Here is a 72089-nt window from a genome sequence, read left to right as displayed (position 1 = left end):
AAAAGGACCTTTGAGCAGCTAAATTCAGGAAGGGGGGAGAGACACCAGATCCCCCTAACCCTCTTCCTGGACAACTCCAGAACTTCCACAGGAATGAAATTCCTTTCGAGGGGACTGCGGATCTGGAAATAAAAATTGTGTGACATAAGGTGAAACACCCGGTCATAGTCGTGCCTCCAGAGGGAACCCCCTTTCTATTAGGGAATGTCATCTTTCGCAGGTTGTCTCCCCTAATAGACTGTGTGAACAAGGTCCTCTGGACTCAGACTAACTGGCCAATAAAATTAAAACAAAGTGTCACCCATGTTAGTTTAAATGGCACATGCCACATGGTTGAACACAAATCTGATCATATTAAGTTTCATTTAAAAAAATAATCAAACACCTGACGTTACAGTAATTGCTGTAGGACAACAAACTGGTGATGGGTACTACTATCCATTCCTGAAAATCAACTTTCCTTCCAGTTTCAAGTGGCATTCCGCACTGGAAAAAAATACTTTGAAATTATATACCAATTCACAATCTGAAAATCCAAACTCTATAGTCAAAAGTGATGAAAAACCAGCTCAAAGTTTAGCTGACATTCAGAAAATTAAAGAGCAGTTTTTCCTACATATTTAGTTAAATGAGTGTAAGGGGTCTCTTCTTGCCCGAGTGTGCTTGAACAACGGAAAGAGCTTCATCAGCGAAGCCATGTTCAGAAAGCTCCCAAAAGATCCAGCCATTCCCTCATTTAAATTGATTGATACATCGGAAATGGGCCTGGAAACTCCCGATTCCAAACATCTTCTGCATAGCAGGTGTATGCTCAAAATGTCTATAGGTGATAAAAGAATAGAGCATAATTACTGGGTCGTGCAAAATGTCCCTGCTGCATTCTATTTAGGCAGTGACATTCTCAATCGGTTTGCAATTAATTTGGACCTTATAAATGGTAAGGCCTGGTCCCGACTAGGGGCAATCCCATGGGATTTGATGATTCTGAAAAAACATTTCGGTCAACCCAATATCTGTCTTATTTAGTTGAAGTTCAAATTGGAGAGGAGGTCACCATCCTAGGACGGACCCGACAATTCCCACCTGAATTAAAAATTAAAAGAAGACAGAAACTGCAAAATTCATACACCCATGTACATCTCAATGCCCATCTCCAACAGCAGGGGTTGGGGTTAAACCCAGCACCATTAGTTAGTATAGAACACAGCACCATTCCAATATTGATGGATAACAGCGAACCTAGGAGTATCACTCGGACGCAGGCACCATTATTGGAATGGACATTTTTCTATGGATCTAGGAAATGAACTGATAGGACCAAATCCCCAGGACTGCTATGATAATGACAATGACAATGACAATGACATACCACTGGTGAGGATCTTCACCCGGCAAGGTGGGAATTTCCTGGTGTACTCTTCCTGCCCTTACGGACAGGAAGAGGTGACCTGTGACATCAGGCTGGATGAGGTGATGTTCCAGGTCCACAATTACTGCCTCTCCTACCTGAAACCCTCTGTCCAGGTCAATACTCTAACCAGAGACCTCTCCACCCAGCTGGAGGAGGCTGCTGAGACAGCGAAACCCGCAGTCTTTACAGGCTTTAGGCAAATGCTTGAAGAGCTGGTCAACCTCGCTGATGCCTGTGAGACTGAGGAGCAAAAGCAAAAGTTGAAACAGGTGTTCTTAGATTTCCAAGATATCTTTACTGTGGACTCGTACGACTGTGGTCGCAACATGATACATACCACCATGATTCCCACGGACCCTGGAATGACTCCAGTATTTGTGAAGCAATATCGCTTGTCTTGTCTCTCGCATCTGTGGAGTCCCTTACAGAAATTATCAAAAACCTTGAGTCCTGTGGGATAATTTTTCCAGTCCACAGCACCTTTAATAATACAGTGCTGGGGATTTAAAAACCAAGTGGCCAATGGAGACTTTGTGCAGACCTTAGGGAGCTGAACAAACGGGTCCACATGCCCCGTTGGCCTCTCCCCTACATTGAACAAGGTATGATCCAGATCCAGGGGTCAAAGGTATATGCCGCCATTGACCTGACAAATGGATACTGGACCTTGCCCGTCAGGAGGGAAGATCACTACAAGCTGGCCTTTACCTTTGGGGAGCAGCAGTGCACGTGGACCCGGACTCCCTTCAGATACATAAACTCTGGCAACAAATTCAACATCTTCTTACACAAGGCTATGCCCATCTTGGGTTAAAGGGGTAACCTGGCCTATGTGGATGATGTCTTGATAAAAAGCTTCACTGTGAAGGAACACATAGTGGATATCCGCTATGTTCTGACCCAGCTGAGGGTTGCTGGGGCAAAACTGTCCATCCAGAAGGCACAGTGGTGCAGGACCCGTGTCAACTTCTTGGGATATAAAATAAATCCTGATGGTCTCTGTCCGCAGGAAAAGAAAGTGGAAGCAATATTAAAACTAAAATACTGCACAACTCTGCGTGAGCTAAGAAGCCTCCTTGGACTTACTAATTACAGTAAGAAGTTCATTGAGGATTACGCAGAGGTCACAAGACCCCTAATCCATCTGTTGAAGGGGGGGTCAAGTGGGAGTGGGGTCCAGAACAAGCCGAGGCAGTGAAACAACTCAAAATAAGTCTCTCACAAGCACCTTGTCTAGCTTACCCTGTCAAAAACAAGGAGTTCTTCTTGGAGACAGGGTTCTGGCATACATGATTGACAACAGTATTATATCAAAAGCATGACAAGGTCAATAAAGTCATCTCCTTTGCAAGCAAGACTTTATCTTCTGTGGAGGAAAAATTCAACGATTATGAGAAGGCACTCCTGGCAACGGTGTGGGCATTGATAAATTACCACCCGTTCACCAAGGGGAACACATCATAGTGGAGACTCCACACCAGTCTTTGCAATACATCCAAAGTGACAGAATCTGGGCCAGAAATGTGAGTATTTCCTGAATTACTTCCCGGATTCTGTCAATGCAAGGCTTTCCTGTGGAGGTCAGATATGGCCAAAACAAGAAGAGTCCCCTCGCCAAGGTCTGGCTGACTTGCATGATTGTGCTGGAAAAAACTGTCTCGAGGACAAAAGTCTCAAAACCCAGGACAACATGGAGGCGTACCTGAATTCCCTGCACAAAGTCTATGGAGAAGACAAGTGCGAAGGAGCGCCCACCATTTACGTGGACGGTTGCTCCTACCCCGAGGAGACAGGAGAAGAACAAACTCCAGAGGCAAGCTCGAGGGCCGCAGCATGGTGCGCCCCACATAAGGTGAGGAGTAGGCGAGGGAAGCGAACACACGGAGCAGAGCTGCATGCCCTGCTCCGGGAGCTGGATGGCCTCTCCCCTGGATGGCACGCCCCCCCGACGGGGGTGAAGGACCCCTTGGCGGCAGTTGGAGAGGGGCCGTTGGCAGGATAACCATAGCATGGACAGGAACAGGAGTCTGGCCCTGGTGGGGTGCAGACCACCTAGCGACCAGGGGGTGAGGGGAGAGCCCGGGGAAATGAGGCCCCGCGCCTGCAAGGAGTAGTGGATCCCTCGTGCTCTGGCAAAAGCAGCGGGCTTTAGCAATCAATAAAAGGACTGCACCATGAAGGGACAGCCAGCTGCGCCCGAAAGCCCGGCTGCCTAGAGCACATCAAAAGAAACCCATATCCACTGCCCAGGCGGGACCCAACGGCCTGAGCAGTCACCGCAGGCCTGCAAACCACCCCAATCCACTCCTGGCACGAACACAGAAGGCAACCCCAAGAGACCTGGACACAAGGGGCCCCTCAACTAGGCACCAGGGATAACCATAAACTACCACATGGTCGCTGCACCACGCACTGCCAGCAGGGCACATACAGAACCTTCCTAGAACTGAAGTGTCTCCCGCCACGTGCTGGAATGTCCTACAAGGGAGCAAAGGCCAAGCAGAAGCAGACCACTATGGAGACCTATGCAGCAGGAGGATCCACGAATCATGATGCCTGCCCCAGGGACACTGCAACAGCGCTCCCTGAGCCTACTGCTAAGGAAGTAGAGCCAGGCAACTCGCAAATCCTAGCAGCCATACAAGTGCACCAAGCGAAGATGGAGAGCAAAATTGATGCAGTTACCATAGACTTGGGCCTACTCCGACAGGATGTTAACATAGCCTGTAGGACCGAAATACTCGAAACCCAGGTTTGAGAAAACAATGTGGCTAAAATGCAACTCCTGATGGATGTTGATGAGCTGGCGCAAAGGGTAAAACACATTGAAAAAAGAGCTGAAGAAGCGGAAGGGCGAGCATGCCGGAACAACCTTAGAATTCTAGGCCTGCCAGAGGGCATCGAGAGAACTGATCCTACAAATTATGTAGAAAACCTCCTACTGCAAGAAATTGGTGCGGAGAAACTATCACAAGGCTTCACCAATGAACGTGCTCACCGATCCCTCACTAAGAAGCCCGCCCCGGGCGCCCCGCCTAGGCCGGTAATAGCAAAAGTGCTCAATTACAAAGTCAGGGAGACTATTTTAGCCTTCTATAGATCTGGAGGCCAGATACAAAGAGACTCTGCTAAGATTGCCATCTACCCTGACTATACCTCCCAGGTCCAAATGAAAAGAGCCCAATTCATTTACTCGAAAGCTAGATTGAAGAGGCAGGCCTGTTCTACATGCTTCTATACCCTGCATGTTTGAAGGTGATACACAACAACAACACACTCTTGTTGGATACACCAGCTGAGGCCAGAGACTGGATGGACAAGGAACAGATCCCAGACCTCGACAAAGATGAGCGAAAGCAGCGCTGAGCCTCATCCAGAACGATCAGTCAAAAGGCTAACTTTTAGCACTGGATGCACAACAGGCAACATTACCACTCACGAGCAGCAAGATTGATCACGCTCAGGAGCTGAGCCGAGAGGAGACGCCTCCTGATGAGTGACATCCAAAGCGGAACTTCTCCACCCCAGTGGTTCTCTTTTTTACCCCCCCCCCTTTTTTTGGGTTAGTTAAACCCGCCCGAAGGGCACCATGAAATCACACTTAATCAAATGGAGCAGAAATGGGAAAGTCACAGCAGGAGAAGCCCCACTGGACTGTTCTGGTTATATGGGACTAAACAGTTGATGGAGGGAGGGAACACTGGAGTTGGGGTTAATGTTGGGTGTTTTTTCTTTGGGGACAGACAAGACCACTTAAAACATCAACAATCACCAAGGCCAGAGGAGATGCCCCCGGAGGAGTCACCTGTGTGTTCATTTGGACATCCATGGCACATGGCTGACAAAATCGGAATTATGTCATGGAATGTCAGGGGAATGAACAGCTTTGTCAAACAACGCCGCATCCATGCCTTGATCACAAGAAGCAAGGTTGGGGTTGCATTGTTGCAGGAGACGCATTTGGATGCACGCAAACTGGAAACACTAGCCAAGTCCTGGAGAGGGACCTTGATAGGCTCCACCTTCTCTACCTACGCCAGAGGAGTCCTAATCTGGATAGCTCCCACTACCCCTTTAAATTAAAAAACACAAAAACAGATGACGAAGGCAGGATGGCCCTGGTTCACGGTACCATCGAAGGTAGAGAGATATGCCTAATCAACACTTACGCTCCCAATCACGATGCCACAACCTTTTTATGTTCACTACACAGACGGATCAGCCCTTACAGTGAAAGCACCCTCATCTGGGGTGGAGACCACAATTGCACCCTGGACCCAGATAGATCGGACAATAAACACACTCGCCCATCCCCGCCTGCAAAAATGTTACATACCCTGATGCAGCAACTAGGGCTAGCAGACCTATGGTGCAAACAACACCTGGAAAATCGAGAGTACTCCTTCTATTCCCCCCCATGCTGTCTACACAAGGCTAGACTACTTATTAGTTAGTGAAGAATGGCTAGAGCTGTTCAAAGATGCACATTACCTAGCCAGAGTATTATCTGACCACTCCCTGCTGGTGGCCAGCTGGGCGGTGTTCCCACCCAGACCCCCCGTGCCCACGTGGAGGCTAAGATGTGAGGCACTACTTGATGCAGCCTTTTGTGAACACATCAGGAGCAGCACACTAGAATTTTGGCAAGTGAACGACAATAGCATTCAGCACGTAAGCACGGTATGGGAGGCATGCAAAGTTGTCATGAGGGGTGAAATGCTAGCAACCGTAGGGGCAACACAGAGATCCAAAGCGGCCTCACTCGCAAACACAGAAAAGGAGTTAGCTGAGCTGGAAAGTAGGGCCATCGTAAAATCTGAACACGTACAAAGGATGGTTGACCTCAAACAAACTTGCTTAACGTAGTGGGACAAGCTGGGCAAGCTTAGCTACATGAAACACATTGAGAGAACTCAAGCCCTTGGAGACAAACCAGGGAAATTACTGGCATGGCTCTACAAACGGGAAATCCCCAGGACCTTAACTGCCACGTCTGTGGGCCGGACGGAACTGTTGACTACACGCAGCTAGGTATAAACTCAGTGTTTGCCGGGTATTACCAGGAACTGTACACTAGCATGCCGTACCCGACAGCCACTGAAATTGATGACATCCTCGACATCATTAAATTACCTACATTGGATGCACAGCTGGCTGAGGCCCTAGACGAACCAATCACTCCAGAAGAAGTGATGGCTACTATTAGGTCCTTACCATCTGGGAAAGTTCCCGGTACCGACGGGCTCCTGGGGGAGTTTTATAAAGTGTATGAGGATGTACTTGCACCTCTGCTGGCCCGTGTGTTCAATGAAGCATATGAGACAGGCACCCTCCCAGACACCATGAAAGAGGCCATTATTATCCCCCTTCTGAAACCAGGTAAAGACAAGATGGAGTGTAGCTCATATAAGCCCCTATCCATGTTGAACTCAGATAATAAGATTTTAACGGCATTACTGGCGAGGAGACTGCGAAGAGCAGTCCCACTTCTAATCCATCAAGATCAAACAGGATACATGCCTGGGCGATCCATCACAGAGAACCTACGCAGATTACATCATTTTATTTATAACACCAATAGCAGGCCCGAGAAGTGTGCAGTGGCGTCTCTAGATGCCACTAAAGCATTCGACTTGGTCAGGTGGGAATGGTGTTGTGATTAACTTTGCACTCATCTGGTGCAAGTGACTAGAATCTTGAGATGGAATGCGGGGCTTAGAATGTTTATCTATGAGTGAGTTCCAGGTTGGTTAGTTGCAAGGATGTAAGCCCTGAGAGAGGATGCCGGTGGGTGTCCTATGTCCCCTTTTACTTACCTGACTCTAAGAACTGTATTTGGTGTGCCTAAACTTAAGTAAATAAGTTAACAGTTCACTGGAGTGTCAGAGTCATTTGTGGCCAAACCCTGAACTCAACACTGGCGACGAGGATGGGATCTGGCTGTGCTGGGGGGACAGCACCAAAGGGAGACACCCACCGCCCCCCCCCCCCCTCTGAGCAGTGATCCTCTCTCAGGTAAGAGCGCTGGATGGCTGTGAAGCACTGCAAGTGCAGTGAGGGCAATAGAGGCCCAGACAGAGGTGCTACAGAGGCAGAGGGGGCACGAAAGGCCCAGACAGAGGCGCTACGAAGGCACTGGAATAACAGAGCAGCTATGGATGTAAAGGTGCTGCATGAGGCAGTGGAGAGGTTCTGCCAGGGCAGTGAGGCGCTACAATGGGCAATGAGATGTTGCAGAGGCAGTGAGGCGCTGCATGAAGAGGTGCTGCGAGGGCAGTTAGGAGCTGCAACAGGCAGTGAAGAGGCGCTGCAGAGACAGTGAAGCGCTGCTAGGGGCAGTGAGATGCTACAGAGGCAGTGAGGTGCTGCATGAAGAAGTGCTGCAAGGGCAGTGAGGTGCTGCAACAGGCAGTGAAGACGCGCTGCAGGGGCAGTGAGTGGTCCCTGCAGAGGCTGTGAAGTGCTGCATGGTGCAGTGAAGAGGTGAGGTGCTGCGAGGGCAGTGAAGTGCTGCACGGGGCAGTGAAGAGGCACTGCATAGGGAGTGAAGAGGCACTTCAGTGACAAGGGTGTGCAGTGGGGACAAGAAGTTCTAGTGTTGAAAGGTACAACGGTCTGCTGTAAAGTGCAGTGGGCTCTGTGAGACTTATGGTTATTAGAAGGAGCTGTGAAGTTCATTGGAGCAGCAAAGTTCATTCATTCATTGGCATGGTGAAGTTCAAGGTGGCAGTCTCTCATAAACCATTTAAGAGAATTGAGACTGTACAGACATTCAGAAGAGTTGAAAGTTGTTAATGGATCTAGGAGGGGCCTGGGGCCCATGGACTGTGCAAACATCTGTTGCGCCAAGGCTACAAGCTATTGGTCATAGTGAAGGCAGCTGAGATCACTGACAAAGTTATCCAATGTCAGTGCTTACCTTTGACTGGAACCGAAGGTTGCTGCGGTTGGCTTGAGTGGAGTCCTGGAGTTCGGCATGAGTGCTGCAGCGGGAGGCCTGACTCAGTTATGAAGTTTGATGGGGATGGGAGCTCTGTGTTCCTCCGTTACTCTCTATGCAATGGTGAAGTAGGAGAGAATGCAGAGGTGCAGGCGATTAGAGTTGAGATACTAGAGCTGAATTTCTGTCCACAGGCGGACTACTGTCCATTACATGTGTTGCATGTGTAAAAAGGTGCAATGGTTGAGGTGAACCGTTGAGCGGACTACTGTCCATTACATGTGTTGCATGTGTAAAAAGGTGCAATGGTTGAGGTGAACCGTTGAGCGGACTACTGTCCATTACATGTGTTGCATGTGTAAAAAGGTGCAATGGTTGAGGTGAACCGTTGAGCGGACTACTGTCCATTACATGTGTTGCATGTGTAAAAAGGTGCAATGGTTGAGGTGAACCGTTGAGCGGACTACTGTCCATTACATGTGTTGCATGTGTAAAAAGGTGCAATGGTTGTGGTGAACCGTTGAGCGGACTACTGTCCATTACATGTGTTGCATGTGTAAAAAGGTGCAATGGTTGAGGTGAACTGTTGAGCGGACTACTGTCCATTACATGTGTTGCATGTGTAAAAAGGTGCAATGGTTGAGGTGAACCGTTGAGCGGACTACTGTCCATTACATGTGTTGCATGTGTGAAAAGGTGCGATGGTTGTGGTGAACCGTTGAGCGGACTACTGTCCATTACATGTGTTGCATGTGTAAAAAGGTGCAATGGTTGAGGTGAACCGTTGAGCGGACTACTGTCCATTACATGTGTTGCATGTGTAAAAAGGTGCAATGGTTGAGGTGAACCGTTGAGCGGACTACTGTCCATTACATGTGTTGCATGTGTAAAAAGGTGCAATGGTTGAGGTGAACCGTTGAGCGGACTTCTGTCCATTACATGTGTTGCATGTGTAAAAAGGTGCAATGGTTGAGGTGAACCATTGAGCGGACTACTGTCCATTACATGTGTTGCATGTGTAAAAAGGTGCAATGGTTGTGGTGAACCATTGAGCGGACTACTGTCCATTACACTGTCTGTATAAAAAGGGAAATGTTGTTCCTAGACTTTGGTGCCATTGTTTTGGCATATGTTGGTAGACATGTATGCGGTGATGTGTGAGTGAAATAAGATATTAAGGTTTTGAGTGTTTATTAAATCTTCATTAGAGTTATTAAGTTGATAACAGTGTTCATCATTAGCTGTTCTATGTAGGCATATTAATATGTTCTCTCCACAGGTGGACTTTTAATTTTAATCCACAGATGGACATTGATGTTAATGTTAATAGATTTTGAAGTGGTGACAGGGTCTAAACCTTTTGGAGTTGGTTGTGGTTATATATGAAATGCTTTGAATAATCTTTTGTTTTTCAGGTGGGACTTTACTGGACAAATCTTTTGATGAAATATTGATCTTGCCACCGATACTTTACTGTTCTTGTTGTTGTCCCTATAGCGGAAAGATGTGTTGTGATTAACTTTGCACTCATCTGGTGCAAGTGACTAGAATCTTGAGATGGAATGCAGGGCTTAGAATGTTTATCTATGAGTGAGTTCCAGGTTGGTTAGTTGCAAGGATGTAAGCCCTGAGAGAGGATGCCGGTGGGTGTCCTATGTCCCCTTTTACTTACCTGACTCTAAGAACTGTATTTGGTGTGCCTAAACTTAAGTAAATAAGTTAACAGTTCACTGGAGTGTCAGAGTCATTTGTGGCCAAACCCTGAACTCAACACTGGCGACGAGGATGGGATCTGGCTGTGCTGGGGGGACAGCACCAAAGGGAGACACCCACCGCCCCCCCCCCCCCTCTGAGCAGTGATCCTCTCTCAGGTAAGAGCGCTGGATGGCTGTGAGGCACTGCAAGTGCAGTGAGGGCAATAGAGGCCCAGACAGAGGTGCTACAGAGGCAGAGGGGGCACGAAAGGCCCAGACAGAGGCGCTACGAAGGCACTGGAATAACAGAGCAGCTATGGATGTAAAGGTGCTGCATGAGGCAGTGGAGAGGTTCTGCCAGGGCAGTGAGGCGCTACAATGGGCAATGAGATGTTGCAGAGGCAGTGAGGCGCTGCATGAAGAGGTGCTGCGAGGGCAGTTAGGAGCTGCAACAGGCAGTGAAGAGGCGCTGCAGAGACAGTGAAGCGCTGCTAGGGGCAGTGAGATGCTACAGAGGCAGTGAGGTGCTGCATGAAGAAGTGCTGCAAGGGCAGTGAGGTGCTGCAACAGGCAGTGAAGACGCGCTGCAGGGGCAGTGAGTGGTCCCTGCAGAGGCTGTGAAGTGCTGCATGGTGCAGTGAAGAGGTGAGGTGCTGCGAGGGCAGTGAAGTGCTGCACGTGGCAGTGAAGAGGCACTGCATAGGGAGTGAAGAGGCACTTCAGTGACAAGGGTGTGCAGTGGGGACAAGAAGTTCTAGTGTTGAAAGGTACAACGGTCTGCTGTAAAGTGCAGTGGGCTCTGTGAGACTTATGGTTATTAGAAGGAGCTGTGAAGTTCATTGGAGCAGCAAAGTTCATTCATTCATTGGCATGGTGAAGTTCAAGGTGGCAGTCTCTCATAAACCATTTAAGAGAATTGAGACTGTACAGACATTCAGAAGAGTTGAAAGTTGTTAATGGATCTAGGAGGGGCCTGGGGCCCATGGACTGTGCAAACATCTGTTGCGCCAAGGCTACAAGCTATTGGTCATAGTGAAGGCAGCTGAGATCACTGACAAAGTTATCCGATGTCAGTGCTTACCTTTGACTGGAACCGAAGGTTGCTGCGGTTGGCTTGAGTGGAGTCCTGGAGTTCGGCATGAGTGCTGCAGCGGGAGGCCTGACTCAGTTATGAAGTTTGATGGGGATGGGAGCTCTGTGTTCCTCCGTTACTCTCTATGCAATGGTGAAGTAGGAGAGAATGCAGAGGTGCAGGCGATTAGAGTTGAGATACTAGAGCTGAATTTCTGTCCACAGGCGGACTACTGTCCATTACATGTGTTGCATGTGTAAAAAGGTGCAATGGTTGAGGTGAACCGTTGAGCGGACTACTGTCCATTACATGTGTTGCATGTGTAAAAAGGTGCAATGGTTGAGGTGAACCGTTGAGCGGACTACTGTCCATTACATGTGTTGCATGTGTAAAAAGGTGCAATGGTTGAGGTGAACCGTTGAGCGGACTACTGTCCATTACATGTGTTGCATGTGTAAAAAGGTGCAATGGTTGAGGTGAACCGTTGAGCGGACTACTGTCCATTACATGTGTTGCATGTGTAAAAAGGTGCAATGGTTGTGGTGAACCGTTGAGCGGACTACTGTCCATTACATGTGTTGCATGTGTAAAAAGGTGCAATGGTTGAGGTGAACCGTTGAGCGGACTACTGTCCATTACATGTGTTGCATGTGTAAAAAGGTGCAATGGTTGAGGTGAACCGTTGAGCGGACTACTGTCCATTACATGTGTTGCATGTGTGAAAAGGTGCGATGGTTGTGGTGAACCGTTGAGCGGACTACTGTCCATTACATGTGTTGCATGTGTAAAAAGGTGCAATGGTTGAGGTGAACCGTTGAGCGGACTACTGTCCATTACATGTGTTGCATGTGTAAAAAGGTGCAATGGTTGAGGTGAACCGTTGAGCGGACTACTGTCCATTACATGTGTTGCATGTGTAAAAAGGTGCAATGGTTGAGGTGAACCGTTGAGCGGACTTCTGTCCATTACATGTGTTGCATGTGTAAAAAGGTGCAATGGTTGAGGTGAACCATTGAGCGGACTACTGTCCATTACATGTGTTGCATGTGTAAAAAGGTGCAATGGTTGTGGTGAACCATTGAGCGGACTACTGTCCATTACACTGTCTGTATAAAAAGGGAAATGTTGTTCCTAGACTTTGGTGCCATTGTTTTGGCATATGTTGGTAGACATGTATGCGGTGATGTGTGAGTGAAATAAGATATTAAGGTTTTGAGTGTTTATTAAATCTTCATTAGAGTTATTAAGTTGATAACAGTGTTCATCATTAGCTGTTCTATGTAGGCATATTAATATGTTCTCTCCACAGGTGGACTTTTAATTTTAATCCACAGATGGACATTGATGTTAATGTTAATAGATTTTGAAGTGGTGACAGGGTCTAAACCTTTTGGAGTTGGTTGTGGTTATATATGAAATGCTTTGAATAATCTTTTGTTTTTCAGGTGGGACTTTACTGGACAAATCTTTTGATGAAATATTGATCTTGCCACCGATACTTTACTGTTCTTGTTGTTGTCCCTATAGGGGAAAGATGTGTTGTGATTAACTTTGCACTCATCTGGTGCAAGTGACTAGAATCTTGAGATGGAATGCAGGGCTTAGAATGTTTATCTATGAGTGAGTTCCAGGTTGGTTAGTTGCAAGGATGTAAGCCCTGAGAGAGGATGCCGGTGGGTGTCATATGTCCCCTTTTACTTACCTGACTCTAAGAACTGTATTTGGTGTGCCTAAACTTAAGTAAATAAGTTAACAGTTCACTGGAGTGTCAGAGTCATTTGTGGCCAAACCCTGAACTCAACAAATGGCTATATGCGACCATGACGAAAATGGGAATAGGCCCCGCCTTCCTAAAGTGGACCAAACTCATATGTACAGACCCCACTGCCAGAGTTCGCACGAATAATACATTCTCCGACAAATGGCATCTCCACAGAGGCACACGGCAGGGCTGTCCACTCTCCCCTATGCTGTACATCTTGGCAGTTGAACCTGTAGCAGCATACCTGCGCCAGGAGTATGGAGATGGGGGCATAGTGATCGATGGGGTGACACACCTGGTGTCAATGTACGCAGACAACACACTCCTGTACTTAAATAATACGGAACACATATTACCGCATATCCTGGAAATGCTGGAGAGGTTTCACAGATACACAGGGATCCAAATTAATAATGAGAAATCATGCCTCTAGCACCTGGCCGCCCTAAGTAGGGACTCCCCCGAAGGACTCCCCCCAATCCCGTACCAATGGAAGACCACATCCTTTAAATACTTGGGGATCACTATTCACCGGGACCCCAAAATGGAACATACTTTAAACACAGTCAGAGTTAAGGAAAACCTAGAAAAATCAATGACCTTCTGGGGAAAATTACTGCTCTCTGTGGCAGGTAGAGGTGGTCTCTTGAACATGGTGGCGCTCCCCCTATTCTTACATCACTTCACTAATGTCCCCTTCAACATCCCCACACATTTTTTTGCAGACTTAAATAAACTCTGCAGGGGATTCTTTTGGAAACGGGGCAGACACAGAGTTGCGTTGGAAGTACTACAGAGACCCTACGACAGGGGTGGACTAAAAATATCCAATTTTGAACTGCACTACTTGGCAGCCCAACTAAAACATGTCATATAATGGATGGCCGGCGAGATCACACTTGACACTCGAGTTCTACAACCAGTTGTCTCCCAGATGCTGCTCAGAGACTTACTCTGGATCCCAGCAGAAGAGACCCGGAACAGACCCTGCCGGTGAAACTGGGCATACTGATCTGGAAACGAGCCTGCAGGGTCGCGAAGATGGAAGACCCGAACTCCCCGCAGATCCCCATAGCAGCTATCATGGTGGGCAGGCAATGGGGCCTGAACGAGGTACGGCGTGGGTGGGAGAGCTGTGGAGTGGCCACCGTGGGAGATCTGGTAGATGACCAAGGGATCCTAACATTCAATGAACTACATGCAACCTCAGGGCTGCCGTCTGGACAGTTCCTGCTCCATAGAGCTGTGGTGCGCAGGCTCACAGATTGCTGGCCGGATGAGGAGAACTTGGAGACCGGGTGTGACACCATCAAAAACATGCTCTCTGCAGCCAAAAGGGGACATGAAAATCTCAAGGCTTTATGAGGCACTATTAAAAGCATAACTAACATAGACCTTAAGAGCAAAGCGAAATGGGAATATCAGCTGAGCCTGGAATTTGAGGAAAAGGAGCACATTGTTCACTATCACAAAAAAGTTTCCAGGAACACCCGACTGCAACTCATACAATTCTATGTTCTCAACAGAGCGTACCTTACACAGGAAGTGATCTCCAGATTCAAAGGTACGAGAACCACACATGCAAATTATAAAATGTACGAAGTTGTTGTTCCTCTCTGGTTTATGTTGAATAAAACCTAATAAATACATTTTTAAAAAAAGAATATGAGTGGCGATGGACCAATGGGGTTGGAACAATCTATAAGATTGTAAACGCTTATTCAAAATAATTTCTCTTTACTTTCTTTTTCTGTCCCTTTTGATAAGCGACTCACCAGTGTTTTCTAGACACGGATTGGGACTAGGTACCTTCAGCAAGAAAATCATTGTTTCCTTCTGTCTTCCATTAACAACCCCATTCTCAATGAGCCAGCCATTGACTGTGAACTCATTTTTATACTGCAGAAAACTTCCACATAGTTGTGTTTTACACACAGATACCCCAACAAATCCCAGGCCCCTTTCACCCACAATCAAAGCAGCATGTAGTGCAGCTATATCAGCCCTGTCCTAACCCACAACCAGCCAAAAACAGACTCGCCTTTGGTACTGTACCTAATGGCACAGCAGCTCCATTTCAAGGCACTACAGTGGGGGGGAAACACTTTCTTGCTCCCTGGGACAGACACATATCCTGACTAGGACAGCCCACAGAGAGCACTTGCGTGTCCAGTCCTGTCAATGACCCTAAATTCAGATGAGCAACCGTTGGTGGAGGCAGAGATAGGGAACAGACAATTCATCTTTATGGTGGACTCAGGAGCCGAGAATTCATGCATTAGCGAAGTGGACTTCCCGCTATCAAGAAAGACTCTCGACATGCAGGGATTCTCTGGTTCTGTTTTAATGGTTCCATACACAAAATATCTAGACGTCAAAGTGGGGGGTAAGGTGGTACGGACCCCCCTCCTATATTGTGAGAGTTCTCCTGTCAACTTGCTTGGTAGGAATCTGCTTAGTAAGGTGAACATGACAATTTCATTTACAGACAGAGGCACTGTCTGTGTCACACCTGCCAGGTGTTCACTAAGAGCAATGCTTGTGATACATGCTGTGGCAAGTGATGTGGCAGTACGAGGGATCCCTGTTAACACTGACATGTTTATTGACGGCATTTAAGTGCTCACACAAGCCATCCTTCAGATTACCAGGACCTGCTGGAGAGTGCCCACTGACTTCATTTTTCGACCAGTAGTATTCCCTGAGCTGGTTGCTGGCACAATACTATAATAAGACTTAGAAGGACTACTAGTGTCGACAAAAAGGATTGTAGTGCTATGCACCGACCCCCAGAAGTGCCACTGTGCTATTCACTGATCCCAATGTGCCCCTAAGAGAATTGATTTGTAAAGAACTTTTTGAGGATGGCAATAATGATGGAGAAATTATCCTCGAGATTTGCATTCCCTGTGAGATATGGTGCAATACAGAAAAGTGCAGATTTCCCTCATGGCTGTTTTCGCACCATCCTCATTCACCCAGGCAGACATGCAGTATGACCCCACACATTTAAGGACAACAAACCCACACGATATAGAGATGTTAAAAGAAGTGATCCCTGTTTAAACTACTTGTCCCGAACCTAGCATCCATTTTGTGCAGCTTCCCCACAGAGACAAATAGTTTCACTGTTGTGGATTTGAAGAATGCCTTCTTCTCAGTGCCCCCAGACTTCCAGTACCTAACAGCCTTCAGTCTGGGTGGAAAGCATTTCGAGCATACTTGTTTGCTTCAAGGGTACTGAGAACGCCCCAGCATATTTAACAAGATACTGCATGAAGACTTATGAAATATTCAGGTTCCCAGCACAATAGTTCAGTAGATGGATGATGTGTTATTGTGCAGTGACAGTGAACAGAGCTGGTGGAGAAATTTGATTGAACTATTGCAGTTGCTGAAAAGGAAAGGGTATAAAGTGGACAAGGCCAGACTCCAGTGCTGCCACCTGGGGCAGCTCATCTCAAAAGGTGGAAAAAGAATTATCCCTGACAGTGCAGCAACTGTGCGTGCCACTCCTAAGCCAATCACAGTAAAAGATATGCAAAGTACTTTGGGTTGTGCAAATACTGCAGAGCATAGAATATAGATTATGCAGCATACACAAGACCATCCCTACAGGGCCTCAAGTAAGCACAGAAAGAGAATAATAAACTAGAGTGGACCACTCCTACAGGGCCTCGAGGAAGCACAGAAAGAGAATAATAAAATAAAGTGGACACCAGAAATGATAATCCGTTTCCATGACTTAAAAGAAGTTATTTCAACAGCACCTGTCCTCACCACTCCAGATTACACACAGGAATTCTACATTTTCTAACACTCAAATGGTACACTCATGACAGCAGAACTCACCCTGAAGAGCACTATGGGACACAAGCCACTGGCCTATTACAGTGGCTCACTTGAATCTGTCATGCAAGGACACTTTGCTTGCGAACAAGCTCTTGCAGCTGCAGACTTTGCGATTGAGAAAAGCTCCACAATTGTCATGGGATGCTCCGTAACATTGTAAGTGGCACACTCACTATTTGCAATTTTGGAGAGTTCAAAATCTACCCTCACCACTCAAAGGACATCCACCTATAAGATCATATTGTCTAGCCCACGCAGTCACGTTGTAAGATAAAAAACAGTACGCCCAGCCACGTTCCTCACACAACCATGTACCGCCAAAGATTTGCAACAGCATGACTGTGCATCGTATTAAGGGGAGATGATGAAATCCCCAGAGTGAAAGACAGCATTTTAGAAGAGGATGAAATTCTCTGTGTTGACAGGTCAGCGTCAATTGATCAAGAGTCAGGTGAAAGACATGTTGGGACAGCAGTGGTATTCCTAGAGGAAGGAAAATATGAAACACACGCAACAAAGATATTGCCCATACAATATTGCACCCAATCAGCTGAGTTGGTGGCACTCAATGAAGCCCAAGGGGTGTTATGTCACCCCATACTCAGACTCTGATTATGCCACCACCATGTTGCATGCAGGTCTGTCGTGCTGGAGAAGGAGGGGTTTCAGTAGCTGATGGCTCACCAGTACAACATGCTGCCCTGCTCAACACACTCATTTCCACCCTTACAGAACCCCATGTAGTGGCAGTCATTAAATGTGCAGCACATACACACAATACTGACAAAGTGGGTCATTATGTGTCGGGTGGTAGGGGATACCGGGCACCGGTAAGGAGACCGGTGCCGGTAATCCCCTACCGCCCAATTCCAAGGTCCCCTAATGGGAACCGCAAGGGACGTGTGGTCAGACTACACGTCCCTTATGGGTCCCGCTAAAGGACCAGGGCACAAATAACGGGCTTGCCATTCGCGAGCCCATTATTTGTGCCCTCCCCATTCCCATTGAGCCCTATAGGGGCTCAATGAGAATGGGAAATGGTTTGTGCTAGGGGGACTTACCGGTCCCGCCAGGCTCAGACTAGACCGGTAAGTCCCCATTGCACAACACCGGACACGGTCACGGTATGGGAGGCAGCCATGGAGCCAATTGCTCCATGGCTACCGCCATACTCGTAATGACCCCCAAAATCTTGGTGGGAAATGCATCCTCCAACGTGGCTGAAAAAGCTGCAGCATACCTCTGAGTTCCCACATCAGCTGAAGACATTGTAACTACAGTGAACACAATACCAGAAACTGAAGCATACAAAGCTCTCCCTTTTGCGCAGATTATTGAGCTCCAGCGCGGGGTGCCCAGAGGAACAGGACATAGGGCTCTTACGTTGGTGCGTACAAGCCCCTACTGATCTCTTATGGAGACAAAAAAGCAACAGAAAAATAGTGATGCCGGTGGAATTACTGGACATGGCTTTTGAGCAATTATATTACCCTTTCTCAAAGTTCAAAGCAACATATTGCAGCAGACATTCAAGAAAATTGGGGTATCCCCAATTTACCAGAACACCTGTCAACTATGGTCATTGAATGTACCACCTGCCAAGTGTTTAGTACAGTGATGACAATCAGAACATTAAAAGGAACTCTGCCACGGCCCATCGGGCCATGCCATGAGCTGCATATTGACTTGCAGACATGGGAGAATGATGCAATGGGGCACCATTTTTGATGTTGTGGTGTGTCCATTCTCGAGAAGGTTTGAGGTGCATAGTGTGCTGCAAAATTCCATGTTGGAGAGGTTTTCCCCCGCTGGGGAGTGTGTGATGTTTTACGATAAGATAATGGAACCCATATTTTCATAGAACTTTTTAAAGAAATAACAGCACTCTTAGGAATAAAACATTGTATGTGTTCTATTTACCACCCACAAGCAAATGGTGTGGTAGAACGAATAAACAGCCTGTTTAAGCTCCAAGATATGTAGCACTCTCACAAAGAATTAGGTGTATTGCTTGCCCTTGGCCCTGTTTCATCTGCGCACAACACCCAGCAAGGTCCACCACCGCTCTCCCCATGAAATATTAACTGGTAGATGAATGCAAACACCCATCTTCCCTGTCAGGAGAGCGTCAGACACTCATAGAGCAGCAGAACATCTGGGGGTAGAACTTAAGGATTATTTGTCCCACTGACACACGCAATCAGATGTATTGCAAAACAAATGGCTCTGCCAAATGCAGAAGACGTACAAAGATCAACTGCACCACAAATTGACATCGTACCCACTCAACCACATTTGCCGGGGGAACTGGTCTATGTCAAAAGCTTTGTGTGAAAATGGAACAACCCCAGGTTCCATGGGCCCTACCAGGTCATGTTTTCCAGACCCTCAAAGTAACAGTGAAGGGGCTCAGATACTGGATAGGCCTCTCAAACATCTGTAGGGCCCCACCCGACTTGACGCCAGGTATCAAAAGTTAAGAGAACCAAATACCTCAATATTGCGTAGCTTCCTACTGTCCACATGAGTGCATGTATAAAAGTTTAAATTACATAGATTGCAGCTAGAGCACGAACTATGCAAATTAAAACTCTATCTATCTCTCTTCTCTCTTCCCCTTCCCATCCTATGTTTCTCCGCCCTATACACTCCCTGTTTTTTTTTTTCAAACCACAGGTATTACTACAATAGAAATGTCAGCACCAAGATGTTCTTTGACTGAGAATAGAAACAGAATTAGTAGCACCTGGATGTATAGTTATGATTGTGGCCTCCATTTTGTGCCCATTTTATTTACAATAATGATGTTTTTGTTGGGAATTTATTGGGGAATATCTTTTATCTGGGCAGCCCATCTGAAAGGAGGGGTGGCATAGGGAACTGGAATACAACTATATCTTCCAATGTCACTGAATGAACTCCTATAACCCCCAATGTAACTGAATGAACCCCTATATCCTTCAATGTAACCACACTGAGTACAATCCCAAACCTGAATGAAAGAACGAAAGAGTTAATGCCTCATAAATGAACAAAATAATGAGAACAATGCATAATGCGGCTCCCACAGCTAGTCCTATGCTCCTATACAACTGTATGTAAAAGTAAAATATTTACAATACTCCTCCCTAATGTTAAAAACAATCTTTGCCACACCAGTAGTAGTATAAATATTACAGATTGCAGAAGCATGCTAGTAAACAGGAACATACTATGCCAGAAAAGAATGTAAAGGCAGACATAAAAACAGAAATATGATGCATACTATCGCATAGGCTTAGACGCAGTTGAAGATATCCGTCATTGTAAGCACTCCAATAGTTGGTATTCTGATATGAGTGCAGTAGGAAGGCAAACTACAAATGGGAGTTGCTCCATCTGTTCCTTAATACTGCATGCATCTATGGCACCCAAGGTTTTAGTACCACAGGAAGTACCAATGGTAGAGGCACAATGCATAATTCATCTTGTGATATGTTTGATTAAAGACATGTTTCAGGCACGCAGCATCTTCCTAGAACTTGTTAATCTGGACACCTGAAAATGGAAAATGAGTTCCACCAACCCCAACTGGCTGAACAAAACTTACCTGGTGATCGAAGGGGCAAAATACACTAACAATAAGTCGCAAGAAACAACTCTCACATGCAAAGCTGAAGGACTTTTAGGATTGCCTTCAAGAATTGCAGCACTTGTGGAGCAGACTTTTGCACAAGCATGGATAGAGCACATCACCATATTGACTTGGATTGCTGCCATCAAGAAGCCAGTAAAGGTGCACCAAGAAAAGACTTATGAACTATGTTTTTACAATGACGGAACTGGTCAAATGAACGGTGTAACAGAACTATCATAATTCCAGACCTCAAGAAAGGCACCGCAGAGCTGATGGACTTTTACTGGGTGTGTGGCTGACAAGCGTACTTGCACCTCCCGTCTTCTTGGATGGGCTATTGTTCGATCACCACGCTGCACTCAGCCCTGTTAGTAGTCCCAGAAAAACACATCACAGAGAGGCTCCTGCCTGTGGTAAATGTCCACAGTGCCCCCAACAATCGAAGCAAAACCCACAATACCACCACCAGACTTTCACATCCTCCCTGAAAAAGAGCCCTATGACCAACTGCGAAAAAAAAAAAGATCCTCCAATTACATATCGACAGGCTCATCTGAACTGCTCACGCAAATACCAAATGAATACAAGCTCTATATAAACCTTTGCATCGCTAATACCTAGTATCCAGGTGAAAGCCAATGCAAAATGGTTCCAAATAGTGAGATGGGAGCTGATCCAGCTGGCTGACGACCCTGAACAGGGGTTCAACATCATAAAAGTGGAGCTGAGGGCCCTGAGGCTAATGGCAATGCAAAATAGGTATGCGTTGGATCTCCTGACAGCCATGGAAGGAGGTGTTTGCAAACAGATTGGGATTTCATGTTACAGATTCGTATCTTCCGAAGATACTGAAAATGGGACATTGTCACACGTCATTGCAGCAGTACATGAAGTAGGGGTGAAAATGAAGAAAGAAGCTGGTGTTCAAGAAGAAGATTGGTTCACAATGGCCTTCAGCTGGGCCGATCCTGGTTTCGAACATTGGTAAAGATGCTGGGGCCCCTCATTGTGTTTTCCTTTGATAATTGTTTGCACGTGCCAATTGATTCGGTCGTCAGTGTTGTACCAAAGCAGTACCTGATATCACAATGATGATGGTTTATATTTGCAGTACTAAAGCACTGTGTGATACAGAAATCATAGAAGTACAACCTGATCAACATGTCCACCACATGGCCCCCATGCCCGTAGAAGATATAGTTGACTACCTGTACCATACAAGCATTGTCCCTCCCCCTAACCCCAAAAAGTACAAAGAAGTGTGGGTTGATTTGACTGGGGATGGGGGAATGCATTCACATGACATGTAAACCTGAGCAATACGTGCAAGCAGGGAAAGGTTTAAAGCAAGTGTATAGGGCATGGATGCCAATAAAGGGAACACCCGCATATGAAGACGTAGTAAGAAGAGAAAAAGAGTGTAAATATGGGGGAGGAGAACTTGTTACTGTACAAGTAACAAAAGGGGGGAATGCTGGGCTGGAAATGAGTATATCCCACCCTCCAGTCACTTTCCGGTTAAGCGAATCCCCTATGAAATAGTGTAGTGTGTAAGTGGGAGAGAACCGCACTATGACACTCATGCAGAGGTAATATAGCGCAAACAGCAGGTGCATAACATTAGAAGACACAAAGAAAGAAATGCCATTTTGTAGTTAAGGCAAAAGCATAGGATTGTTTGGCTGCACTGCACCAGCTGAGCTCCATGAAAAGATCTAACTAGGCACAATATCATTAAAACAGAATACATCCATACCACCAGTTCTCACAGTCGTTCACTTGCACCATGTCCCTTCAACATTTAGTATCTTTCGAAGGAATGCGTCCTGCAAGAGCGTGAGACAACACCAGGCTCCGTGCAACATCCATTCATCACAACCAAGCTGCCAGCATGCCTCTAAACCACACCCAGCCAACCTAGAGCCAGGGCCCACACCAGTGACCCCCCTGTCCCAGCATAATACAAAGTGACCATAAAAGATGTAAGCATGCATGACTGTTTTAAACCTCAGCATGAAATACATCCTTTGTAACACGAGGTACATGGAGGGATAAATTATAGATTAAAATCAGGTTGAAGACTTTGGTTGCGAGAGAAGTGGTATCAATGAAGCCTAGAATGTGTGTGTATGTGTGTCTGTATTTCATCCTCCCTTCCCTCTGGCACCCATCCCAAGCTGTCCAGGTGCATGCCAGAGTGACGTAGTAGGCTTAGTATGCCAGTTCAGTATCTCGTGAGCCCCCCGAACTTCACCACATGACAAGATGTGTCCAGCTGAACCACGTGGAGCTGACCGACGGTGAAGGAACTAACCAATTGCAGCCTTGCATCCCCTATGGAGCAGGCCCATGTATTTGGTCTCGCCAATCTGGTTTGCTAGTTTTTACTGAATCTAATGACACCATCCGGCTTTTTAAGCTCCTTTTTGTACTATGATTAACGTGAATGTTTTCGGGCAGCAGAGCCCTTTGCTGATATTTTATATTCTGTATAATTAAACCTTGTTATCCTTGCAAGCTATCTCCTGGCTTACTTCCCCAGAGGGTTCTATCCACTCTGGAGTGTGCGTAAACAGGGACTTTCCTTCACGCTCTTCCCTATTCCTCTGTAGCTAGAAATAGTTGTGTTATCCACAACTCTTCACACTCATTCTTTACCTTCATCTGTAAAACTGCAATGGCAGCTTGCCCCACCCTTCTAAATATCAGTAAAATCAGGCACCTCTGTGCCATCAAAACCACCAAACTTCTCCTAACCATTCTTGTTGTCTCTAAACCGGATTACTTTGGCAGTATCATCTTTGGTCTTCCAAGCATTGCATTCTGCCCCCTTTGACAAGATTATTAACATTGCTACCAGGTTTCTCTTTGAACTCCCTGACATTACTCCTACATCCTCCATTTGTCAGCATTCTCGCTGGCTGCCTATGCAATACGGGGCCACATTAAAATCTCTTCTAATAGTGACCCTTTTCTCTCAACCCCTACAAAAACCCTCTGACAGCCTTTTCTTTTCTTCCCTCAACTCCCTTGTGGCACCTTATCCACCCTGTCTTACTTCTTGTTTCTACTCATTCCCTCTTCTTGCTCTGCTTACTTGCTACTCCCCCTCCACCCTCTGTAATTTGAAACACAATCCACATTGATGTATTCAAACATATTAAATACACTCCTCCTTGCTTCTGAGCTATTTTCTTGATTTACCTCTACAGCCTTACTACTTACACCTTCCCTCACAGCTAACTGGACTTTTCCCTCTCTTTTTACAACCACACTAGAAATTAATAGTTTGAGGTTGATGCTCATGCTTAGCTGACTAGACTGCCTCCCCGAAGACACTTGTTTTTTATACGTGTGTCCACTGTACTGTTCCCGGCATAAGTCCAACATACCCCTTCTCAAACCTGGTCACCATGCCACTCGGACTCCCGCCATCAAAACAGGCTCTCTCCTTCCTGTTTATCTCCAATATTACCTTTTGTATTCTCATTTCTAATGAAAGAGCTTGTTTCCCTGTTTTTATGTATGCAAACTAAATACATAAATAGTGCTGGAAGCACTGGTCCCCACATCCCAGGAAAGCCAGCAGCATGTGTTTTGCACATCATTCAACCCTCGTAATCCACAGACTCACCCTCACATCATCTGTAAACAATCAGTCTGCACATTGTGCCCATGCTTGTCCTACCTACAGAACCTTATCTACAAAACGATCAATACCACTCACATGCCACTGTAATCACAAACATGCAACCTAATGCTCATCAATTCTTCTGCAATACTACATGCAGCCGACATTGCTGGCCACATCTCTAGTCACAACATACATGCACTCTTTATCAGAGAGACACAGTTAACCCCAGCCTCCATTGAAATGACGTGTTTCCTCCCCACAGGTATAGCATCGAAAACAGGGATCACCAAGGGAAGATTGGCAGATGCCAAACTATCATTCATTACAACACATGAATATGCATTCAATGGGGTGCTCACCACACATGCTTCATAGAAACCTCTCAATTGGCACTTCTCATTCACCCATGCGTGGAGAGCTATTGTCCAGATCCACCTACCTCACAAATCAAAAAGGCCTTTGTCATTGAAATCAGAGACGACATTACAATTGAATTCATCAACACCACAACTGATATCTTCATCAGAGATCTAGATCTGCCCAGGACACAAGCCACTGAGAAAACCATGGGGACTCTACTCAGATGTCTTGACACTATGAACATCAAACAACTCATCACAGAACAAACCCATAACAATGCAACTAATGTGAACTGCAATGCACCACCTCTCCAACCATTGTATGTCTACCCACATACTTTTGAACAACACAGTCATACCCATACTGCTCCACCACAAACCTCACCCCATCAGTGCCAATCCAAACTGACCAAGACACTCCACCGTCTTTAAAAAACGTCTTTGTAATTGCCCTAGAAGGACACTGCAACACATTGGCACCCATGTTCAACCCCTTGGAGAATGTCAATGACCAACTCAGTGCACTCAATCACATCCTAACTTTGACCACCAACACTCATACATACCTCAAAATTCGACTCAACAAACATAAGCACTGCACACCTGGGTACACACAGGAACATATTGACAGCAAGCACGCTAGAAGAAATCACACCAACTAGAAGACCTCAGAATCCTGTTAACCTTTCCGATAAGCATGAAGAACACCCATCACCACAGCTATTTATTAGACAACAGCCACAATTGAAACATTCAACAAGAGCAGACTACTCCTCCAAGCAGTGAAGAACTGCATTGTCCTGCTGCCCATCTCTGCAATACATCAATAAACTGACAAATGCAATTACATCAACAGCTTCTTGATATATAAAATATACAAGATAAGTCAGCACATTGGCAAATGAAAAAATGAAAAAAATCACGGATATCCCACTCATTTCAGCCCACAATATATCAAAATTGACAAAATTCAGGACCATTAATCTATGAGATGTGCATGCCTGAAACCCACCAATTAAAAACATGGCATTCCCCCACCTCCATTGTGAAGTTCATCAATGGTGAAATACTCAGACCCCTTTTCAACATCATTAACTAATCACTCATGCAAGGCACCTCACCAGGTGCATTGAAAACTGGACAGATCCCCCACTGCTAATGAAACCCAAAATAGAACAGATGACCTGGCCAACTGTCTCTACCCTTCTATGGCAAAGAGATTGAGATAACCCTCGCCATTCAGTTGCATGAAATGATCACTCAGCTCAATCTAATACAGAACTGCTCACAGATTTCTGACAAGCATGCCCAAGTCCAGAATCATCGGCTGACTAGCATGATGCTGGATGGATAAATGCCTTAACTCTTGCTCTGTGGAAAAGGTCTCTGCATTACTATCAACTGTGACCTTTCATTCCAACCACACATCACCCAGAAGCCACACACAGTATGTTACCAGTTTCACTCCTCCACAAAAGCTATACTTTCATCCCTGCCTTGAGTTTCAAAACACATGGCCAGCCCCATGTCATTTTCTTACTGGATGACGGCAGCAACCCCAAGGAATATCAGATGTCATCTTTGCTGCTGCATTCGTCATCACAAGAATAAGGAATTTGACCGCATCACCTCCATTCTCATGGAGATGAACTGGCTACACCTTGAAGCTTGCAGCATGTTGAAGTCTGCCTGCATCACCTGCAATTCAGTCACAAACATAACAGCACTCTATTTAGCTGAGAAACACACCATCTCTGGAGGCAAGCCCACCACCAGAAGCCACACCAATGAGGGATTAGCACCATGGAACTGCAGGAGGTAAACAAGGAAAACAGGCATTTGCCACACAAGTAACCTGTCTTACAACAGGCAACCATTGTAGATAAGACTGTGCACCTCACCCTACACTTCAGGAAGAAAGTGAAGAACATACTCTTCAAATTACATCTTGTCAATCATTGATCACTTCAGCCAACCCTTTGTTCCCCTCTGGAGTAAGCTAAATCAGCTGCTTCCCCTACTCATCCCTACTCATCCCAACTCCTCCACTACAAATTACAAATTACTCCTACACCATTCCTGCCCACCACACCAGCCTTCCCCCCGGATACCAAGTCCGCCCTTCCCACCCATAGACATGCACACGTTCCGCATGTCGCAGCTAACACACACCTAGCTGTCTATAAGCAGAACCCCATCAACACGAGAGCATCTTGCCCTACCATTGACTACAACACCTCTACATTAGCTAACCCAACCAACTCCCGTAACACTACCCTCATCCCCTCCGATCGGAATTCGAGACTTGGCGCTAGAACCCACTACAGACCTAGCAAAGGCCCTACCAAATCACTCAATAAGATCAACCCTCACACTGTAACACCCATCAACACTATCCATCCCAGTCTTAAAGGAGCTCTCCTAAATGTCAGATCATTAGTCGCCCATGCCTCAGAAGTCGCTGACATCATTCTAACAAACAACCTGGACTTCCTTGCGGTAACCGAAACATGGCTGCACGATGCTGCAGGTCCATCTCTTACCCTAGCCATACCTGATAACTACACCATCCTTAGAGCAGATAGACCGAACGCTCGAGGTGGCGGCGTAGCTATCATCTTTAAGACCACGCTTGACATCAGACTATCCTCTGCTCCCCCACTCAAATCCTGTGAACACATTACAGTCAAATTTCAAACCTCCCCTAAAAGTACTATTACGCTGCACTTAATTTACCGACCCCCGGGCCCTCCTGGCTCATTTGAGGAAGACATCACTTCACTAGTTGCTGAAAGTTCCAAACCATCAGCACAATTGATTATACTCGGAGACTTTAACCTTGGGTTTAACGACATCCTAGACACCCCAGCCACTGCCCTGGCCATGGCATTAGAGGAGCATGGCCTCCAACAACTTTGCTCCAAACCTACCCACTCGAAAGGCAGAATCCTTGACTGGATAACTACCCTTAACTGCAACATTACTACGAAAGATCCCACACAACTTATCTGGACTGACCACCACCTCCTCCCGTTTGACATTCTTACCAGCAACTCAGCACATAAAAGGCCTATCATGGCACCTGCCTGCCCTACTAGGAAAAAGAGCAATATCACAGCGGAAGCCCTAATACCTCTGGTGATCCCTACTTTAAACGCACTACCCGCCACAATGGACTTGAACCAACTGGTCAACGCCTACAATGAGTCCATGGCCAAAGCCATTGACATCATTGCCCCACTGAAACTGCGCAAAGGAATACCCAAAGCGCACCTGAACACATGGTTCACCCCGGAGCTCAAAACCCTGCGTCAACAAAAAAACAAACTTGAAGCACTCTGGAAATCAGTGCCTTCTATAAATAACAGAACCAATCTCACCAACATCTCCACCCTCTACAAAAATGAGATTATACGGCCAAGAAAGAATCTCTCAATACTAGGATCTCCCAGGCAAGCTCCAGTACTAAGGAGCTCTTTAACATACTAAAGGAATTAGAAAACCCCATTACCCCCACTGACTCTTGCACTAAGGATAAACCCTGGTGCACAGGGATCCAGAATGCCCTAGCTAACAAAATCTCAGGGCTCCAAACTAAAATCAACAACAAACGACAACAACTCACTCTCGATCCCACCTCCTTCCCCACGCCCCCTCCACCTACTGCCACTAATTCAGGCTTCACCTTCAAAAAGGTATCCATATTGGAGGTTCAGAAAATTATAGCATCCCTCAAACCATCGAATTGCAAGGGGGACAGCTGCCCCGCACAGATCATAAAAGATGCAGCTAGGGATCTCTCCCCATTTATCACCAAATTAATAAACCTGTCCTTCGCCAACAACATGGTCCCCAGCAATCTGAAACAGTCCTGGGTCCTACCGCTACTAAAAAAAACTACTCTCAACCCTGACATCCCCACGAATTACAGACCCATTACCACCGTCCCATTCCTACTAAAAATCTTGGATAGAGTGGCTTATTTACAAATCCAGGACTACCTTGAGGCCAATCACCTACTAGGAACTCGCCAATCTGGCTTCAGACCACAACACGGGACAGAAACGGCCCTTGTTGATCTCAAATGCCAGATAGACGAACTCAAAGACAAAAACAAGGCTGCCATCCTTCTACTCCTTGACCTCTCCGCTGCCTTTGACCTGGTCGACCATAAAATCCTGTGCAACCATTTATCTCTGGCAGCACACTTCTCCCACTCTGCAGTCACATGGATCCAATCTTTCCTGGACAACAGAACCATGCGGGTCTTCTCCCCCCTAGCAGCGGCTGACCCCATCCCCATCACCTGCGGTGTCCCACAAGGATCCTGTGTCTCACCTACCCTTTACAATATTTTCACCAAGCCCTTATTCGACAAGCTGGACAATCTGGGTGTCACCTATACTAACTACGCAGATGACACCCAGATACTCCTCACCTTATCAGGCAACTACAACAAGGACGCCAAATGGATCAATGAAGTCTTTTCCATCATTCAGGCATGGATGGCCACACATGGCCTATGCCTGAATGATGACAAGACTGAATTGCTTCTTGTCGGCTCACCGAACACTATCAGTAAACTCTATCCCGGCTACACTAGCTTCACTATTGACGGTAACACCATACCCATTGCCAAGAGCGTAAAAACCCTCGGCTTCTACCTAGACACGAACATCAACCTAGCTAAACAAATCAACATGACCGCCTCAGCCACTGCCTACACCGGTAAACTTATCAGGGCCTGCAGACCACTGATCTCCCCTAGCAACTGTCTCATCCTAGCCAGAGCACTCATTCAATCTAAACTGGATTACTGTAATAGCCTCTATGTAGGTGCCAACAAAACAGTAATCAATAAATTGCAAGTTTTACAAAATAACGCACTCCGTGCCGCCCTCAATATTCCTAGAAGGGAACACATCTCCGCCACCAGAACTGCCTGCAAATGGTTGTCCATCCAACAGAAAATTGATTTGAAAACCATATGCCTTACTTACAAAGCCCTCAATCATCTTGCCCCACCCTACCTCTCGAACAAATTTACACTAAGACAGAACACTAGAACCACCAGATCGTCCAACTCATTACAACTAACAGTTCCCAAATACTCCCTCAAAAGAGCCGGAGGATCCAGCTTCCCAACCTTGGCATCACAACTCTGGAATTCCATCCCACTGGATATTAAATCCACACCTACTTTCCAACCTTTCAGAACCAAGGTCATTTCCTGGTTAACCAACAAATAACTGTCCTACCACATATGTATGCACTCCGAATGTCCAATTTTATGTATATTGTTTGAATACTATTATCTATGCCCTATCAACACTGTACTATTGTCTTTTACCTGTAACCTGATGTTCAAAGCGCATATATACCCCCGGGTCAAGAGCGCTATATAAATAAATAAACAAACAAAACAAACAAATGTACGCTACTTGCAACACCTGGCTACATCTCCTTTATACAACATGCTATTGCTTGCAAGCTCATTTAAAGCTTTTTAAATATCATGCTTTCAGTGATGACGTAGAACACACTCTTACTGATTGTCTCCGTTTGCTCCTTGTAACTTTAGGTGCTCCAGACATGTTGCAATACATTTTTTCCCCCCTATGCAATTCTGTGGTCCTATTCCCTTCCATCTCACTAGCATAGGCATATGTGTTTTTGGCATGAAAAGCACGTAGTAGTCAGTCAATGTCAACCCATTCCCTCAGCTAAAACCTATTTTCATTGTCTACCTCTCTTTTAACTAAATTATTTCAAGATTCTGACACTCCCTCCACTAAAGATCTACCTAGCCTTTCTCTAAAGCCTATACGCTCAACTCACTGCCTACACAAGACTGATTTTAAATTCGATTCTCCCAGCCCCTGTTAGTCCAAGCCAATGGTATCACTGACCAAATCAGTTTGGAAACTTTGGGAAAGGGTGTTTTGTGAAAAAGGGCAACATTTGGGTGGTTCATATGATAGCTGTATGTGTTGCTCCAGTCCAGCCAAATGCTTATGCTGCTGCACGCCACACAATGGACACTTAGGAAAGTGAATCACTTGCAGGCAATGATGTTACGAATGTGGAAAGATGCTTAGGATTGCGCTGATTGGCAATATCTGGAAAGTGTTAATTAATAATAATAATAGAGCAATACTATTTATAATAATCATAACACTAATACTAATACTAATAATAATAATAATAATAATAATAATAATAATAATAATAATAATAATAGTAATAATATATTCACAGCCTTAACCGCAGATGGATTCTATTAACGTACATCATACGCATTTCAAAGAAGATCTTCTCTGATAAATGCACACTTTTTTGTTTACAGGACCAATAATGTGTAGATGTACTTGCTTTGCACATACATTGGTCTATTCCTTGTGTAAACACCCGTAGCCATTCTAGGCAAAACTGCATTCGCTTTTTTTGTAGATAGTAAGACGCAGCGCCTGTGTTCATGCATTTCAAAATATTTCTGCAGCCACTTGAGGGCATACTCCTTCATCAGAACGAACAGGTGCATTTTCAGCAGCAGCGATAGCTGTTTTCAGTACATTGCAATCTAGCAGTTGTATGTAGAATGCTGTTGCTGGTGGGTACTTGCTGGATTGTGTTTCTCCTTCAAACTAAATGTGTCATTATACAGCAAGACAAGAGAACACCTGGTCTTTTCATTCCACGCATGTGATCCTTTTAACAGATTCAAATATTTCCCACTGAATTGTTGCCAAGGCACTGCTTCTATCCTTAAAAAAAGAGAATACAAAAAAGGCAAATCCTCAAACATCCTAAGGCATTATGTCCTTGAAAATGCTTTCTCTCTTGGTATGCAGTATTTCATTTGTGAGAAAGTATAACGACGGATAACAGTTGCTACATCCAGATTGGCATGTGTGCATGTTAATTCTGAAATGGCGGTAACACATTTTCAAAACGTAGTCAATGCTGATATTACAGGGCATGCGGTAGCGGCCCTATCGTTATGGTTAACTTGCTCAACACATAGGAAATGCACTTTTTGGGTGGCTTATAACTTCGCCCCCTCTGAACGAATCCGCATGAAACTTTGCAAAAAAAAGTATATGGCCCCGTCAGATTGATCCTACGTTTGGTGAGCTTTTGTCAAGGCGGAGCAAAGTTTACCAGGGTCCCAAAATGTGTAATTTTTCCCATAGACGCAACGTAAAAAATGTTGTGCTCATGTGTACAGCCCAAACCGCTGGCCAGATTCTCACCAAATTTGCGGAAAGACTGCTGGCATGGTCCCAAAAGAATGCATTTGTAAATTTGGTATACATCTGTGCAGTCGTTCTTTTTAAAAAAAAAACAAAAAGTAGGTAAAAAGAATTAGTGATATCTGGGTTCGGTCTGCGGACTCACTTCGCTGTTCGTTACGCAGATGGGTCATTGATTGGCCCAGAGGCCGACATGATCTCCGCGGACATAGGGCTCACCTGCTGAATGGATGGTGAAAAGCATGAAGTGCGTCAGATTTTTGGAAACGCTCACCATGTTGGATTTGTGGACAGGTGCCGTGTAAAACCATATTAAAAAACACAATATTGCAATTGGCAAAATAATCAAACAATCTCACGGGAGGTGAGGGTTGATGAGGATGGAATGGATATTGCCTTAAAAAGCCCCAAAACTGTTGTTTTTCTTCTCCAATGTATGCAAGAAGTCTGGGGCAGTCTTGGGATATCCCCGAACATGTTAAATGTTCAGGGGCATCTTTGCTTATTTGTGCATTACAGGGTTGGTGAAAAGCTGTTTTTGGATGGCTTATAACTTGTTGTGCCACTCAATAAAACTTCATGACATTTAGGAATGTCAATCTAGACCTGATTCTGAATGATTATGGAAAGTGTGGTTCTGTTTTTCAATAGGGAACAAAATTAGAGGGGGGACCCAAAATATTGTAAAGGCTTATAAATGTGGTGCCATTTGATGAATGTGCTAAAAAGTTTACAAAAAGATTTTAAATCTAGATATGAATGTTTTTGCAACGTTTGGTGGGATTTTGTCAGGATGGAGAAAAACTTGCGGGGGTCTCAAAATTATTGTAAAGGCTTATAAATGAGATGCCATTTGATAAATCTGCACAAAAGTGTGCAAAAAGATTTTAGAGCTGGATAAAAATGTTTTTGCAAAGTTTGGTGGAGTTTTGTCAAGAGGGGGATAAATTAGAGGGGCCTCAACATTTTTGGATGGCTTATAACTTTGTTTATGTTTGACGAATGTAGACAAAAGTGTTCAGAAAGATTATAAACCTGGTGTTGAATGTTTTTGCAAAGTCTGAATGGATTTTGTCAAGTGGGTTATATGACTATTGTATGTACGTACATTTTGACACTTTGAAACAATAACATATGAGAGGAATTCCAGCAAATTCATATAAGTAGCATTGGTAAGGGCCTGAAAGCATGGTTTTGCAAATCTGTCCGTGTTTTAATTTTTGACAAGTGTCATGATGTAAGTACAAAAAATAGACATATACCTTTGGTGAATGAGGTATAGCCTGTGGTCATGGTCCGTGGCCAGATTGTCCTGGTCATGGCATAGGTTCATGAACCGGACAATCTGGCTACTGGCCATGACCATGAGGGATGGCCAATGGGGATAAAGGGGCCATGTCCACCAGGGACTGACTATGTGGTAAAGTATTTTGACACTGGGATAGATTTGAAAGGGGAAAACATTTGCTCATGGTAATATGGTCATAGGGTTCTCTTTTTGCCTTCTGCAGGCTGCCATGGAAAGGGAAGAGGGGCTCTGTACGAAGCCCTGCCTTCCCTTTCCATGGTAGCCATCTTGAAAAAGGATTTTCCTTCTGACAGTCAGGCGCCGCATGCATCCCGATGTAGGAATATAAATATGAATATATAGATTTATACAGGGCCTTGGCTTAAGGCGCTATATACATAACATAATAATTATCATTATCATTAAGACAATGCTTTTTGTTTTTAGCAACCTGGTTTACCACTTTGACAACCCAGAGTGGTAATGGCCTTCATCCCCCATTGCAGGAGCTGGAACAAGGGATAATGGTCCGGACCCCTCATTATCCGCCCTTGCTTTGCTTGGGCTGATAACTTGGGCTGTCGGGCTATTATCCCCCATTCCAGTCCCTAGAACGGGAGATGAACTCCACATTATTCCATTAGCATAACACAACATGCTAATGGAAATGTTGGAATATCTTATTGAGCCTATGTACTTTACTGAGAAATGTAAAGTACATGGAGTGTATAAGATTTTTTTTGTTCTTTTTTTTAACTGGGAAAGGTGGTTCCTAAAGGAACCTTTTTTGTTATTTTTTTTTGTTTGTTTTTTTGCAGGAGAAGTTAGAACAGGTGGGGAGGGAAATGAGGGAAGATGCACCAAGCACTAATGAGGAGGGGCAGGTGGACAGGGGAATATGTTGCAAATGTGTTACGTCTAAGTTAGGGGGCAATGTTTCTCATTCTCCTTGATTACAGCTTCAAAAGCACTTCAAAAGCACTTCGAAATTGCTACCCCCTGCAGAGAGGTGTGTTGCAGTATGTATAGAGTACTGTTGTCTTTGAAAGATATGGATCAACACCCTCTTATAGTGCTTTCAAGGTAGCTGGTGGGATTTTGCGTCCCACAGAAGTAGGCTGTGTGGTTACAGTATTGGTTGAGGAAGATGAGGTGGAGGAAGACAGATTACTACTTGCTAAAACAGGAACAGCCTTTCTGTGAGCATTGCAGTGGTTGGAATGGGTGTGGCGGTGCATGGAGGAGGTCCTGTAGGAGTTATGTTCAGATAGTCCACGACTGAGTAAAACGTTGCATTCTGTGCATTTCACTTTGGTAGCTTTAGCCTTTGGTACATTCCCAACAGTGGTAAAGAACTGCCACACTCATGATGCTCTCTTGGTGCACCTCATCTTCTTGGTCCTCTTCATTGTCTTTGAAAGTACTGCACTTTTTTGTTGTGTAGGTCCTCCAGCTGGTGGTGGTGGTGGTGGCTCTTGGGGAGGAGGGATGGCAATAGCTGATGCCATTTGTAAGATAAATAGCAGTTTTGCTAGTAGTATTTCAAGTATGTGCCCTGTACTATATTGTTGATGGATAATGAGTAATAATAGGTGTACGATCTGTGCAAGGGGGGTATTTTGAGCTTGAACATTTCTAGATCAGTTGGAAGTGCGGTCTGAAACTGTTCGCGAAGCATGGATTCGATCGCAAAGTGTGGACACGTTAGTGAAGCCATCATCATGTCCATTCTTGGAAATGCTCGTTTTTTTGCAATCTAAGGGATGCTTTGCAGAGGTTGATGAAAGGCAGTAAGGAGGAAAAGAAGAAACCCCCCCCCCAAAAAAAATATAGGAAACAAAAGGTGTTTGTTCAGTAGCACCTAAACAAAAAAGAAAAAAGGCTCTTTTCAGAGCCTCCACAATAGAGGAAATCTCCTACCCTGGGTTACATTTCTCTCCCAACCCCTTGAATTGGCCCAGTTATCTGCAAACTCCACGGTAGTTCGCGGATCGCACATGCCACATCCAGGACTTTTAAGCATGGCAGGCATGGAAATGGGACTGTGGAGGCCAGGGGATTGGTCAATAAGGCTCCCTGGGTGTGGTGTGCAAGGAGAGAGTGTGGCAGAGGCTCTGTTTGCTGAGAGGAATGCAGATGACTATGGCTATGGCTGTGTGTTTGAGGACGCAGAGTGTGTGGATTTTGGGTGACTCTTGGATACATTGGTTGCAGGTGTATGCAGAGCACTGTGGAGTGGCTGCACACCTTGGATTCCCTCATGTGGATGTGCACTGTTATGGAGTGCATGGCATGAAGTGGCTGTATTTGCTTCCCCTTTGTGCCACTTTGGGGATGCAGCCTCGTCCAGCCATTATTATTGGTCATTGTGGAGGGAACAGTTTAGGCCACGTTACTGGAATCTTTCTCCAGTTTGATTAAGGCGCACTTGGGAAAGTCATGGGCATGTATCCAAACTCTCGAGTAATTTTTTCACGCATAGCCCAGAGACAGATGTGACTGCACTCTTCCTCATTTGGTCCACAAATGGAGAAAGCCAGGCACAATCTCAACTGGGCTGTTTGTGCATTTTTGCAAGATATTGGTATGTCTTCCTTCCACAATGAAAACATTAAATTTCGTAGCACCAACATTTTACACAGAGATGGTGTACATCTTACTGATGCTGGCAATCACCTTTTTTACACACTATCCAAAATGCTTTTATGCCATTCTTGCAAGTATAGCAAGCGTTTGTTCAGTAGGTGTTGGCCACTTCAAACTTCCAAGAACAAAACAAATAAAAAGGCTATTTTCAGAGCCACCACTTTCTCCTGGAAAAGAATGGTTTACATGCTTCTACCACCTGCATGTTTTGGAAGTCCGCGGACTACCGTTTTGTCTGCGGACTTCGCGGACTGCGCAAGGGCCTGCTCCATTTCATTGGTACTTCTATTTTGAAACTGTGAAATGTGGCTCTGGAAAGAGACATTTTTGTGTGTTTTCTTGTTTTATATTTTTTGGGGTATTTTTTCAACGAGACCGACAAGGAAGGGAAGGGAAGGGAGGGTAGGAAAGGGGCACTAACCACTGGGATAAGAAGGGGCAGGTGGAGAGAGGAAGATGTTTAGTGGCCCTCATTGAGGTAGGTGGCACTTTCTTTTGTGGTCCCAGAACGCAGCCATGAAATCACTTAGGAACAGCTCACCACTTCAGAGTACCGTGTCGTAGTTCACACACAATACAGTGACCTTTGAAATGTAAGGATTTACTGTGGTGCGTATAGCCTGCAATGCAGAGTCAGGGATCCGCTGTCCCACATGAGTGTCCCGTGTGGTGACAGGAGCAAATGTCGAGGATGTTGCAGTGGAATTCAACCTACTACCCTTTTCGATGGGGTTGACCCTCCGAACTGCTGCCTTGTAGCTCGGTCTAAGGTGTCGCTGCATGGAGGTGTGCCATAACTGTACAGCATAGGTTTGCCATGACTGATTCCCAATTGGCACTTATTGCAGTGAACCTTGGCCGCACGAGCCTTGGCTACTCCAATGGTTCCAAAAAGCCTTCACGCCCAAGAATCACGTTGGCAGCTGGTAGTTGTGACTTCCACTTCCTCATCCACTTCTTCTTGTTCCACCTCAGCATCATCACACCTGTTCCCCTCTCCAGGCCTTTGGGAAGCTGCTGGTGGGGGTGGGAGTGGTGCTGAGGCAGAGGCAGCAGATGCAACAGCCGTGAATGCCATTACCCAGGTAATCCAGCTAATCAAGCAGCAGCCGAGCAATGCAGCAATCCAGCAATGTGGAGCAATAATGCAGCAATCCAGCAATCTGGCTCTGTTCAGGAAATCCAAAAACAGAATGAGGAGCAGCACTGTGGTGTGGCCTTTTATAGGGGTGCAGGGGAGAGCTCAGCGAGCAGTTGCCCACACCGTGGACACTTCGAACACCAAACTGGGCTAAAGAAAATTCCAAAAGTATCTAGATCACCAGGGGCATGGTCTGGAACCTCTGCAAGGGTGAGGTTTCACAGTAAAATACCCTGGATTGCTTGAAAAAGCACTTTTTTGCTGTTATGGGGCCCGGACCCTGTTTGCGAATAAGAACCGATGTTCAGCGTGGCTGCAGTAACAGGGTGACATTGTGAATGTTTGCAAATGGGCCGGCTGTCTATAGGACACCGATTGTACTGGATCCATTGTGCACATGCGCCTAGGTGTCCTACGGACAGGGTTGGGCTCCCCAAACTAATTAAAAGTGTGACACATGTGCAGCAGAGAGTTCCAAACAGGTGCAGTGGTCATAGGACCCAGGGGGTGTGATGCACATGTGCCCAGGTGTCCACCGGACAGGGGTGCTCTCCCCAAACTAATTAAAGTACATCACTGCTTTGCAGACATGCCAGATAGGCCCGGTGTTCGTAGGACCCAGGGGGCATGATGCGCATGTGCCCAGGTGTCTGCCGGACACGAGAGGGCTCCCCAAATTAATTAAAATACATCACTGCTTTGCAGACATGCTGGATAGGCCCATTATTCGTAGGACCCGGGGGACGAGATGCCCATCCGCCAAAGTGTCCACCGGACATGGGTGGGCTCCCCAAACTAATTAAAAGTATGCCACAACTTTGCATGCATGTCGGACAGTCGCCTTGTCCGCAGGACACAGGGAATGTGATGTGCCTGTGTGCAGGTGTTCGCAGGACAGGGGTGGGCACCCCAAACTAAATTGAGGTATGTCACAACTTTGTAGACATGTCTGAACAGGCCGGGTGTGTTACGGACACCTCCATTTTGATTGCGGACAGCCCGGTCAGGCATGGTGTCTGTAGGACACCTCCATTTTGATTACGGACAGGCCGGATAGTCGCACACTCCACAGACTCCTAGCAGGGCTTTTAAAAAAGAAATCACACATACACACAATTAGGAAAGGGAAGGGGCAGGGGTAATGGAAACATATACAGGGGAATAGGGGCTTTGTACAGGCTGGTCATCAGGGGAGGAAGGGATTGAGGTCTCATCATAATGTCTTTGCTTACAAGGAATTTGTGGGGATGGTAGGCAGGGACAGGGCGAAGGGATACAGGTACACGTGGGGCAGTGGTCCCGTATATTTTCCATTATATACTTTTGAACAAGTAGCTTCAAATTTGCAAAACTGTCATTCAATTGGTAAATGTATTCCCCCAAGCTCACTAGTTCATTGGCTGCATTGTCAGTTTGGGTTTCTATGTGCTCATGCACTTGTGTAGCAGCTGGTGCATCCGGGCCATTCCCTTCATTTCCCCGTATGTACTGTTAAACATAAAAAAACATGTTTCAGTTATATGTGAAGAAGTGTGTATTAATTATCTTATTTTTCAAAGTGCACTGTGTACCATTGGAGTTACTATTGTCACAAATTTCATCAAGAGGGAAGTTCTCCTCAAGCCACTCCAAGGTGTTTGCCAAAGCAAAAACATTTCACTAGTCATGTACTCAGAACAAACTGCAGAGTTATAGGAAAAAAGTATAGTGTACTTACTACTTTGTAGTACGGTTCTGCTCTCAAAACTTTGCACTTCTCCCGCTGACAGTTGCTTCTCAGTTTGTATCTCAAGCAGGACTGAGGTAATACTGTTGGAAGCACAGGTTATTTTTCTCCTTAGTGCATTCCATTATATTGAACACCCCATGCAATTGCAACACTCCTTTTAAAAGTGCAGAGTTTGTAGACCTATTTCATTTTTCCTTATAATTCACTTATGTGTTTCTCTTTAAACATGTTCAGTTTCTTTGCTGCATGCTACCATAATGTAAAACAACCCCTGAGCTTGTGGGCAGTGTGGATGCTACACGACATCCGCGAACAGTCTCATAGTCTGTGGACCCTGTGGTTAGCATTGTGCCAGGGGGTTCAGTATGTTGTATGGTACATCTATGCAAATTAAGGGTATACTTGTAAAAACCTATAAAATTCAATAAAAAAAACTTTGTTAAAGGTACGTTATGGTTAAGTTGCGCTAATAAAAACCTATCAAATTCAGTGCAAAAAGTTTTGTAAAGGGACATTATAGTTACTTTGTACTAATAAAAACCTTTCCATATTATTGTTACAAGTAAAAACGAAAAGCCCCAGAAATTCGCCAGTTATGGTAAGCTAAGCAACCATAACTTGTGCCACCACTGTGCACTGCTAAGACCAACAACAATGACTTCAAAGATGACATCACAAATGTCATTGATGACATCACTGATGCCATCACATGTGCATTTACTTTTCAGCTTAAAAACCCACAAAAAAGTTTCCTTTATGAAGCACCTTTCACAGTTAAAAAAAAGAACTACAAGAAATTGTCTTATAGACTCCATCTACTTTACATTTCTCAGTGAAGTAAATTGACTCAATAAGATTTTCCAACATTTCCATTAGCATTTTGTGTGCGAATGGGAATAGTGTGGCGTTCATCCCGTCCCAGGGACTGGAATGGGGATAAAGTCTCAGCAGCCCAAATTATCGGCCCAAGAGAAGCAAGAGCAGAATAACGAGGGTTCCTGACCGTTATACCCCATTCCAGCCCCTGCAATGAGGGATGAAGGCCATTAACACCCCGGGTTGCCAAAGCGGTATACCGGGGTTCTAAAAAAATGACTTTTCTTCCTACATCGGGATGCATCACCATGAGTCTGACAATCTGGCCACTGCCACTGCCCATGGGCACCGGCTATACCTCAGTCACCAATAGTATATCACTATTTTTTGTTCCTACGTTATGACACTTTTCAAAAATAAGACACAAACACATTTGCAAAACCATGCTTTCAAGTCCTTGCCAATGCTCCTTGCACAACTTTCCTGCAAATCCATCCATATTTTATTTTCTGAAAAGTGACAAAATGTAAGTACATAAAATAGTCATATATTTTAGCTCACAGTTGACATAATCCATTCAGACTTTGCAGGAAAATTCATGGTTGGGTCTATAATATTTCTATTACCTTTGGTGCACATTCGTCAAATGGCAAAAAAGTTATAACTCATGTACAAATGTGAAACCCTGCTCTAATATCACCCCCTCTTCACAAAGTTGCAACACACTTTGCTTAAACAATCAACTCTGGGTCTTAAATCGTTTTGCAAACTTGTGTGCAGATTTGTGAAACAGCACCACATGTATAAGCCGTTCAAATATTTTGGGACCCCCCCCCTCTAATTTTGTTCCCTCTTAGCAAAAAAGCAGCAAAATATGTAGAACCATTCACGGTCACGTCTAGTATAAGATCACAAAATGTCATACAGTTTAATTGGGTGGTGCCAAAGTTATACGCCATCCAAAAACCAACCCTCTAATGCAAAAATGTGTATGAATGACCCTGAACACCTGAAATCTTCTCGAACATTGCAGGGCTGTCCCCGAACCCTTTGTGGACTTTGGAGATCAACACATTCCAGTGTTTTGGCTTTGTATGCCCATATTCCATCCCATCCTCATCACCCCTCACCTCCCCAGTGATAGTTTCATTAGTTTGACAAGTGCAATGTTGTGTTTTTTTAATTTGTTTTTACTGCAATGTTAATGGACAAAGGGCACTGTCCACGCATCCAACATGGTGGGTGTTTCCAACAAATATGATGCACCTCACACTTTTCGCCATCCAATCAGTAGGGGCGTCTGGTGTCCGCCAACATCACGTCGCCTTCTGGACCAATCAGAGGCCTATCCATGGACCAAATAGGTAAGTGAGTCCGTGGACCGAACCCAGATATCACTCATTTTATTTTACCTGCTTTGTGGCCATTTAAAAGAAAACTACTGTGCGGATTTACACCAAATGAACAAAAGCACGTTTTTGGGACCAATACGCCGTTCCTACTGCAAATCTGGTGAAAATTGATCCAGAGGTTTAGGCTGTAGGCTTGAGCAAATTCGTTTTTCCATTGCATTTATGGGAAAAGCCACACATTTTGGGACCCCTCTATATCTTTTCCCCCATACACACAATCTCACAAATCTCAGCAGAATTAATTTGACAGGGCCATATACTTTTTCTGCAAATGCATGTGAGGGTTTGTTCGGGGGGGCAAAGTTATAAGCCTCCCAAAAAGTGTTCTTCCTATGGGTTGAGCAACTTAACCATAACTACACAGCCGCTGCTTCAGGCCGTGTGATATATATTCAAGGAAAAAAAATGTTTTGTAGTGAAGTTAAAGTGAGAACTTAATGCAACAAAACTCCATAAATTCAGCTAAAGCCACCTTGACTTTGCGCCCCCTGTTGTGCAGCCTATGACCACAATGATGACATCACAGATCACATCAAGGGGTCGATTCATGGAATTAATGTGAGTCGAAAATTCCCGCGCAGAGGTGCCAAACGTGCGAATCGCAGGAAAAGTGCGAAAATCGCAGTGCAAGTGCGAAAATCGCAGGGAAACCAGCGCACATCGATTCATGGAAGTCCGTGCGCGAGAAAAACATTGGATGTGCGCTGAAAATGTGTGCCGCGCACGCCGGCGCACAGGTCATCCAACAGCATTCGCCAAGGCCACTGCGAAATCGCACATAGCGTGGCGCACATCACAATAGTAGGCGGAACACGGGGCGTAACACTCGGAATGGGGAACAACGCGTGAAAATATGGGCGTCACGGAGGAAGTACAGGGGGCAAGTGCGCGGAACGCCCACACGCTCGCTTACAACCCGTATTCATGGAATCGAATAGGGCAAACCAGCGCACGGTCAAAGACGCACACAGGGCCAAACAAGTACGCCACAAGAAAGCAGTCGGTAGCGTCCCTGCGCCTGAAAAAATTGTGCGCCAAAATGTGCAATACCAAAAAGCACCCATATACAGCCATGATGAATGGTCCATACAGTGGCCCTCTAGGACAAATGAGATGCAAAGGGGTACCGACAAACACGGACACCCGCTGTGTGAAAAATAGTGTGTGCGTGTGTTTCGGGGTGCGCGGGAAGATCCACACGCGATTGGCCTGGATGCGTGTACTTCGGGGTGCGCGGGAAGTTCCACACGCGATTGGCCTGGGTACGTGTACTTCGGGATGCGCGGGAAGTTCCACACGTGATTGGCCTGGGTACGTGTATTCCGAGGTGCACGGGAAGATTCACACGCGATTTCAGCAGGGTATGTGTATTTAGGTGGTGCCGGGGAATGCTACATGTGATTTGGCCGTGTGGGTCCTCCCAGGTGTTCCCTCTACACCCTCCACGGCCCCTGCAGGCAGCCCACACCACAGGGGACTACCCTGCACCCCTGCTCATGTCCCACGGGCAACCCATCCACCATGGCCATGCCCCCCAGCCAAACCACATGTCACCTTGCACTACTGATCACCAACACATGTCTCCCTGCACCCCCACCCCCCAGCCACCAGGGGCACCCTCCACCAGGCCCCCATCCCATGTCTACCACCACCCCCACCCCCCAGCAGTGCAGGGGCAGCCTCCACCAGGCCCCCACTCATGTCCCCAAGCACCCCCACCCCCCAGCAGTGCAGGGGCAGCCTCCACCAGGCCCCCACACATGTCTCCCATCACCCCCACCCCCCAGCAGTGCAGGGGCAGCCTCCACCAGGCCCCCACACATGTCTCCCATCACCCCCACCCCCCAGCCACCAGGGGCAGCCTCCACCAAGCCCCCACCCATGTCTCCCACCACCCCCACCCCCAGCCACCAGGGGCAGCCTCCACCAGGCCCCCACCCATGTCCCCTATAACCCCCACCCCCCAGCAGTGCAGGGGCACCCTCCACCAGGCCCCCACCCATGTCTACCGCCACCCCCACCCCCCAGCAGTGCAGGGGCAGCCTCCACCAGGCCCCCACACATGTCTCCCATCACCCCCACCCCCCAGCAGTGCAGGGGCAGCCTCTAGCAAGCCCCCACACATGTCTCCAATCACCCCCACCCCCCAGCCACCAGGGGCAGCCTCCACCAAGCCCCCACCCATGTCTCCCACCACCCCCACCCCCTAGCCACCAGGGGCAGCCTCCACCAGGCCCCCACCCATGTCCCCTATCACCCCCACCCCCCAGCATTGCAGGGGCAGCCTCCATCAGGCCCCCACCCATGTCCAACTCATGTCTCCCACCACCGCCACCCCCCAGCCACCAGGGGCAGCCTCCACCAGGCCCCCACTCATGTCTCCCACCACCCCCAGCCAACAGGGGCAGCCTCCACCAGGCCCCCACCCATGTCCCCTATCACCCCCACCCCCCAGCAGTGCAGGGGCAGCCTCCACCAGGCCCCCACCCATGTCTCCCACCACCGCCACCCCCCAGCCACCAGGGGCAGCCTCCACCAGGCCCCCACCCATGTCTCCCACCACCCCCACCCTCCAGCCACCAGGGGCAGCCTCCACCAGGCCCCCACTCATGTCCCCTATCACCCCCACCCCCAGCAGTGCAGGGGCAGCCTCCACCAGGCCCCCACCCATGTCCAACTCATGTCTCCCACCACCCCCACCCCCAGCCACCAGGGGCAGCCTCCACCAGGCCCCCACCCATGTCCAACTCATGTCTCCCACCACCCCCACCCCCCAGCCACCAAGGGCAGCCTCCACCAGGCCCCCACCCATGTCTCCCACCACCCCCACCCCCCAGCCACCAGGGGAAGCCTCCACCAGGCCCCCACTCATGTCTCCCACCACCCCCACCCCCCAGCCACCAGGGGCAGCCTCCACCAGGCCCCCACTCATGTCCCCTATCACCCCCACCCCCCAGCCACCAGGGGCAGCCTCCACCAGGCCCCCACACATGTCTCCCACCACCCCCATCCCCCAGCCACCAGGGGCAGCCTCCACCAGGCCCCCACCCATGTCCCCTATCACCCCCACCCCCCAGCAGTGCAGGGGCAGCCTCCACCAGGCCCCCACCCATGCCCAACTCATGTCTCGCACCACCCCCCAGCCACCAGGGGCAGCCTCCACCAGGCCCCCACCCATGTCCAACTCATGTCTCCCACCACCCCCACCCCCCAGCCACCAGGGACAGCCTCCACCAGACCCCCACCCATGTCTCCCACCAGCCCCACCCTCCAGCCACCAGGGGCAGACTCCACCAGGCCCCCACTCATGTCCCCTATCACCCCCACCCCCCAGCAGTGCAGGGGCAGCCTCCACCAGGCCCCCACTCATGTATCCCACCACCCCCACCCCCCAGCCACCAGGGGCAGCCTCCACCAGGCCCCCACACATGTCTCCCACCACCCCCACCCCCCAGCCACCAGGGGCAGCCTCAACCAGGCCCCCACCCATGTCCCCTATCACCCCCACCCCCCGGCAGTGCAGGGGCAGCCTCTACCAGGCCCCCACCCATGTCCAACTCATGTCTCCCACCACCCCCACCCCCCAGCCACCAGGGGCAGCCTCCACCAGGCCCCCACCCATGTCCAACTCATGTCTCCCACCACCCCCAGCCCCCACCCACCAGGGGCAGCCTCCACCAGGCCCCCACCCATGTCTCCCACCACCCCCACCCCCCAGCCACAAGGGGCAGCCTCCACCAGGCCCCCACTCATGTCCCCTATCACCCCCACCCCCCAGCAGCAGTGCAGGGGCAGCCTCCACCAGGCCCCCACCCATGTCCAACTCATGTCTCCCACCACCCCCAACCCCCAGCCACCAAGGGCAGCCTCCACCAGGCCCCCACACATGTCTCCCACCACCCCCACCCCCCAGCCACCAGGGGCAGCCTCCACCAGGACCCACCCATGTCCCCTATCACCCCCACCCCCCAGCAGTGCAGGGGCAGCCTCCACCAGGCCCCCACCCATGTCCAACTCATGTCTCCCACCACCCTCACCCCCCAGCCACCAGGGACAGCCTCCACCAGGCCCCCACCCATGTCCAACTCATGTCTCCCACATCCCCCACCCCCCAGCCACCAGGGGCAGCCTCCACCAGGCCCCCACCCATGTCCAACTCATGTCTCCCACCACCCCCACCCCCCGGCCACCAGGGGCAGCCTCCACCAGGCCCCCACCCATGTTTCCCAGCCAACATGTCACCACAATGTAGATCCCTGGCCCTTATGGTCAGCCTCCAAATGGAAAACACCCACCGAGTATTGCATCCACCCACTTAGAAATGGCAAAAACATGATAGAAGCCCAATTGAAAGTTTGGAAAATGAACACATGTCCCTCACATACACCCAATGGGTGTCAGTGAATGTCAAAACCCATATCATGATATGCATGAAACCAATGAGATGATACTACACATTGAACTTTGAAGAAAACATATGTATTAAAAACAACATAAATTGAATCAAAAATAAACAAACAATAATAGAAATTAAAAAAAAAAGAAACAGCAGGTCCGTGAAATAATGCTAAACCACAAATCATAATGCAAAGGAAAGGTGTCCAAAGTCACAGTCCACAAAAGTAAATCCAATGGAAAATTAAAATCGAAAACCATTGCTCCATGGCGAAATCATAATAAAAATTGAAAATCCAAAAGTCAACTATGTACAGATAAACAATCCAGGGTCCATGATCCCAACCGAATAAATGAAACCTATCTAATAACACTACCTAAAAAAAAAAACTATATACAAAAATGTGGCCCATTGTCCAAAAGGTCCAAAACAAATGCTAAACCAAAGGAACCTAACACTAACTACATAACTATTTACAAGGGCAGCGGGCTAGTCCGACGGCTCACTTCGGGATGTTCTGGGCCAGGGCATCATCGAACTCCTGCTCAATGTCCCGGAGGCGCTCCTCCTCCATGGCTCGAGGGTCCGCAGGGCCGTCTACATGTTCCCTCCAAACTCCTTGCGGCTTGCCTCGAGGCACTCGGCACGGCTCAGGGCCCTCTGCATGGAGTTCTCCGCCCTGACCATCGTGAGCCGTGCCTCTTCCGCCCGCTGCCGCTCCGCATCTATGGCGTGGCCCAACGGCTGCCACACGGAAGACACTTCCCGTCCTGGGTCTTCCTGCCCTACGGCCGATGCCTGCCCCTCCGATGTGGAAGGCCCCGAGCCATCATGGTTCCCACCACGTTGCTGCTGCTGCTGCTGCGCCTCTGCCCGTGCACTGCCTCCTGCTGCCTGCACATCCTCCGCTGGCTGGGGTGCAGTCGTTGATGTGGCCACCCCTGCTGGACGTCCGACTCCCGACTGTGGCAGGGATGCCTCCTCCACCAGCCTGGCCGCACCGTCAGAGGTAGCTCTCCAGGGTACCCAGGTGACTGATGGGTGGGAAGATGGCACGGAGGACGACTGGCGCATAGGGGGTTCAGTTGAGGAGGGGGTCGTAGCAAGCCCCATCAAACGGAGGAATCCGGCCTGGTTGACCTGTCCCAGTAGGCCGACGCGGTCAACGAGCCATTCGAGATGACGTGCAGTCTCCTCATGAAAAGACTGCAGGTCACCTCGCATGGCCCGTTGACGCAACGCCACACCAGTCAGGACAGGCTCAACCCGGACCCGGATAGCCACGTCCGCAGGCAGAGGAAGGCCAGTTGTCGTGAGCTCATCCCCTGCCTGAAAACGGGTCTGGATGTAGGCATCCCTGCTGGTGCAAGATGATGCAGTGACAGGATCAGGGACAGGATTGCACACAGGCACCTCCGCGGCGACCTGTGCTGCCTCCTGTCCCTGGTCCTGCACTGCAGCACTAGCACCAGTGGAATCCCCACCTCCAGACCCTGTCTCTGTTGCTTGCACGGCCTCCTCCTCCACCAAACCCCCCACCAACCTGGATGACTCCGTGCCATCTTCCCCCGTTGGGCCCTGTGGGGTCCCAGCTGCCCCTTCTGCTGCCGAGGAGTCCAACTCCGACCTCCGCCTCTTGGACCTCCCCCCGGCAGCTGCGGCCTGGGACACGGCACCGGACTCCTCGCTCCCCGACGAGATCACAACCTGGGAGGGGAGCCGGGCCTTGCGTCTCTGGCTGGCGGTGTGATCGCCGCCGCTGTGCTCCACAGCACCTTCTCCGCCCTCTTCATCAGTTGACGCTGCAGACAGGGAGAAATAAAACACAGGCATCAGGGCACTGTACAATGGACACATACACACATGACAGTTGCACATGAGTGGCATTGGCAAACCTCAGACATGGCATCACAATGGGCAACACACATGTCATTTCAACTTGCACACATGAGCCATACCACAGCCACATTGCAACTGCCAGCACCATCCATTCACATACAACAGCATGAGCACGCAAAGGTGAGCCAGACATCACATGCAACACAGGGAGTGCACTACACATGCACGCACACCACCACACTTGCATGCATGTGTACACCTCAGCCAACTGTCGCAGTGTTCCGATGGGCATCCATGTCACATCTGCCAATCAGGCTTCCACATCCCGCTGTCACATGCATCCATGTTGCATCACTGTTGCACCCTTGTCAAATACACACACATGCACATGTACACAGTGCTGATACATGCAGCAGAGAACAACATACATGCGTGACATCACGAACATGCCCACTTACATAGACATTCATACAAACATGTGTGCCCACGCAACTGCATTTGGCATGCAAGCCGACACACACAAGTACCATCCATGTCTCACACATGACAGCCCTCGCATGTGTTAGACTCAATGTCCTGTACACCCCCACCCATACTCGGCCCCATACAAACAGATGTGCAACCGGCACACTACTGGCACATCACCACACGCACAGCTTACAATCATGATGCATGTACACTTACCGCTCGACTCCAGACGGGTCTGCCTCTCAAGGACCTGGACGTGGAGCGCTGGGGATATGCGTTCCAGGACCCTCATCTAATCTTCCGACAAGTGGCCCCAGTGCCCCTTAGCATCCGCTGCCTTCAAGAGGCGCCGGGCCTTGCTCAGGGTCCTGGACCTGAAGTCCTCCCAGCGCTTCTTGACATGTTGGAAGTCGCGGACTGCCACCCCCTCCGCGTTGATGGCAGTCACGATGTCGGTCCAGATCCGAGTCCGTCCTTCCTTGTCGGCGCGCACCCTTCCATAGAGGGCATCATACTGCCCCAGGACTTGCTCCACAAGGACACCAACTTCCCTGGCACTGAAGCTGGTGCCCCTCTGCCTCTCTGGCCGGGGGTTGTCAGTGGTGCCAGATGTTGCAGTGCCCGACATGACAACCCCAGAGGCAGGAGTGGGTGGGCAACTGGGTCCTGGGGCTGGGCTGTTGAGTGATGGAATCGCAGTCGGGAGTCTTCAGTTCCAGCAGGGCTGGTCACAGCAACAGCACCCCTGGCTGATGTGCAGGCAGCAAATGGCAGGGCACGTGGGTAGCAGGCAGTCAGGCAGCAGCAGATGGCAGGTGGGAGTGTGCTCGGGGCTCTGGGGTGCAGTAATTCCGCCTTGTGGGCAGGAGCGTGGTCTTCCGTGTGCTTACGCGTAGCCGATTGAACCGGAGTGATTTGGCACGTGAAAATCCTGCACGTCTGTGTGTAAATCGAGGAAAGGCCCTTAGCGCGTATGCACGTCAGCACGCATATGCAATTTCATTGGACCAAAGGCCCTTAGCGCGTGAGCGCGTCTGTGACGTGACGCGCGTGGGTGTTTCCCTCATAACACGTGATGACAGAGCACACGTAGTAAAACTGCACGTCCGAGTGTCATCGCGTGTAATCGGAGGGAAGTGAGCATACACGCGATTGGCCTGGGTACGTGTACTTCGGGGTGTGCGGGAAGTTTCACACGCGATTGTTGGAAATCCACATGTGCTCTGTCATCACGTGTTATGAGGGAAACACCTGTGCGCGTCACGTCACAGACGCGCTCACGCGCTAAGGGCCTTTGGTCCAATGAAATTGCATATGCGTGCTGACGTGCATAAGCGCTAAGGGCCTTTCCTCGATTTACATGCAGACATGCAGGATTTTCACGTGCCAAATCACTCCGTATCAAGCTGGCCACGCGTAAGCACACGGAAGACCACGCTCCTGCCCAAAAGGCTGAATTACTGCCCCCCAGAGCCCCTAGCAGCCTCCCACGAGACATCTGCTGCTGCCTGCCTGCCTGCTGCCACCGTGCCCTGCCATTTGGTGCCTGCACATCAGCCATCTGCAGGGGTCCATTTGCTGTGTCCACCCCTGCTGGAACAGAAGACTCCCGACTGGGATACCATCGCTCCACAGCCCAGCCCCAGGACCCAGTTGCCCACCCACTCCTGCCTCTGGGGTTGCAATGTCGGGCACTGCAACATCTGGTACCATTGGCAACCCCCGGCCAGAGAGGCAGAGGGACACCAGCTTCACTGCCACTGAAGTTGATGTCCTGGTGGAGCAAGTCCTGGGGCAGTATGATGCCCTCTTCGGAAGGAAGCGCGCCAACAAGGAAGGACGGACTCGGATCTGGACGGACATCGTGACTGCCATCAACACGGAGGGGGTGGCAGTTCGCGACTACCAACATGTCAAGAAGCGCTGGGATGACGGCAGGTCCAGGACCCTCTTGAAGGCCCGGCGACTCGTGGAGGTGGGCCAGGGCCACATGAGTACCATCCAGATGAGGGTCCTGGAACGCGTAGGCCCAGCGCTCCATGCCCAGATCCTTGAGAGGCAGACCCGTCTGGAGTTGAGCGGTAAGTGGCCAAGCATTGCTATGTGAGACAGGGCATGTCGCAGTGTGCTGGTTGTCTGATACTTGCCTGTATGTGTGACATAGGCCATGTATGCATGTGTGTGTGCAGGGACATCATGCATGTGAGACCAGTAATGTGTGAACCACACGGTTGGTGCATATGTTCAAATGCAACATGGGTTGCCCTATGCGGAATGGCCACATGAAAGCATGCCAATCTCTGTTCCTGGACATGGGTGAGGGTGAGGGATGGGTGCTGATGCCATGTACATGTATGCTGTCCATGTCTGTGTGTCTAACCTGCGTGTCTGTGACTTGTCAATGGCAGCGATGCATGACACATGTCTGTCGCAATGTTCAGGTTCACTGATGCAGCCTAGTCATCCTTGTATCCACTGTGTCAGTGGTGTACGAGGCCAGATGGATGAAACTAGGGTGAAGTGTGTGCATGTGATAGGCATGGCCCATGAGGCATGTGAGTTCCAAAACAACAGTGTATGTTTCAAGAATCCCTTGGACATGTATGCTAATGTCCATAGCATGCACCATGCCTGTTACCGCATGCGTTTTACCTGCACTGAGCCATGTGTTGTGGAGGGACATGATGGAAGTGATCTTTGACAGTGCCACTCATCTGCTATTGCTTCCTGTCTAGGGGACCATTGTACAGTACCCTGATGCTTGTGTTCTATGTCTCCCTCTACACAGCGCCACGTGAAGAAGAGGGCGGAGACGGCTCTGTGGAGCAAAGCGGCGGGAATGCCCCCACGGCTGCAGCGGAAGGGGTGGGTGAGCCCCCACAGGGGCTTGCAACGGCGGAAGACGGGGTGGAGCCATCCAGATTGGTGGTTTCCACAGAGGAGGAGGAGGCCGCTACTGAGGCACACATGGGGCCTGGTGGGGGCATCCCTGCTGGTGCAAGTGTTACAGTCCAGGGGCAGGGGCAGGAGGCAGCACAGGTCGCTGTGGAGGGGCCTGTGCATGTCACTTTCCCTGACACTGTGACTGCACCACCATGCACCAGCAGGGATGCCCCATCCCAGGGCCGTCCGCAGGTAGGGGGGATGTCCATGTCATCTGACTCCCCTCCACCTGCGGACGAGGGGACCCCTGGCCGAATGGAGAAGGTCTTATTGGTGTCGCGTTGCGCACCGGTGCAATTCGTGATGAGGTGCGTGCTTCCCGGGAGGAGCATGCACGTCATCACAGAGAGCACCGTGCCGATGTGGCCCAGTTGGGATCGGCCATGGTCGGGGGTTTCCTAGATGTGTCGGCCAATCTGGCGACCCTCTCCTCCTCTGTGGAGACTATGCACCTGTCGTTCTCCATGCCGTCTTCCGGCCCAGATGCCACCAGGGCCCCCTGTGGACCTGCTCCGACCAATGCAGCCGGCTCGGTGGGGATCCCATCCCTGCCACAGTTGGGAGTCGAAGGTCCAGCAGGTGTGGACACACCAGCAACTGGACCCCAGCAGATGGAGGATGTGACGGCATCATCGGGCAGGGCACGTGCACGACGGCGTCGGTGGATTCCATCAGCCTGGATGCCGTCGTGCTGGCACAGGCAGTTGCGTCAGAGGCAGCGGCAGGCTCGACGTGGGAAGCATCATGGCTCGGGGCCATCAACATCAGGGGTGCAGGCATCGGCCAGAGGGCAGGAGAACCCTGGAATGGGAGTGGCTTCCGTGTGGGAGCGTTTGGGCCAGCAGATAGGTGCGGAGCGGCAGCGAGCAGAGGAGGAACGGCTCACAATGGTCAGGGCGGAGAACTCCATGCGGCGGGTGCTGAGGCGGGCTGAGTGCCTCGAGGGTTTTCGCAGGGAGTTGGAGCTGGACACTGCTTTATCCCTGCGAGACCTCGGGGCCAGGGAACATGCCTGCCTCCAAGCCATTGAACAGGAGTTCGATGATGCCCTGGCCCATGACTACATCCAGTGAGCCGTTGGACTAGCCCGCTGCCCATGTAAATAGTTATGTAGTTAGTGTTAGGTTTCCTTTGTTTTTGCATTTTCTTTGGACCTTTTGGACAATGGGCCACATTTTTGTATATAGTTATTTTTTATTAGGTAGTGTTGTTAGATAGGTTACATTTCTTTTGTTGGGATCATGGACCCTGGCTTGTTCACCTGTACATAGTTCACTGTTGGATTTTCTTTTCTTTTTACAATTTACCCATGGAGCAATGGCTTTCAATTATAATTTCCCATTGGATTTTCTTTTGTGGACTGTGACTTTGGACACCATTCCTTTGGATTCTGATTTTTGGTTTTGCATTTTTTCACGGACATGCTTCTTTTTACTTTTTTTACATTCCCATTTCTGTTAGTTTATTTTTGATTCAATTCATGTTTCCTTTAATACATATTTTTTGATCAAACTTCAATGTGTAGTATCATCTCATTGGTTTCATGCATATCATGAAATGGGTTTTGAGATTCACTGACACCCATTGGGTGTATGTGAGGGACATGTGTTCGTTTCCAAACTTGCAATTGCTGTTTTATCATGTTATTGCCATTTCTGAGTGGGTGGATGCAACACTCGGGTGGGTGTTTTGCATTTGGAGGCTGACCATAGGGACCAGGATTCTAGATTGTGATGACATGTTGGCTGGGGAACATGAGTTGGACATGAGTGGGGGCCTGCTGGCAGGTGCCCCACAGTGATGGGGGGTGGGGGTGCAGGGGAACATGAGTTGGACATGAGTGGGGGCCTGGTGGAGGCTGCCCCTGCACTGCTGGGGGGTGGGAGTTGTGGGAGACATGAGTGGGGGCCTGGTGGAAGCTGCCCCTGGTGGCTGGGGGGTGGGGTGATGGGAGACATGGGTGGGGGCCTGGTGGAGGCTGCCCCTGCACTGCTGGGGGGTGGGGGTGGTGGGAGACATGAGTGGGGGCCTGGTGGAGGCTGCCCCTGGTGGCTGGGGGGTGGGGGTGGTGGGAGGCATGAGTTGGACATGGGTGGGGGCCTGGTGGAGGCTGCCCCTGCACTGCTGGGGGGTGGGGGTGGTGGGAGACATGAGTTGGACATGGGTGGGGGCCTGGTGGAGGCTGCCCCTGCACTGCTGGGGGGTGGGAGTGGTGGGAGACATGAGTGGGGGCCTGGTGGAGGCTGCCCCTGGTGGCTGGGGGGTGGGGGTGGTGGGAGACATGAGTTGGACATGGGTGGGGGCCTGGTGGAGGCTGCCCCTGCAATGCTGGGGGGTGGGAGTGGTGGGAGACATGAGTGGGGGCCTGGTGGAGGCTGCCCCTGGTGGCTGGGGGGTGGGGTGATGGGAGACATGGGTGGGGGCCTGGTGGAGGCTGCCCCTGCACTGCTGGGGGGTGGGGGTGGTGGGAGACATGAGTGGGGGCCTGGTGGAGGCTGCCCCTGGTGGCTGGGGGGTGGGGGTGGTGGGAGACATGAGTTGGACATGGGTGGGGGCCTGGTGGAGGCTGCCCCTGCAATGCTGGGGGGTGGGAGTGGTGGGAGACATGAGTGGGGGCCTGGTGGAGGCTGCCCCTGGTGGCTCGGGGGTGGGGGTGATGGGAGACATGGGTGGGGGCCTGGTGGAGGCTGCCCCTTCACTGCTGGGGGGGTGGGGGTGGTGGGAGACATGAGTGGGGGCCTGGTGGAGGCTGCCCCTGGTGGCTGGGGGGTGGGGGTGGTGGGAGACATGAGTTGGACATGGGTGGGGGCCTGGTGGAGGCTGCCCATGCACTGCTGGGGGGTGGGAGTGGTGGGAGACATGAGTGGGGGCCTGGTGGAGGCTGCCCCTGGTGGCTGGGGGGTGGGGGTGATGGGAGACATGGGTGGGGGCCTGGTTGAGGCTGCCCCTTTTGGCTGGGGGGTGAGGGTGGTGGGAGACATGAGTTGGACATGGGTGGGGGCCTGGTGGAGGCTGCTCCTGCACTGCTGGGGGGTGGGGGTGGTGGGAGACATGAGTGGGGGCCTGGTGGAGGCTGCCCCTGCACTGCTGGGGGGTGGGGGTGCTGGGAGACATGCATTGTTGATCAGTAGTGCAAGGTGACATGTGGGTTGGCTGGGGGGCATGCCCATGGTGGATGGGCTGCCAGCGGGACATGAGCAGGGGTGCAGGGTAGTCCCCCGTGGTGTGGGCTGCCTGCAGGGGCCGTGGAGGTTGTAGAGCGAACACCTGGGAGGACCCACACAGCCAATTCACGTGTAGTACTCCCCAGAACCCCTGAAATACATGTACCCTGCTGAAATCGCGTGTGGAACTTCCCGTGCACCCCTGAAATAGACGTACCCTCCTGAAATCGGGTGTGGAAATTCCTGCGCACCCCTGGAATACACATACCCTGCTCGCACGGGGCCAATCGTGTGTGGAACTTCCCGCGCACCCCTGAAATACACGTACCCTGCTCGCACGGGGCCAATCGCGTGTGGAACTTCCCGCGCACCCTTGAAATACACGTACCCTGATGGAATCGCGTATGGAACTTCCCGCGCATCCCTGAAATACACGTACCCTGCTGAAATCGCGTGTGGAACTTCCCGCGCACCCCTGAAATACACATACCCTGCTGAAATCGCGTGTGGAACTTCCCGCGCACCCCTGGAATACATGTACCCTGCTCGCACGGGGCCAATCGCGTGTGGAACTTCCCGCGCACCCCTGGAATACATGTACCCTGCTCGCACGGGGCTAATCGCGTGAGGAACTTCCCGCGCACCCCTGAAATACACGTACCCTGCTCGCACGGGGCCAATCGCGTGTGGAACTTCCCACGCACCCCTGAAATACACGTACCCTGATGGAATCGCGTGTGGAACTTCCCGCGCACCCCTGAAATACACATACCCTGCTGAAATCGCGTGTGGAACTTCCCGCGCACCCCTGAAATACACGTACCCTGCTGAAATCGCGTGTGGAACTTCTCGCGCACCCCTGGAATACACATACCCTGCTCGCACGTGGCCAATCGCGTGTGGAACTTCCCACGCACCCCTGAAATACACGAACCCTGCTCGCACGGGGCCAATCGTGTGTGGAACTTCCCGCGCACCCCTGAAATACACGTACCCTGCTCGCACGGGGCCAATCGCGTGTGGAACTTCCCGCGCACCCCTGAAATACATGTACCCTGCTGAAATCGCGTGTGGAACTTCCCGCGCACCCCTGAAATACACATACCCTGCTGAAATTGCGTGTGGAACTTCCCGCGCACCCCTGAAATACACGTACCCTGCTGAAATCGCGTGTGGAACTTCCCGCGCACCCCTGGAATACACGTACCCTGCTCGCACGGGGCCAATCACGTGTGGAACTTCCCGTGCACCCCTGAAATACACGTACCCTGCTCGCACGGGGCCAATCGCGTGTGGAACTTCCCGCGCACCCCTGAAATACACGTACCCTGCTGAAATCGCGTGTGGAACTTCCCGCGTACCCCTGTAATACACGTACCCTGCTGGAATCGCGTGTGATACTTCCCGCGCACCCCTGAAATACATGTACCCTGCTGATTTTGCGTGTGATACTTCCCGCGCACCCCTGATGCACACTACACAGGACAATCGCGTGTGGAACTTCCGCGAACCACTGAAATACGCGGTCCCCGCTTGGCTTTTGCTGTTTGCCAGCCCTGTGAACTGGTCCAGGGTTAGCGCAGCACTTTGCGATTATTTGGGGATTTTGAAGGCTTTTCCTTGCGCAAGGGCGTTCTTGGGGGCGTAACTGGCGCTGCGCCACGGCTGGTTTTGGATGCGAAAATCCATGAATACGCTGTGCGTGGAAATCGATTTTAGCGCACGCGGCTGGCGCAGACATTCGCACGGGCACGCTGTGCGCCAGTCGCGTGCGCCACTTTTGTGCGAATTTCTATGAATTACCCTGCAAGTGTGCAAGACAAAATAGCATTGGAACTTGCTGGAAAAAGCAATTAACACCAGAAACATAACCTGAGAGAGGAAATGTTCCAATAAATATGCTTACAAAGTATAAAAGGTGCTCAACCTTCAAACCCAGCAGTGTGTTGTGAAATATTCCCTGGTAAACAAAATCCCAATAAAAAACAAGTGCTTGTGGTCTTGTGGATAAGTGCCTGCAGGAGAAGCATAACAGCCTGTGTAAAATCCTGGTAGCCAAATACTTGAGCAAGCTTGCCAACCTAAAAAAAAGGGATTGCATCCGCCCTCTGAAGGAAAGGCAAGATATCCACCCACATGTGTTATTTTCTTGTGCCCTGAAAGAAGCCAACATTGGGTGAAAATTACTGAACGAGTGTTCAACTCCTCCTACCTTCATGAATAACAACCTTGCTTAGTAAAAGTACTTCACCGTTACCACATATACCGACCAACTTTCTTTTACAATTACAGGGAAAGAAGAATATTGCCAAAGAAAACTTTAGAAAAAAGAACACTCTTCACATCCTACAAAGTAAGTAACTGAATATAGCATGTATATTTTTCTAATTCTAACAATGCCCTTTCACTACATATCAGCCTAAAGTATTAATTTTGAATCAACAACATTTATTTCACTGTTACTCATTATATTGCAACATTCACACTCTTTCTATTCCCAACAACCACTGTTTTATTCAATCACGTCATCACTCCATTACTCACTAACCCAAGCCCACCACACCTGCACACACTCTTACTCTTTCAACCTTCCCAACTACACCTATCATCTAACTACACAATCACACAGCGCGCTCCTCATCTCTACAAGCGCTATACAAATAATAAACTAAACTAAACTAAACTACAATCACACCCACACACCCATACTCAATACATGCACATAAATCTCACAATGTTCAAACACAAACTTCCTTTTTACCAACAGACAGAACAAAATGCCTACTTAAAAGCAACTCTGTAGACAACAAAGAAAACATAGAGCAGCTAGGAATAAAAGCAAGCCATATAGTCATCAACCACTAAAACAATTTATAGAAAACATTAAAACAAAACAGCTAGTAACCTCACTCAACAAAACTAACCAGCAAACATTAAAAAAGCTATGGCCCCTCTTTCAAAAACTAAAAGTAAAAAAAATATACCAACAAAAGCAGACCTACTGATGAACCTAACACTATATCTACTGATGTTAACACAGCCACATTAAAGCCTTCCCAAAAATGTATTTTACAAAAAATGTCCACCGCAGAGTTCATCACAATATTCTAAAGACAGCTGAAAAGTCACAATCTACTCTTAAAAACTACAGCAGAAGACTAATCCTCAAACTCTAATTGACAGTGCATTTCTACTAATGAGAAATTGGTTTATATTGATTTTAATCAGAATGAAACCACTAACTGAACTAATCAATAAATTACAAAAAGTACTTCTAAATGTGTGCAATGTCAATATAGATCCATTTCCAAACTTATGTGAAGGTGAATGGATTCACACAAGCAGCACAGAACCATATTTTAATGAAGAGGCTTATAAACAAGAACAAATCAACGCAATTACCATAGATAGTAATGGCTGAGTGTATGAAATGGTAGGAGACACCATTGTGGCAAAAGAAACCCTTATAGAAAAAATGTCGCCAACAAACTTTCAACCAAATATTGCTTTCACCCAAACAAACCATCCAGTCTATAAATGGACATGCAGCACAATGTGTAATGTATGCCAACAATCCTTTGAACCTTTACAACAATTTCTCAATCACTATGTGAAACTAAAAGACAAAAATAAAATGAAAACTTAACAAACCATGCACTCCTGTCAAGTGGACTTCGATGACATTCAATAGTCTGCATTTCAGGAAAGGCTTTCAAAATCACCTTCCACAACATCAAAATGTTAGCAACACACCGTTCTGCTATACGTGCAAAAATCCGTGCTCTATAACTGCAAAATTTGAATACCATTCTTCTACATGGAACAGCCAAAGAACTCATTTGAGAAATAGCGCACTTACAAAGTAAATATTTTGGAACTGAAGTTGACTTAGACAATTCAGTGACTTCAGAAAACATTAGTGAAAACTTCACAAACACCAACCTCCTAACAAACACATACAAAAAAGAAATAGCTACGTTTCAAAACACACCTGCTGAAATACCAGACTAAGTATTTGTCTTTTGTCGCAGAACTTTTTATAAAAAGAACACACAAATAGTAGATATGGCCTACAAAATAGAGGCAATGAGGAATCCCAATGGTTCCAATTAGCTTTAAATCGAACAGCAGAAAATAAATACAAAATAACTGACCCCTCAATAGTTTGCATGTACTGCAATACAAAGCTTGACAATAACCAAAAGCTATCACATGCAATCACCAACAACTCAACTTAAACATTCCCACTTGCAAAGGATCTCCAAACTTGTATGAGAGCATTATAATCCAAACACTACACCCATTTCAAGCTATAATATGTCTTCAAACTAAAACAGCCAAATTGCATCCATCTGAGTTACTAAAAAGCATTGGTGGCAAAGTAGTATATTTGCCATTAGATCTTAAAGAAAATGTAGAAACTCTATAAGTACCAGAGCCAATAGATCAATCTTTGATTGTACATGATAGTGGTGTACCCTACAAAAGACAAAATAATTTGGGAACAACTAGACGACTTAACAAATGTTAGACAAGTCCTACAATGTAAGAAAACAATGAATTACAAAGATAGAAACGTACAGGAACATTTAAGAGAAACCACCTAAATAATTCAAGGTTCACCAGCAAATGCCAAATTTGAATGTGTAGATCCTGTTACTGCAGCCAACATTTTAGACCAGTATACAATTCACCCACTACACTCCAAAGACACAACTAAAGATGCATTAGAAGCATATTAAATGCATCAAGCTAAATGATCCACAATGAGCATATCAGAAAAAATGTACTCTTTCCAACAGTAAAAGGAGGAAGATATGATGATAGATCCACAAGAATTAGTGCATCAGAATATTGCTCTCTATGAACGTATTTTGAAGACCTCAGATTCAGACAAAATGTAGAATACATTTTCCACCTCCTCTTCGAAAATGAACTAGCCACACTATGTTATGGAGTTGCAAACACATTCAAAACAGGCTGCATTTGTTTAAACATGTCCGCTACCCAACTGCTTCAAAAGATAAAAGAAAAAGATGAAGTTTTGCAGTCAAGTATCACAAATCTCTTGGCAAACATGTGTGGTACAAAAGAATACTGGTTTCGACATCAGCCTGATGTGTGTTTTCTGCTAAGGAAGTTAGGCCCACCCACATGGTTCATTACTTTAAGTTGTGCAGAGTACGCATGGGATGACTTGCACAACTTCTTACGAACTTCAAACCAAAATAAAGATGGAATAGGTATACACACACACCAGGATAACTCTGTTCTCATGACCCTGTCAATGTATCAATGTACTTTCTACATTGCGTCATTGCCATGCTGCACTTAATCTTCAAAAAACGACCCCTCTGCTCTGAGAAGTGCAACACTTCTTTTGGAGAAAAGAATATCAATCCAGAGGCGCTCCACACATCAACATGCTTTTGTGGATAAAAGATGCACCCAAATTTTGCCATGACAGTGATGCCACTGTTTTACAGTTTTTTTTAAAAAATACATTACCCGCAACATCCCTTCAGAAACCACACATAGTGACCTACTCGCACAAATCTTACTCTTCCGAAACATAATTGTGCAAATACTGCCAACATAGATATGAAAACAAAGATACCAAATATACCAAATGTCACATTGGCTTCCCTAGACCAGTTTGTACAAATCATTGTTTCCAGAGACCTCTTACAGTTAACACCAGTAAAAGGTCAACCAATTGTCAAAACATTAGGACAAAAACACTGATGTAACTCAGCAGCATTGGAAATGTAAATCTCTGGCAACATTTTGACTACAGAGAACTAACTCACAACATGTGTCAGTCTGTAGACCTCACCAGTGGTAACATTTTAAAAAGCATTAGAACTGGTCTGCTTACTAAAGATGCAACATCCATCTTAAATAGTACACTATTCTTTGAGCTGCATGGGTGAAACACATCTGCTACTAGTGTCATGGAACAGTTAACTCAACAAAATATGAAATGCATGTCCTTAATGCTAATTCTAGCAAGCTGTAGCCAATTCAACTAGAAAATGTTAAAAAAAAAATGCAACCCATACTGCATATCATCTCCACAGTCAAACTAGAAGTGCATGACATGACACACCCTGGCCAGATATACTATAGTAATGTGTTTATTACACAGCCTGCGATAGAAGCCATGTAGTTATGGTTAAGTTGCTCAACTCATAGAAAAAGCCTTTTTAGGTGGCTTTTAAAGTTGGTGTTGTGTGGCGAATCCTTACTAAACTTTGGAAACAAAAAGTATATGGGCACCTCAAACGATTTTGCGAAGTTTGGTGTGTTTTTGTTCATGGAGAGGAAAAGTTATAGAGGGCTCCCAAAAAGGTTGAAATCATAATAAACATAATGAAAACAATATTTTGCGTGCCCCTACAGCGCAAACAGCTGTATGTATTTTTACCAAATATGTGTAAGGAGTGCTGCATTTGTTAAGAAAACGTGCTTTTGGAAATGGTAATTTTAGGTACGAGAGGGGGAGTATATAGTATTTGTAATATGGTGGGATTATATTATTGACGTGTAAATGGTACTTATGATCGTAGTACTATTGAGGATAGTGCCTGTGGAATCTGTACTTGTCTCTTTATGAATCTCTGGTTCTTTTTCTGGGGAAAAGAACAGTATAATTAGTTCAATTAGATGGTTTAAAATGTTTAATTGCATACGATTGTACATATAGATTTACTTTTTTCACCTTCATAAATAGCAAATGCTATGTATTATGTCTAGTACAACATTAGTGTGTGGTTAACTGTTGTATTAACATGAAATAATGATTGGGTGATTGGGAAAACTGCCTTTATGTATAAAAATAAATGACTGTATTTACATACAGCTTTTGGCATTTACATATTTTTAAACAATAAATATTTTACAGAATATATGTGCATGGTAGCATGGATATATTATGTGAGTGTAAGTGTGATAGGACATGTGTTTTAAGTGTGTTGTAATAAAGGATCTGCGAAAAAATAGTTAAGATACCCATTGGCATATTCTATTGTGATAGGGGTATAGAAGAGTAAAGAAAATACATTTTAGAAAGAGTGTGAATGCTGTCTTTGTAATTTGTTGCAATGTTTTAGAGAATAGCGAAACTGTGGTAATGGAATGGTAGCTTGTAGTTGAAGCCGTGTATGGAGTGTTATCATAGTGCTTGGAAAAGAACAGTACTTTATATATGAAGAAATATGTTATATTTAGATACCTTGTCAGTATACACATATATGTGTCAGCAGGTCGAGAATGGTGGCACTGTAAGTGATGTAAGGAGAAAGGTTGGAAAGTATGACAATTATATGGAAGGAAAAAATTGAAAATGTATGTTACGGTTAACAAATGCTTATGTGCATTTATAGCAGCGTACAATGTACAATGTAAAATTATTTTGTATAAGTAAGGAAAAACAGATGCAAAAAATGTCTAGAATATTGTTAAGTGGCAGTTGGCATGTGGAAGTTTAATATGTTGACAGGGGTAAATGTAGAGTTGTTGGATGTGATTGGTGGCTGGATGTGTGATTTTTCGAAAGCAGGCAATGAGGGATTAAAAGTAAAAAGGGTATAACGGCTGTCCTGTGCGATGGTGTGCACATGCCACTCAGATCTTTTAAAGACCCTGAATAGTCATGAAAGTCTATGGATTATGGTCCTTATAGTATGCTAGAGAAAAGTATTTTTGACCGAAAATGATTTAAAAATGCTAATGGAAATGTTGGAGAACCTTATTGAGTCTAACTACTTTATTGAAAAATGTAAAGCAGATGGTGTATATAAGATTATTTTGTTTAGGTCTGTTTTTTAACTGTGAAATGTGGCTCCAAAAGGAAACTTTTGTTTTGCTATTATTTTATTTTCTATTTTTTTTTGCAGGAGAGGCCTGGGAGTAAGATGCGTGAGGGAAATGAGGGAAGGGCACCAACCACAGATACAGAGTGGCAGGTGGACAGGGAAAGATGTTGGGTATGCCTTAAATCTATAGTAGTGAGCATTGTTTCTCATACTCCTTGATTGCAGCCTCAAAAGCACTTTGAAACTGCCCCCCCTGCAGAGTGGTGTGTCGCAGTACATACAGAGTAATGTCTTAGAAAGATATGGACCAACAGCCTCTTTTATGGCTAAGGAGGCAGCCAGTGGGATCTTTTGCCTCACAGGAGTAGCCTGACTGGTAGTAGAAGCGGTTGAAGAAGATGAGGTAGAGGAGGACAGCCTACTACTTCCTGAGAAAAGAATAGCCTTTCTCAGAGCAACTGGGTGGTATGACTGGGTATGGGGGCACATGGAGGTGGTCCCAAAAGAGTACTTCCCTTGCTGTCAGTGAATGAGTATGATTCCACACACAATATATTCAACATGGGTAGCCTGAGCCTTTCAAATCCCTCGTACAATCTTAAAGAACTGCCACACCCATCATTCTCTCTGGGTGCTGGAGGCAGGCATTTCCTCTATCTCATCTTCCTTGTCCTCTTGATCCTCCTCTGCATCATTGCACCTTTTCCCCTGTGCAGGCCCTCCAACGGGTGGTGGTGATGGTGTTGGTGTTGGCGACCTCTGGGGAGGAGGCATTGCCACGGCTGATGCCATTTTTGCAGTTAAATAGCAGGTGTGCCAATACACTTCTAAGCAGATGCTCTCTCCTGGATTGCAGATGGAAAATGAGTAAGAATGGGTCTATGGGCTGTAGAAGGGTAAACCTTCAGTTTGAAACTTCCTAGATAGGCTGAAAATGCAGTTTTGAAATGTTCACAAAGCACAGACCCATTTGCTGACTCGTCATCATGTCTTGCGGGCACATGCGGTCACATGACGCTGTCCAAGAAGTCAGCAATGACGTCAGATGTTCGCGAACGTCGGCGAATAAAAAAAGGTGTAAAACGTATAGAAATTATAATTATTCATTTATATCACGCTTAATATGAGCAAGTGGTATCTAAGCGCAGGATCGAGATTCGGCCCTGTGATGCACTGCGTTGTCTTGCTTCCAAGACAAATGAGTTGCCCCTCAGCTATCCTTCCATTGTCAAGAATGTTGCTAGAAGGTGGGGAAGGGCACAGTTTTCACTTGAAACTTCCTAGATTAGCCGAAAATGACTCTATAGTGGAGGAACGGGGGGGCATGATATAGGAAAGTTATAGCAAATTAGGATGCACTGGTAAAAACCTAGTAAATTCAGTGAAAAAACTTCGCTAAAGGGACCTTATGGTTAAGTTGCACTAATACAGACCTATAAAATTCAGTGAAAAAACGTTGTTAATGGGACGTTATGGTTACAAGTAAAATTGATAAACCCCAGAAATGTGGCAGTTATGGTAAACTAAGCAACCATAACTCGCGTCACCACCCTGCACTGCTGAGATTAACAACCAGGATATCAAAGATGACATCACAAATGTCATTAATGACATCACTGATGACATAATACATCAAATTCATTATGATGACAAATCCTTGCAATGGGTTGTGTTTGCAATGTTGGTAGCAAGATATCAGGGGTGATCGGGAGGCGTCTCATGTACTCATGAACTACTTAATGTATGAAACCATTTACTAGTTTTAACAAAATGTTATATCAGAGTGTTAATACAGCAACCTAATAATAAATACACATAGGAAATCGGTGCAGCATGCACCATATAGTTAGTACAGTATTTCTTATTAGTAATATTGCCCAGTAAAATAATACATTCAAGCGTATCAGAATCTTGACTAATGTTAAACTAGAAATGACTAGCTAACAATACAAGAATTGTATTAGCGCAAGCAATACATATGAAGATCCACAATGCATAGAAGTCAGAGCCACATGCAGGGAAACTCCAGTAAGGAGAAAAGAAACATTATAACCAGAAAATGGGAATAGCATTAGAGTTCAACATCATGTATAGAAATTAATTGTGTATCTGAGGCGTGAATATTTCTGCATGTATGTGCTCCATGACCTGAGACCAAACCGTAAGGAAAGTACCTTAACAACATAGGACATGTTTAATGTCTAGATATATAGCACCTTTTGAATTCTAAAATTCACACTGACAGTGAACAAAAAAAGAACTGGGTTAGATATGTCAGTGAACAACAGAAAAAGGTTTGAGGTCTTATTTGTATAAGAAGCTTTAATTTAAGATTCTTTTTTTATAGAAAAGTAATTGTACAATTAATTCAAAGCACATGCAGCATAGTCTAAATCCAAAGGACAATAAACTGTAAGCGAAAGAAGACTGAAAAGTCAGGAAACACTAATAATGTCAACAAGTACAAATCATATACTCAATCATACCAGTCATACCATCAAGTCATACGCAATCAATATCAGAAATGCACAACATAAATACATAATTCTCATTGTAAGATTGCATGAATCCATTTCTTTTGGTCCAGAAGTCAGGGTATCAAGCGAGAGTTTCTAGGACCCTGTAATTAGGCAGGCACAACCAGTTTCGACGTATAGAATGTTCATAACGTCTTCATCACCGTAATAAACACACCAAAAAAAATGAAAAAACAAAACAACCATCCATAAGGGCATTGTCCATTGTACATATATATTAAAAAACACTATTTACAAAATCCATACCTAACAATTAGTGGTCTGAGTGTTAAAAAGATGCTAGTGAGTAGGGTACGCAGGAGACTTGCCTCCACAGCCGCCAGTGTACCATCTCAAAGGAAAGGAAAGGGTGTTTGTCCACAAAGAAAAGAAAAAAAAGAAGCTAAAATAGGACCAGACATCAAGCCATGTGTCAGTCGCCACATAAGGGATGGATTAGCACCTGAGTACAGAGAATTTGGCAAACAGATCAGTAGAAGGCATTCTACTTGCCAACAGCTGGAAAGGAATTCCCACCTTGGTGCACTTGTGCAAGAAGTAAAATAAAAATAAGAGTACTCGTCAATGCATGAGATAGCAACAAATAATTAATCTATTGTCAAGTGGTTGTCCAAGCTAGATGGGTGGGTGAACATCCAAGGCGGGAGAGAATGGACCAGCATCTACGTGGGAATGTAGTCCCAAGATTGCAGCATTCGTCTGCACCAAAGTGTTAAATGGATGAAGCTGCCAGGCATGACAGATTGCGGAAGTCCCAGACTAAATTGGAAGCAAGTAGATTGGGAATGGCTGAGTTCAGTCAGATTGTGAAAAGTAACGGTGACTAATGGTGAAGGATACTCAGAGCTGAGGCATAGTCTGATCATAGAGGCTTAACAATATAGACAGAGATGTTACAATGTTTATGGGAAAAAAGAGAAAAAAATTGAAAGCTTACATTTTCAAGTCAGTGGGGGTCACAGAGGAATTCTGGCTGCTATCCGTGCTGCAGAGCATGGGAGACAAGAGGTGGGATGTCTGTGAGACGCAGGTCACAAACGATTCAGATCAAAAGCATGCATGCTGGTGGGGTGCCAAGAGGGCTTACCTATAGCTTGCCGGAAGTTATGGCATGCTGAGACGGCTCCAAGCAGTATTGCCTTGATGCCTTTGTAGTAGAATGTGGGAGCGCGAAAACAAGTCATAAAGCTAAAAATATCAAAATAAAACTCACAAACGTTGTGTGGAAAATGATTTAAAATCGTGTATCCATGTTAAATGAATCTGGGTAGAAAACCAATAGAAACCTCAAGGTCCCTAGCATCCAAGGATAAATAAGAATCTCAAAAAGGTTATCTGTAAATCATGATCATATATTACAGGGTAACTCCGTCGGGCAGGGGACCCCCGATAGCTTGGGGAGCTGTCTTAGTCCGCCTCTCCCCCCCTGCCCCTACCAGAGACCAATAGCTGGCGTTGTCTGATCCAGCCGGGTGACTGGTGGCTAGTGACACAGAGCAACCAGGCTTACTTTCTGCTTCTCAATGCTGAAAACACAGTGCTGACAGTAAGGCAGGCTCTAACCCTTTTGTCAGTTCAAATAACAACAGAACTCAGCAAGAATGAAAACACAGAGGGCTGAGAGCATAGCAGCAATGTGTGTTCTATGAACAACCGACAGAGCCCGCTCAAACAGGCTTTGAAATCTCAGCAAGAGAGATAATTAACACAGCAAGGAGTGTGAGAAAATATGAGAACCTCAGCAATGGTTAGAATTGAACGTAAAAAAGTGAAAGTTGCACGACAGCTCCAGAGTCCAACATGGCAAAAAGTTTGTTTCTCACCAATTGTCAGTTAATCAATTAATCAGGCAACATATTTCGGCCAGCTCGCTGCCTTGGTAAAAAATGCAGTAATGGGCTTGTGAGGAGTGCCACAAGGTGCATTGTATCATCCCACTGAAACCCTACCTGCTTCATTGAAAGACCCAGGTCCTGGAACATAGCGCCGAACAGCGCCAAACAGATCTCAGGCTCAGGTGATATGTTGCTGAGCTTGTACAGTTAATAGACACTCTGGTTCAAATATCTCTGTGGTGTGCCCTAAGACAAACTTTGCTGGAAGACCTTCCCCAACTGGCTGTAATTCTTTGCTGCTGCTGGAACCGATTGCCTGGGGTCGAGACATCCGTAGTTGAGTGCAACGTCTGTAAGCAGGCCAAAAGATCCAGGAGTCTGAAGACCTTCCGAAGCAGGACGACCCAAGCTCGAGTCACCTGACTAGAGTGCTGGACTTAAGGAGTGAAGGAAGCCCAGCTGGTGTCCAAGATCCACGGTGGAGCTATTTACTGAGCGCTGAAACTGCAAAGTGACGCTGATCTGAAAAAAGGCTGTAGCTGCCGCCGACCATCGAATTGCTGCCACAGGAGTCTCTAGACGTCCTCCCTCTTGTCCCCACGATAGGGGCCCAGGAACAAATAATCTACATCACTGCAACCAGACAGGAGCCAGCTGCACCCTCTTCTTCTAACCAAAGGTACTGTTCTGACTTGGGGGTACTTACATCTTTGTCTGTAGCTTGCTCTTCTCAGTTGAGATTTGCAGTGGCTGCGTTGCTAGAGTTGATTCCAATTCAAACTTTCACAAATGTAACAGATTGTGGCCTAACCGTGATTTTTTACAACAAACTCTCTAACTTTGAGCAAGACTTTTTTCTATCTAAGAAGTGCCTTAGCTCCATAGACTTTGCTCCAATTGACTTTGGCTGCCCTGGCTCCCTGCAGACTCTTCTATTTCATTGACTTTGATTCTTACTGTCTCTCATAGGTGATGCATTGGTTTTGAAGTAGCATTGCTGGGAAAGGTATTTGTCTAGACTTCATTGGGAGATTTAAACATGCTCCTATGCTCTGAGAATCTGTTTAACCTTTTTCCTTCCTTTAACCTTTCCTGTACAAAAGTGATATATAAAGGCCAATACTCTCCTAGTTAGTGAAGTCACCCCAGGGTGTAGGAAGTGTGTATGAAGCATCTCTAAAGAGTATCTATTTGCTTGACTTGATTCTGTACCAGGCGGACACAGAGCAGCACAGACAACACATGGCGGGTCGGCATACAAGTGACTACACAAGGGTTTGAAGACACTAACAGTGCGAGATAGAAAGCGTATCAAGTGCCCTTTTGGTAGACCACACAGGGACTTTGCGTAGATGGCCACACCCTCCTGAGCTATCTGGCTCACATCGAGTGTCGTTGGAAGAAAACCACCTATTGGTGAACTGTAAGATACAAACAGAACCCAATCAAGAAGGAACTTTCCTCCTGGGGTGGCCCTGACAGAACTGCATGAAGCCACTGTATTTGAAGGTAGCACAGTGGCTCTCCTGGAAACATATTTGGCTTACAGAAACTTGGTACCCTGTAAAGTGGAAGAAATCACACATTGAACATTGGACAACATTTATTCAAACCAGTTTTGAATTTTTACAAAATGAATTGTCTGTTTTTCTTTTAATATTTATGCCCTGATGAGGTGCACCAGACGGATATTGTACAGGCCGTTCTGGTTGTCCGAAACTCGAGTCGACATCACCATAGATCCTACTCCTCCCAGAGTTGGCTCTAAATCGGGTTCATAGAGAAAAAATGTGTTAATTTATACATGTTCAAGAGCAACCACTTTGGAACATCTACCCTGTCTTTGGTTCTCAAAATATTGTTAACTAGCCATTTTGAGTGAATAAGGCACACACCCAAATAGATGGGGGTTCTGATTACAGAACATAATTATCAAGATTGCGACTTTTGCTCAAGTACGAGTGATGGTTTGTATTAATGGGGATGAAAGAGTATGTGAGAAATGATGTGCGAGATGTGAGCTTTCTGTTGGTGTGATATAGGTGTATTGGATAATTTGGTTTTTAATAGATGTTATATTAATGTGTTTTATGTGATTTCTGTAAACGTTTTCCTATGACTATGTTTGATTGATGAATGAAACAAATGAATTCTAATAAATACTGTCCATTGTCTAGATTACATACCCTTTAAGTAGGGTTGTCCTTTGGAAGGGATTAGGTGGTGTTTTTTACGCATGAATTGTATTATTGATGATTGGAGGGTGTGTACTTATCTACGGATAATTGCAGTTTTGTACGGTGACTTGAGTCTGAGAACGTATTTTGAAGTGTATTTAGATTGTTGCACATTGCCCTTTTTAAAGAATGCTTACTTAAAACTGACCATTAAATAAATAAAAAAATATTTTACTAGAAAACATTTAGTGTAAGTGTTATTTGGATACCTGTGAGACTGCTCAGTCACACTGCCAACTTGTCTTGTAAGACCTATACCAAAAGGTGGGTTACCTAATACCAAGAGGAAAAGGGTTGTGTAGTCTCCCCCAGGGTTACTACATCAATTATTGCCTAACACTCAAACATAAAAGGCCCAGAAACATTCCAGGCAGCATTTCAGAGTGTATACATGGTAGACTGTTGGAGGATTGGCTCTTGTTTGAAAGCTTTGTTATCATTGATCTTCATGAGTTAAAATGTGTGTATTGTCTAACATGTGAACCCACAGTGGGACCTTTAAATCAGTAACACGTCATACAAGGACGGGGATGCAGAATATCTCTTGAACCAAATAATAAGACTGACTCAGGAAGTTGTCAAAATGTCTCATCTGACTGTTTTATTTCCAATTGTCTAAAACAGGGAGTTACAACGGTCATCAATGGACATCGCACAGCATATTGCTCAATGCATTTAATAAATAATTACACTTATATAGTAAAGGTTTGTCATATGTGACATCATACTACATGGCAAACTAAGAAAATCTATGGGGTATTGTGGTTGGCTTAAGGGTAACATCTAAGTATACTTTCTATAAGGGTTGGGATTGTGATTGGATCTCTACAGTCAGGTAGACAGCTTATTCCCACCCCTAGGGTAAGTCATCTTCAACAGTATTACGTATACAGTACATGATTGGCTCTCAAACTATAAGGCCCTTTGTTATTTGGCCTTCTACAATTGGTTGGCACGCTCATGCCCTTATGGAACATTCGGCTCGCTAGTAGCACGCAAACTGGTACCCCAGGTGTCAGTGGTTGGACTTGACCATGTCTCCCCACCCAATTAGCCCAACATCTACCATCACTCATGCCTTCTGCCATCCAGATTGTCTTTGAACTTGTCCTTGCAAAATATAATTGCTACTGAGAATAAAAGGCAGTATAGGCACACTCTTATCACAGTTCAGGTCTGCACGGCCAACTTCTATTTCCATCCTGGACTCACGTGATAGGAGACCGCATTTCATCCTGTTTGCAGCATTTAATTGTCTTGAATTAATAAACTTGGCCCTCATGGTGTTCTTTCCTCACACCCTTGACAAGGTCTGTTTCAGCTTCTCACATTCACTGTACTTCAAGGATAGATAATCAGTTCTTGGCCGCTCCATCCTTTGACACCAGGCCAGACAGCCTTCTCGGTCTTTCCTCGATCTTCAGCTGTTTTCTTGGTGCAACACAGCTTTTCCAATCCTTCTTTCTCTGTGGGCCTGAGCTTACAAAAATATTTGGCACTGAATGTCCAGCTTCTGTAAAATGGCAGCATCGCCTGCAGTCTATACACTATGTATATCTAGCTTCTAAGATTACTTAGTCTTCTTGTGTTGCCGCATCTGAACAGTTATAAAATGGCTTACCTTTTCTGAAGTGTTCTTCACACGTGCAATCTTCATTCCGCATATGAAAGTTTACTCAATTCTTTATTTCGTCATCGGATTCTATAAGGTCTATGCATTCTCTTTTCAACCACTCTTCTCAGTGCGTCATGCTTGCTTTTTGTGACATCACCACCTTCTCTTTCTCTCATCTTCATATTACTTCGGGGATCTCCTCCAAGAGATTGTCCTCTCTTCGGAGATACATCATATAGGGTTTTCTCGATGGGTACCTTGTCTCAAAGGAACAGGCACCATCACTGCTGTTGTGCATGTCGCAACTTCTGGCTCCAGCATCTAGGCAGGATAGTGGTGGGACTTCCTGCAGAGGCATACTGCTACTCCTCTACAAGTGCATGGTTCTAGAACATCAACAGCCCACCTGTGTTGTGAGTTCCGTTTAAATGTTGGGAGCTGGTGCTTCCCTGAGGGTTCCATGTAATAATGTTGCCATGGAAGATGCGGGGGACACCCCCGCAAACCCCAAACTTTATTTTTTTTCGTTTTAATTTTTTTTTTGCCCCTGTCCCCATATATATGGTCACCCAAATAATATTGCCACATCATTTTCCCGGCAATATTATTTACGGCGAGCATATATATGGGGATATTATTATCTGATACCTTCCTGAGTTGCGGTGGGTGAGGGTGATGGCGGAAGCCAATCTCCAGTGGGCTACATGTACAGGGGTCCTTTGTGATAAATTATTTATAGGTTTATAATGGAAGAAAGTTCACCCAGGTCCGTGTCATTTAACTTCAGGGCAAATATATCGCCCTGCAGTTCTGGTCATAGTGCCAAATATATGGCCACTTCATTAGTTGGTGAAAATCATTAGAGCAGTCGAGATTGGCTAGTGGGTTTTTTGTTAATGGGGCATGCAGCTGCTTATGACTTTTCTCTATTCTCCTATCATTCTTTTTAATACAAATATATAAATAAAAGAAAAATCAAAAGATGCAAACTTGCAAAAATTGTGAAATCTAAAACAAACCAAAAAGGACTTTTTTGTACAGGTTTGACTTGGTTTAATGTTTTGAAAAGAATTAATATTAAAAGCACAGACATATGGAGTGTAGAGGACCTACATCAGGAACTGGGAAGCAGTTTGATTGACTGATTAATTGAATTAGATATTAGGAAACAATACAGAATATTTAGAGTAGGTAAAGGGGGAGACACATGTAGGGAAAAGTGCATACATCTTAATGGTGGCTTCACTAGAACTTTACATGAATTACTGATTTTCACTGCTCATTCGTCTCCATTAGATTAATTAATTCAAAGCCAGTATTTTATAAACGGACCTTCTGTTTCAGATGCTGTAGTGTTTCTTAAACCCTTAAATGTTTGGAATATTTCCCATACAAAGGAAGGCATTCGATGCGAAAAGACACCATGGGCCAATTAAAGCATGCCTTTTCTACCAGCCAATTGCTCAATGTACCATAGTCTATCAAATTAATTGTTCAAATACTTGATATAAATAAACGCTCTGTGAGGATTTGGAGAACATGCTCAGCCACATAAAAACAGCCACAGAAGGCTGCCATGTTGATAAATGATATACCGGAAAGTTAAAGATCATGGGATGAAGATGTTGGAAAGAATGGCAGTTTCTCTTCAGCTAATTGACAACCACGGGAACAAAGACAACGGAAGAACATGCTGGTTTTACTCTGGTGAACACAGTCTGTCCGTAAAGTATGCCGACTCGTTTTATTTGATTTTTTTCTGTTGGAAATAAACTATTATGTTGATCGCATCCATCCAGCATCCGCCTACTTCGGAAAACGAGGCACAGATATTTGAAAAGCCTGCGTTCTTGCAGAAACAATGCAGGCCTCATATTAGACTGCCGTGATGAGATTCAAACAGACAGCCATTTAAATATTGAAATACGTAATGGCGGTCGAATGACTGCTTGACTGATCCCTAAAAATTGCATTCATGATTCATCAGAAAATGCAGTAGACGGATGTGAAGACAAAGGAACGTGATACAACCAACGGCTTGACGTTGCTACTTATTTCTTTCAGCTTATTTTGATGCCAATTTACAAAGGTCGGTGAAAGTGTATGTCATCCATACGTGAAATGTTTTGTCAAGGAAACGTTTAACTGAGAATGACGTTCACCGAAAGCCACGTCGCACTTGAAATGTCAGCAATTGCACATTCATTGGTAGAAATTCATAAACAAATGTAAACACTACTTAATGTGTGCATATGCAGGTGTGGGAATAGGAACACTGGAGTTAAGTGAATTTACGTATGACGCGTTGTTCTTATGGTTACACACATTGCGTGAATCCTGCCACATCATACACCCACATGCAGGACATTGTACATACATTGATGCATTTTATCACATGTAATGCAAATCTCATTTTATACAGTCATACAGGGGTAAGGCACTTGTGCAAATACGTGTATAATGCATTTAAAACGATGTTTCAGTACCAATTCCATTTACGCCTTTAAATGTCAATGTGAATATAAGTACCAAATGGATAGTTTATACATTCAGATGGGCGTAATTATAGGAGGGGACAGGGGCGGTTGTCCCCCCCAACTTCTGTGGCATGCC

The sequence above is a fragment of the Ambystoma mexicanum genome, chromosome 10 (assembly GCF_040938575.1).
Source record: "Ambystoma mexicanum isolate Mex_15411 chromosome 10, UKY_AmexF1_1, whole genome shotgun sequence".
NCBI classification, from domain to species: Eukaryota; Metazoa; Chordata; class Amphibia; order Caudata; family Ambystomatidae; genus Ambystoma; species Ambystoma mexicanum.
The sequence above is the reverse complement of the archived record's forward strand: the minus strand, read 5'-3'. Positions refer to the sequence as shown.